We start from the raw sequence: 72089 nt of genomic DNA on the forward strand, positions 1-72089 counted from the left end.
AAGTGATAAGAGTGATGGAGCACCGTGGAAAGAGGTTAATGGTTTATGATCATACCGTTTCTAGCGTGACCATTGGTGGTGTAGAATCCATTTCGCACGGGCAGTCTACCGGTAAGCAGCGCTGCCCTGGCTGTGAAACAGACACATTATACAGACACATTATACAGTAAACAAAGAATGTGTGGAAATATAATATTTGCTATTGACACTCGATTATGACAATCGCAATTATATTGGCCAATATTGAGATCTGGATTATTTAAACACGATCACTCATGAACCTTTAAAACAACATAGAAAATAAAAAACTTAATTTAACTGAAAAATCGATGTAAAGACATAGCACTGCTGAACCACTTATATTACAAGAATCGAGAGGATCCTTGCAAAATGGAATGCGGCACAATAATCTTTACCTCGATTATTTAGTTTTTGAGGCCATAATTGACACACTAAAGAAAATATAAATAAACATCTTATTTGTGTATTAATATCTTCTTTATTCACATCTTTATCTTTTTCTTTTGTGTTCTACAAGGGTAAACACGTGATGAAATAATATTTATTTTTGTAAGGACCATCCTTTTGAGCGAAAGAAACAAGACATTGCACGCAGAGAAAGCTCAACGGTGGATATTATGATCCGGACGTCCTCCTTTATGTGATTAAAATCCTAATTAAGGTTCTGACGCAACGCTCTATACTATAGTGTCTGTACAGAAGCAGGTATGAGGGCAAGAGTTGCTCCGAGCACCTTCATCTCACACATTTGAGATTAACGATTGATTAAACCTTATTTGCTTCAAAATTAATTAGAAATGAAAAGAGGACTAATGATCTGCTCTGCTCTGCATAGCAAGTCCATTCCAACTCCTAAATTATGCATAATTTGCATATTTCAATACTGTTGGTATTATCGACATTAGCATAATATCATGCAGACACACGCTCACATGGAATTATAATGGCCGAAGAACGTGACGAATATTCTCTTTTAACTTTTCTCAGAAGCAAGAAAACATATTTATTAAACTAAAGCTTAAGACTTAGAATGTTTTCAAGACTTTTTTTTATTCAGAGAATAAAAAAGAAACAACAAATGTGCACCTGCATTTTCTTGTATCCAGAAAAGCATTATGATGTATTACTATTCTTACTATTTCTATGTGCACATTACACACATCATACCGCATGGAATACAGCCCGCTATACTTGCCAAAATATGCAGTATGCACAAAAGCACATGTAGCTTGGTATGTTTAGACGGAATTCCCTACATATACAAATGCGTGTAGTTATATGTATAATGTTTGTGCGGAGCTTAAGCGTTGCGTACTATGCTGTTTTGCATAATATTTTGACAAAATAGTAGTCAGAATACAGGTAAGCACAAAAACAGCACATACAGGGGGAACAGAGAGGGTTGGCCGTGTAGAAGTTTGGAAATAGCATCCCTTGAGTGGCCATCAGATCCAAGTTCGGTGTTTCCTTAGAGGGCTCTCCAAACACCCCCAGATCTCCCCAGCCCATCTGCATACAGAAACACAGATGTGCGTTTATCGTCTACTCTAACAAGGACAAATATCTATTCCCATTCTGTTCATAACGTAACCCAGCTTTTCTCTATCTATTTAAATATAGAGGAATATACAATTAAAACATTGGTAACACTTTATATTAAGGTGCCCTTTATAAAGCATTTATAAATGTGTTAGTTAATGATAAATACGTTTCATAAACGAACCTTAAAGTACAGTGTTACCAAATATTTCACACAACGTGGATTTAAACCCAGAACATACACGCTCACTATTTGGCAGGTATGTGTTAGAATCCCCCTTTATATCCGTGGACTTATAACTGCTTTATAATGCATTTGTAAATAACATATTAATCATTAAATAACACATTTATAAAGGCTTCATAAAGGGAACTTTAACGTAGTGTTATCAAATATTTCACACAACGTGGATTTAAACCCAGAACATACACGCTCACTATTTGGCAGGTATGTGTTAGAATCCCCCTTTATATCCGTGGACTTATAACTGCTTTATAATGCATTTGTAAATAACATATTAATCATTAAATAACACATTTATAAAGGCTTCATAAAGGGAACTTTAACGTAGTGTTATCAAATATTTCACACAACGTGGATTTAAACCCAGAACATACACGCTCACTATTTGGCAGGTATGTGTTAGAATCCCCCTTTATATCCGTGGACTTATAACTGCTTTATAATGCATTTGTAAATAACATATTAATCATTAAATAACACATTTATAAAGGCTTTATAAAGGGAACTTTAACGTAGTGTTATCAAATATTTCACACAACGTGGATTTAAACCCAGAACATACACGCTCACTATTTGGCAGGTATGTGTTAGAATCCCCCTTTATATCCGTGGACTTATAACTGCTTTATAATGCATTTGTAAATAACATATTAATCATTAAATAACACATTTATAAAGGCTTCATAAAGAGAACTTTAACGTAGTGTTATCAAATATTTCACACAACGTGGATTTAAACCCAGAACATACACGCTCACTATTTGGCAGGTATGTGTTAGAATCCCCCTTTATATCCGTGGACTTATAACTGCTTTATAATGCATTTGTAAATAACATATTAATCATTAAATAACACATTTATAAAGGCTTCATAAAGAGAACTTTAACGTAGTGTTATCAAATATTTCACACAACGTGGATTTAAAACCCAGAACATACACGCTCACTATTTGGCATGTATTTCGTTAGAATCCCCCTTTATATCCGTGCACTTATAACTGCTTTACAATGCATTTGTAAATAACGTATTAATCATTAATTAACACATTTATAAAGGCTTTATAAAGGGAACTTTAACGTACAGTATTATCAAATATTTCACACAACGTGGATTTAAAACCCAGAACATACACGCTCACTATTTGGCAGGTATGTGTTAGAATCCCCCTTTATATCCGTGGACTTATAACTGCTTTATAATGCATTTGTAAATAACATATTAATCATTAAATAACACATTTATAAAGGCTTTATAAAGGGAACTTTAACGTAGTGTTATCAAATATTTCACACAACGTGGATTTAAACCCAGAACATACACGCTCACTATTTGGCAGGTATGTGTTAGAATCCCCCTTTATATCCGTGGACTTATAACTGCTTTATAATGCATTTGTAAATAACATATTAATCATTAAATAACACATTTATAAAGGCTTTATAAAGGGAACTTTAACGTAGTGTTATCAAATATTTCACACAACGTGGATTTAAACCCAGAACATACACGCTCACTATTTGGCAGGTATGTGTTAGAATCCCCCTTTATATCCGTGGACTTATAACTGCTTTATAATGCATTTGTAAATAACATATTAATCATTAAATAACACATTTATAAAGGCTTCATAAAGAGAACTTTAACGTAGTGTTATCAAATATTTCACACAACGTGGATTTAAACCCAGAACATACACGCTCACTATTTGGCAGGTATGTGTTAGAATCCCCCTTTATATCCGTGGACTTATAACTGCTTTATAATGCATTTGTAAATAACATATTAATCATTAAATAACACATTTATAAAGGCTTCATAAAGAGAACTTTAACGTAGTGTTATCAAATATTTCACACAACGTGGATTTAAAACCCAGAACATACACGCTCACTATTTGGCATGTATTTCGTTAGAATCCCCCTTTATATCCGTGCACTTATAACTGCTTTACAATGCATTTGTAAATAACGTATTAATCATTAATTAACACATTTATAAAGGCTTTATAAAGGGAACTTTAACGTACAGTATTATCAAATATTTCACACAACGTGGATTTAACACCCAGAACATAAAAATATCAGCATCCTTGTACATTTCTGCCCCTGTGATGGTCATTGTGGTGCATTAGGATCCAAACACAGTCGCACAATACATCATGTATTACAGTAAAGACAGTTTTTAGTCATAAAACATGTTTGTACACATTATGCGCTGTACACACACTTAAACACATGCACGTGCGGTACTTATTCAGTGTAGTTAATAAGTAGTCAGGTATTTATGAAGACTTACGTCATCCATTAGCATGATAATGATGTTTGGATGCGTGTTTGCGGCAGCCCCACACACATAAACTACCCAGAATACGTAACTAACAGTCTGACGAGCCATTGTAAACTTCTCTCACATAATGACAGCGACGCTGATGCTAAACCCGCCGCTAAACGGATAAATGTGTTTGAATCACGAGGACTTTTGCAAACAAGGAAACAGCCGTGTTCGACTTCGCCGAAGTGTCGCGAGAGCAACGCAAAAGCAGTGCATTCGACATGCTCTCGCGGTACTTGAAAGAATCAATCTGCGCAGCGCTACTGAAAGTCGACGGCACTGACGGCAGAGGTGATGTAAGTCACATGATCGGGCTGGTGTCACGTGATTGTTGTGTTCTCGTCATCATGGCGGTGTGCATCGCAGTTATTGCGAAGGAGGTGAGCGGTAATATTCAACGTTTTTACGATAAAGCGACACGTGTTTTGTTCGATGGGATGGATGTGTCGTCTTTGTGAAATCTGTGGGAAAGTATTCATATTTACATTTATTTATTACATTCATTTATTTGCGCGATCGGGAACGGTTTGCTATGTTGCGTACAGTATACGTGTATGTTTTACACGTTTAATGTAAATAACGTTACCTGGATGTAATGACAATAAGTTAATTTAATGAATGTAACGTTAACTATGTTTTTATGCAACGATATGTTGTCTTTATCGTATTCCTAAATATCGCGCCGTCTGTTTGTTTACATTGTCCCTTTAATAACAATAGTTTTATTATGATGTTTTTTAATACCCATAAATAATAACCATAGTAAACACAACTCCGTCTACATTAATCAAAGTTTAGCCGTGATATCGATCATGATATTTGTTGCAGAACAATTGCAATATAAATGGTATTAAATCCACCAAACACATGGGTATATTTTAATATAATAAAAAACCTTTGTCTATTTTCTTGAGGGATTCATAGTTTTATTTATGAATAGATAGTAGTTTGTTATTAAATGATGTGGTGCATGCAGTGACGAATGACTATGGCAAATAGACTTGTTTTTCACATTTATTGCATTGAAACGATATGCCAAAATTGTTTGATGTTACGAGTAAAACCTCTAACAGTATCTTGATGTCTGCAGAACTATCCCCTATACATACGCAGTGTGCCCACACAGGGCGAGCTGAAGTTTCACTACACCGTGCACACTTCTCTGGATGTTGTGGAAGAGAAGATCTCAGGTGTGGGGAAAGCTTTGGCTGACCAGAGGGAGCTTTATCTGGGACTCCTTTATCCAACGGAAGACTACAAAGTGTATCCTTTAAAACCATCGATTGATAAATCATTTGTCAAATTAGAAAGTCGGTTGATAGTTCATGCAGTTGTATCAGTTCCAAAACGAACACACAGGCTTTTAGGCGGATCAAATATGCAGTTTTGCAATAAAAATCGTCTTGAGTTTATATGATATAAATCATTTATATTTGATAGGTTTAAGGCTTCAACGTGTGATACGCTTGAATCAAATTGACCTCAACACGAATGACAGATATGGTTATGTGACAAACTCGAAGGTCAAGTTTGTCATTGTGGTGGATTCATCCAACACATCTCTGAGAGACAATGAAATCAGAAGCGTGAGTTGCACAACCTTTTAGAACTTTAAACCAAAAATGGGGTGAAAATAGCACCTAGTCGATTTCTAGTCTTCAATTATTTTTAATCTGGACTTTTCGAGTCCACTGTGTGTCATTGGCACGACTGAGATGTGCGACAGCTCGTGACATTTCTTTCTCTTTCCTCAGATGTTCAGAAAGTTGCACAACTCCTTCACTGACGTAATGTGTAACCCATTCTACAATCCTGGTGATCCAATTCAATCAAAGTGCGTGCGTTTGAGTGAATGTGCACTGAGTGTTTGCTGTGTACCGACTGATCCTCTTAATATTGTTTTATTCTCTCCAGGGCTTTTGACGGCATCGTCTCGGCTATGATGGTCCAAGCCTGCTGAAATCACACAACTGTATATAAATTTAATCTGTATCTATTTAGTGGAGGATTTGCATGTTCATAGTGGGTGTGTGTGTGTGTGTGTGTATCGAACGTTTTCATTTGTTTCATAAAATGACTTGATAATATTGATTTTATTTACATTGTAAGCTGAGAAAGCAGAAATAAAGTACGGAAATTCTCAAGACATCTCACAGCCTCTCACAGGCACAATATTGTAAAGAAATAAATTGTATAAAATAGAATTACTCAATATAGGTCTCGTCTATCAATCCAAGGATGTTTTGCAGTGTCATACTGGACGTGATCAAAATATAAACAAAACAAACAGCACGAAGAAGTGCTGTGAAGATAATGGGAAAAAATGAATTTTTAATATCAAAAAGAATCAATCCAAGGATGGTCTCTTCCATTTTCCCTAAAACAAAAAGAACAGCTATTAAAGATGACATTTCCATGATTGATTTACAAGGATTAGGTTGATAATGATTTTGTCAAACTTGTATGATACCACTTTGATTACTTACACAACTTAAGCTTTTAACAGAACCTGAAAGCAATGTCTCCCCCTTCCAAGATGTGTAGGTATAGTTTAATGCAGTGTTGGGTGAGTTACTCAGTGCATATTCAATACAAACAACTCTTAATTCATTCAAATAAATAATATAAAGCTCTTGTTAACTGACTAAATTAGTTCAAATTTAAGAAAGATACGTCAATGCATACATTTTAAAGTTAGACTTTGAAATTTTAAAGGAGTCATATGGCGCGAATACGTGTATTTCTGTATCTTTGGTGTGTAATAAGTTGCACATGCATGTATTAACACGCAAAATTGCAAAAATTATAGTGACGCAGCAAATGATGCATTCTATCTAAAAGTCAATGATCACCCAGAACTTCCTGAAACACCTCGTGTAGCCACACCCCCACATATCTACATCAGTTTGTGGTATGATTTGACTAAGACCGCCCAAATGTAAACTCAAGTAAGGTGGGAATGCCTGTCAGAACAATTGCTTTGGAACCTAAATATGGTGAGAGGCGTTAGATTTGCGTCACACGGTTGCAGCATTCGCCCAATCACTACGCATTGATTAACTGGCCAATCATAGCACACCTCGTTTTTCAGATCGATGAGCTTTGTAAAAAATCTTTGGGTGTCAGAGGCGGAGCAAAGAGGAGATAATACAGCGTTTTTGAACCTTAAATCGTGTATACACATTGCATTAAATCTAAAACAAACAATAATATTTGTTTTAGCCGTGTCATATGACCCCTTTAATGTCAATTCCACTATTGTAAACATTACATTTAGTTCAATTACATCAGAAGCAACTAATTAAGTTAAAAGAAAAAAGTACTCCCTTACTTTACTTTTTTGAGGGAAAGTAATTAAATTACAGCAAGTAATCATTTGATAACTAGTTACACCCAACACTGGTTTTACGGAAGTAATAATGTACCACATTATGTTTCTCCATTGATTATAAAGAAAAGCTGTATATAAAGAGAAAGGTAAAACAACACTTCTGTTCTCGAATACTCTGAGCTTTAAACTGACCTAATTAAGTTGCAGCTTCTGAGCGGGCTGTACTGTCTCGAGGGCCGAAAACCACGTCCTCTGGTCCAGCCTCCTCGCAAGTACCTGTCCGTAGTTCTGAAACCCGGAACATTCGTTCTTTTTGGCAGCACCTGTATGACGCACAAAAAGCCTGAATGAAAATATGCTTTTCCTTAAATATTTGACTCGCACTTCATAAGCAAACCAACCTCAAAGTCAAAGGATGACATTTCTCACCTTAATAAGGCGTCCTCTGAAAAGCGTTTCATCTAAAGCCATGGCTGTCCGCACAGAGTCCCTGTCTGAGAACTCAATGTAGGCAAAACTATCGGGTACAGAAACTATACTCAGAAAAATACTTATGACCGTGTTTCGAAAGCCCATGTGTACATACCCTTTTGGATGGCCTGTGAATCTATTATACGGGATTGTAACTCGGTTAATGTGGCCACAACCGTTGAAGTACATCTCCAGTTCGTCTGCAGTCGCTCCATAATCCACCTGTTTGTCAAAAAACAGCTTGATGGGCTTCATCATAATGTACCCGGTGTATGTGTAACACATTATGAGTCCCTATATTCATTCATCTTACAATAACGGATGTCTAAAGAAGGTAAGCTTACATTCCCCACATAGATAGATCTTCTGTCAGCGTCTATTCTCTCCTCATGGGTCATGCTGAAGAAAAAGTCTGTATGGATTTGCAAGATTATTCATTATGTTTTGAATAAGAAACTGTGGTGACAACCAGGAGACTGGGGCTAGTTGTCATAAGTGTTTTAACACATAAGATTTGGAATTTAAAAATACAAACGTTTGTGTTCAATAGCAGTGGCCATTTATGTTGGTTTCAATTTTTAAACGTCAGGATATTTTCCATGAATCTCCTGTATAAACATGACTTGAGTCACATTTGATTTACCGCAAACATCAATGTTTGAAAAATGAACAGCATCTTTTCCCCCTACGTAACGATGCTTTCGGGCAAAACGTCAGGGAATGTGTTTACAGAGACATTGACAAAACGAACACTAACACATCTTGAGTATGCATTGAGCGAGACAACTAGCTCAAGTCTCCCCTACATAGTGTACGTAAGTAATTTGAGTAAATGTTATTGCCTTACAGCATGAGACATCACCCTTTTCTACACTTTGCATTAGACAAAGAAAAGTCAGAATTCTGCCAAAAGGACCGTTCTGAAATTTTGTGCGTCTCTGAAACGTTTAACTTCACGGTTGTCACAGAAGGCAGTTCTTGTGCGAGTGGATATATCTTTAAGTAAAGCTCCACCCCGGGCGGCAGGGCAGCCCTTCTGGGACACAGCTCATTGGGCGTTGATGAGACACTGTGGCCCAGCAGATGGGGCTCAGGTGCGGCCCAGCTGTCTGCTCACCTGCCTGAGGGCTGTAGGGGAACTGTCTCTCGAACTCATACTGCACTGCGCCGTCCTCCATTTCCATTGCATCCAGCTCCTGAAAGAACAAGATTTGCATTTGCATTTAGCAGACGCTTTTATCAAAAGCGACTTACATAGCATTGTCCTATACATTTATACATAGGTATCTGCAATCCCCTGGGATCCAACCCACGTCCTTGCGATGTTAAAACAATGCTCTTACCACTGAGCTACAGTAACGCTGTAACATCATCACAAGCCAACTGCTTTTTATGTGGAACAATGCATGTACATGGGTGCATAGCTGCTGTATTTACATTTACACATATGGCAGACACTTTCATCTAAAGCGACTTCAATGTGTTGTTATAATTTTTTATTCAAAATCAAACCATTGGGATTTGCGTTGCCAAATGCTCTACCAATCTAAGTTACAGGAAAACATGTTATACTCAAATATAACACGTATTCATTGTATAATTTGCAGTCAATAACCGTTCAAATAAACATTTTGTCGTCATTTTCAAACAATCGTGCTTTTTTTTCATGGGACACAAGACAAGTTTGTTAAAGGTCCAGTGAGTGAAATCTAGCGGCAAGGGCGAGAATTGCTTCCAACCGCTCACTCTCCAGCCCTCCCCCTCGCGAAACACAACGACGGCTGAGAGAAGATGGCGAATTACATGCAAGCGGACCCGCGGTGTATGTAGATAGAAATAGCTCATTCTAAGGTAATAAAAACACAACGCTTCATAGTGTATACGCTGTTTATACACCCCTGAAGACATATTATATTGCATTTCTATCCATAAATTATCCCAAAAATTACACACTGGACCTTTAAATTGAAAATGTATTTTCCGCAGCCGTTTCATTTTATTTCAATGCTGTTCCAAATACATTTATGTGCATATTTGATCTCACTGCTGCGTATAAATAGGCTACAGCATAAACACAAAACAAGACATATTAAAATGACGCAGCCCATTTAGAATTTACATTTAATTTGCGAGTTCAACGTCGCGATCAGATCTGCGGATTATTGTTTACTATCCGAAATGTTGTTACGGACCAAAGATACTCGATTCGCAAACAATCGCTCGCGAGGGTTCGAGTCGAAGGCCGGAGCTCAATATGCGCACGCGCAGAGCAACTCCCGCGAAGGTGCGTTATGCGATTTATTACCCTTTTAAAACCTGAACGTGAGCCTTATTCATGACTGACAGCTGAATATTGCATTTTTTATAAAGCATATCGCGAAAACACGTTGTCATAAGTGTGGTTCATGGATTAGTTTAAAATATGATGTAGCTATACGTCGTTTATCTTTACGAATTTAATTGAAAATAACGCACTTTGTGTGTTTTTTAGCTTTAAGTCATTTGTTTTTTCTCGTTTAGCCCAAGTTAACGTTGTTTGAAGGCCCTAGTGCATCGATATCTTTAAGTGTCGTGCGCTTCAATCGACTTCAAAATCTCACGAATGTGAATCTATGAATAGCGAAGAACATTAAGCTGTTAATTTTAGTAACAACATTATTCAACCCAAGTGTTTTATACAACGTAAAATTGTACCTGTTTGGTCCACGCTGATTTTCAACATCAGTCCTGAAGTTGTTCGCGGGTCAAACGCTAAACTAGCACACGTGACCCGACTAATCAACAGCAGGTGTGGTCTTACATGGAGAAGATGACATTTCTAGACGATTTCAAAAAAAAATATTTTGGATTCTTATAAATGTAAGATTGTGTAATAATAAAACTCACAAGGCAAAATCTTATTAGCATGTAAATAATTCCTTACGAAATGAAACGTGGATTGGTGTATTTATTAGCGATTGTATGTTTTTTTATTTGTATGTGGTTACAATGAATAAACTTTTATATTTTGTAAGGGTTCATTTCTTTTTGGATTGTTTTAAAATATCTATTTTGTGTTATTGAAATTATGGATTCATACCATGGCCAACATAACACAAATTAAATTAAATGAGAGACACAGAAAATTGGTGAAACGGACTTGAAAGCATGTAAATGTCCACACGTGATATTACATAACCAGCTAACTATGGCTTAATATGAATACAATTAAATATAAACTTAAACATTCTGTTGATGCTTGCACAATTATTAACCTATTTTAGTGGTCATATTACATTTCTAAGTGACAAATGCCTGCTTGGCGGCCCAACAGAAAAAATATTGTCCCTTTGAGAAATTATATCGACCAATGTAATAATTAAAAAATTACAGATATCGTCCGATATGTCGGCCAGGGCAATATATCTGCCCATATCACTAATTGAAATAATCCTATTTCCATATTAGCTTTTGAACATTATTTTACTTTATTTGTTTGCAACTTTGCAGTCTGGTATGTTCAACTTGAGGATATTTGGGTAATATACTGGAGAAAGATCTTAAAGGGGATTTCGTATTGATAGCAATGTTTATAAACTGGTCTCAACATACCTTATTGGAACACAGTCCAAAGTGACATTTGATGGCTGTCCATAGACCTGTATTATTACTTTTAAGAAAAACAATCGTACCGTGTTGTGCAGAAGAGACACAAATGCGCTCGAGATCAGCCGAGTTATATTTCATTGTCTTTTTAATTACACAGATACTTATCTCAACACAGACAATAACCTGATTCAGAATGTTTACAGCGTCACATGACCAACAAATGCGCACAGTAAGAGGGTGAGGGGAATTGCAAAAGAGGTTTAAAGAGCATGCAAGAAATAAATAAAACTCTCCTGGCACAGTACACATCATCTAGAGAATGATAACAGGACTTTTAAAGAGAAAAACGAATCAACATTTTCTTCAGCAAACCAACCTTTCCTGCAGAAACAATGCCTTTGCCTGTAAAGATGTATTGCACAGTACAGTATATAATGTTTGCCTTAATGCATCGAACCAAGTCTTTGTCTTCGAGTGTACAGAAAATGTTTCTCTCCTGGCATTTATTGTGTGTTTGAGCCATTTACAGTCCAACTGGAGGTTTTTACAGCGGTCCCTAAAATGAAATGTCTAACTTTACACTTATGCTACAGCTTTAATATTCATAAACTATAACAAAAACGGCTTAGGTTTGCTGGTCTGAGGTGGTTTAGAATGGTTTGGCTGATCTCCCAGCATAACCAGTTGACAAGTGCACAAAACCACCAAAGTAAACCAACACAACCTTCATCGTGATGTCATGTTACTTTCAGCAAAGCTTTTGAGCAGAACCGATCGTAACTACAACCGAGGCATTTTACCCATGACCCGTCAGTGTGTTTGTGGATGTGAAAGAAGTTTTCTCTCTCTCTCCCACAGTGTCATGTAATGAACGTAGAGCGGCTGTCCAACAGGTGTCCATCGACGTGACCAAATGACCAAATCCAGAGACCCACAGATGTGCTTGGAGAATGATGGCCAAAGAACCTCAGATACAGTACACAGTGACATCCACAAGTTCTCCTATTTGGTTTGATTTTGGTTAGAAACGGAATGGCCAAATATTTAAAGTCTTCACTAGCAGACATGCAAAAGGACTTTCTGTGCCATGACTTTGCCAATGATGTTGTTTTAAAGCTCTTGAGATTCAAGTAAGTTCTCTAGCAAAATCGTGAATAGTAAGTGAATGCATTCAGTCATTCGCACAATGAAATCTTTGAGGCTGGCTTAAATGTTCGAAGCAGTTGTTGTCGTATCTGATGCTTTGGAATTACGTGTTCAAGCCCACTCATGGCTTGGATTAATGGTACATCGCCGTTTCTTATGTGTTTGCTATCATATTGTGCTTTGCACATAGTTATGTTGTATGCTTTGGTTTATGGGCATAGTCGGCCACCGATTTCAGTATGCCACAATCTGTTCAGACAGCTTCTGTGATGGATCTGTGAGTGTGCGGTTCTGCTTTGGTCTGTGCTTTTCGTCATTTTGGATATTTATTATATGAAATATGTTTATGTCTACACTTAAAACAAAACTCACAGGGATAAAAACATGCACTGCGAACGTATGCAAACACGAACGCTTTTGTTACCCAAGCTTTACGTATATACTGTAGCAAGTCTTCTTGTAAAGCAATGACGATCAATTCAATTGAATCTTGCTGCATGTTTACAGCTGCGGCCTTGAATAATAACACATCTGATCTCATAGCACAGACATGTGAAAGAAACTCCATCACCCTTTGTGAGTTCACGCCGAAGAAAGTTAAAGTATGCACAACTGCGCTTTACATAGTATTCACGTTTGTGTGCTTGTTCGTCGAGTATGTTTAAAACCACCTGATCAGTATGAACAATGTGTTTAAATACCCCTATGTAGATGGATGTGTTAAGTTTGGGTCACGTGTCTTTGAATGATCTGCGTGAGTTTGGGATGGTTGGATTTGCATGTCTGCTAGTGATGTCATTCTCCGAGCACGTCAGTCTCTCGTGGACTAGTTCACAGGAGGTAGTTAGTGGGAAAAGAGGATGGGTATATGCAGGATGAGAACGAGACCTACTGCAAGGTCTTGTGTAACGGTTATTTTCACACATTACTTTAGAAATCCAATGTGATAACCCCTCAACGCCCTCAGTTAGCATCAAACACCTTCGAGATACACTGAGCAATTTGTCTTTAAAGTTTGGTCCGTATCAGAGGTACGTCTTGCGTTCAGTGCGCAAAATCTCAGATTCATATTAAAAGTAGCAAGTTGAACCGACCAATAGAAATGCTGTAAATGGCGTGTCGCTCACTTTGAAGCGTCCATGGGGATTTCGTAGGCAGCCACCGCGTGTACACACAGGACATGGCCAAATGAGACGTACGTACCCAAATCAAAGTGTTAGCTTGATTCTGGTGTCAGACTCTTGAAACCGTGAACATTCTACGGTTTGGTTTGTTGTTTGAGTGTGCAAATGATATGTTGGACAACTGCAGTGACGTTTTGGCCCAAAGGATGTCACTGTTTCATACAGATTCGTACAAGTCACTTCTTGAGTCTGGGAACAGGGTAAGTGTCGCGGCAAAACACCCACCGGCAGTAATCCAGATCAGCGGTAATGTGAACGTCTTGTCCGCTAATCTGGATCGTGCCCGCTCGACATGTTTCGTAAAATGCACACTGTAGTTACAACTGCTTCGATTCAGACAGAAAAGGTTAAATGGAGAGAAATTAAATTCTAGACATTATACTTTTAAAGGTTTCTGTTATTTGGCAAACTCATTTTTGGACCTCTTTTTTTTAAATACTATGTACATTCACATTAATTTACTGTGGTAATTTCAGATATATTTATATTATGTATATTTATATTAATATGGTACCCTAAGGGCCGTTTTTGAGGTTCCATTCAGTAGCTGAATTCTCTTTTCATATTGCACCTCCACTCTCTCACTGTCTTACAATGCGAGCGATATAAAATATTCTACATGAGGACTCGCATCGTCGATAGTGATACAACAAATCCAACGTTAGGTACAACACAGCTTCTCTTCCGTTTTTTGTCCGATGCTTAGCGAAAACCTAAAAGAAGACAAGTAAAAGAGTAGCGTTCCTCGACTGGAGTACGCACACACAAGCAGATATCGAAGACAGAGACATCCAGAAACAGAAAGAAATATCTACAAGCGATGTTTGATCCCTTCACGAATATCAGCTCGGAGGAGACAAAAGCGATACACAACATGGGGGGAGGTAGAGAAAGCGACAGAAAAGAGAACCGAGTCTATGGCCGTCTCGCGAGAGTCTCGTCATGCTTTGGAAAAAGAGGGAACGTCGTATGACAAAATGAAACGTCTCAGCAGTCAGAGAGCTTTAGGAAAAGCAAACTTCTTAGTGTACGATCCGTTGAGGTTGCCGGCAGCTTCGTTGGCGTTTTAAGCCTTAACGTGTACTCATCCGTGGCTCTTCTGTTCTCACGCCGCTTTCAACGTTCAGGCTGCGATCCTCCTGCGACAGATCCTCGGTTGAGTTCACTGTTTGAGCGTCCGGTCACCGCGGCCTGCGAAACTGGCTCTACTGCTAAAGAGGTGAAGTCGTTTGCGTTTGGTTACAAGATGAGTGCTTCTTCGTAACTTTGGCAGTGTAATAAAAAGGTTTGGATCACGTGTTTTTTTTTCATTTAAAATTCATTTGGGTTCACGTCAGTTCAGAGAGGTGAGTCTGGTGTAGGTTTTCTTGGCTCGCTAGCAAGGTAGTTAACAGGTTTAATGCTATTCTCATCATTGCGTTTTTAGTTTGGATTTTCTTTCGTTGTATTTAAAGCCAAAAATGCTGCAAATAATGGGAGGAAGTAGCTCTGCGTTGGAAGAGTTTCTGTGGGGCGGCATGCTCTCGTCCCACAGTGATGTCGACAGCTGCCGGTTAGTACGTTCGGAGGAATCCAAACTGCGTGCTTAAGTCCTTTCCAAAAATCCCACGTTGGGAAGTGTTCACAATACAGTGCCGCCCCATGATCGCAGAGCATTCCTCACTTAAAGGGCATGTTATGGAGGCCGTGTCGATAACTTTCAGTGCCTTATGCGCTAATAAAATGTGACTATTGGTGGCATCCGATAAAACCCTTCTTGTGTCGAACTTATCACAAGAGAGCTCATTGTGAGCAACGGTTTGTCAAGTCTCGAGTCTTTTGAGAGATGGAGAAAGCTCAAAGTCGGCAGGTCGATGTGTCAAGAGAAGGGCTAAGTATGATGGACGTTCATCAGCTTGTTTCGGTTGAAGGATGCCATAGCAGCAGTAGACGTGGCTGGGCGGGGTCAGGGTCGGTCAACGGGATGAGGAATCCATCAGGGCGGGCGTGGCCGGCGTGGTCGAGCGGGAGACGTTGCTAGAACTCGCTTCCTTGGGACTGCCGCTGCTGGTTTGTCCAACCAGAGAGAGCGGTCCCGGTGGGGTGCTCTCGGAGTGAGTGGGGGGAGCGCTGGACAAGGGGGTGCACGGTGTCCCGAGCGGGACGCTGCTGTTGCCGGGGAGACCCTGCAGGCCTTGGCCGCATAAGTGATGGTGCTTCTCCCAATCCTTGTGCTGGCAGAAGGAGCCGCAGTAGCGCGCTGTGTTGCACCCGCTGCACGTCTCGCTGGCCTTGCGACCGCAGTTCCAGCAGCTCTGCGTGAGGGAAGGTAAAGACGTTTTGTGTTATGATTGCAAAACCAACGATTTGAAATGTTTATTGTTGTACGTGTGCTGTACTTACTTCACTAGAGTCCTCCTGTTGGTTGATGACTGTCAGCGCGTCCTCCGAAGCCTGTCTCTTGGCTTCGGCCAACGCTCTTTCCATTTTGGATCGCTCTGCGGAGATCATCTCGTGCGCTTTCCTCTCTGCATCCGACACGGCCTTCTGCAGCTCAGACATGGCCTGCCTCTTGACCTCATTCACCGCTTCTTCTGAACATGAAGCAAGAACGTCATGAGAAACAGTAAGACAATTAGCCTCCGCTGCCATTCATCTCAACATCCTTTATTGAGGCACTCAAAGCTTTCAGCATTTTTCATTGCAGCGAACAGATGTACATCATCCAAGATTTAAAACGTTCTGTCGGACAAATAAGCTGTTAATAATTGATACCGACGACTGGGGTTACAATAATTTGCAGTTTCCATGGCGGTAAACGCCTTGAATGTTTGTTCACAAGCACGTAAGCACAAGCATTTGCCTAATAACATCGGCTTTAATATTTCATTTTTTTTCTCGCAAATAAATATGGAGAGACGAGACACATGTTTACAGCTGTCTATGTCAGTTGTTTCTCTAACACATCGTTTCAAGTCCCCGGTACTCTCATGAGCGTCTCCTCTTGAGATTTTCTTTAGAATTGCCAACAAAGACAGAGGTGTAAAAATGAACTTGAGAACCAAAGACAAGAGTGCGAGTAAATGATCAAAGGATTTTCATTTTTGGGTGAACTATCCCTTTAATTCTTCGGTGTCTATTTTTATTTCCCCTAATGTATTTAGAAGCATCTGAAACATAACCGAGAAGTCCATCAAGTCTCATGAGCAATGAAAGAGCCAATTAAATGTTCCTCTGGGAGGATGACTTGTTCTGATAATGTCATTATTTGTGAGTAAATGTTTCATGTGTGTGTGTTTCTTTTGTAGGTCGAGCAGGTGTGAGTGGATATAGCTTTAAATAGAAATCCTGAAACTAATTAGGGCTCTTAAACTGCATCATTTGAACCCAAACATTTATCATATAGTCATCGAATCTAGTGAGCCGTCTGTCTAGACAGCATTTAAAGGCATTCGAAAGGATGAGAAGTTCGTTCGGCCATGTATGCTTCAAAAGTCTGAGACTATTGCTGGAAAGGGGTTTACAGTATATTTTATATGATTCCAGTACAATTATTTAAAGATATATTCACTTTTAGAGATAGTTCACCCAAAAATGAATGTGGTTCAAAAGTATTTTCATTTTGGGGTGAACTGTCGCTTTAAGAAACTGTTGACATCATGATTTTGGAGAAATCGAACGTTTGCCAGTGGGGTTCAGAAAATAATATTGTTTTCCCTTTTATACTACATTACTTTTTATCACACTACTTACAAACAGGTTTTTCTTGTTTTAAAGGAGCAATGTGGGATTTTAGGGAGGATCTATAGACAGAAATGCAACACAAAATACAAAACAAATTCTACAAACGTTACACAATGAACCGTTATGTTTGTATTAAACCTTAGAATGAGCTATTTTTATCTACCTATACCCTTTAACACAAAAGAAGATATTTTGAAGAATGTTGTTAACTGGCCCCCATTCGCTCGCATTGGTTTTGTGTCCATACAATAGGGGTCCAGTGATGTTCGGTTACCAACTTTCTACAAAAGATCTCCTTTTGTGTTCTGCGGAAGAAAGCGAGTCATAAAGGTTTGAAATGACAAGAGGGCGAGTAAATGGGTGAACTATCACTTTAACATGCACTTTTGTTAGCATCCCATCGGACCTTTTTGTAACAGGCGACGTTTACTTGCCACTGAGCTCCAGTACAGTCAAATCAAATTATTGATGTTATAAACTACGAGTCTCTCATCTGTAGACCCGTTTAACCGGTCACTTTAGAGACTGTATTTCAGTAGATGTCACTATGTAGGCAGCAGACAGCGTGGTGTTTTGACAGCTTTTAGAACAGAGCTACTGTGTTATGCGGTGCAAGATTTCACAATCTGTCAGGATGTTATGAGTTCTGTGGATGCATGTCTCTTGCTGCAGGGGGTAGATGCACACACACACGTTCAGACTGCACATTTTTCATATGTCTTGGCTCTACACTCTTTGCCCCATAGTGTGTTTACTCTAGACAGTTGGTTGCGAGCATCCCGGTCATAAATATCTGTCATAACGCACCCTCCATTCAATTCTCCATAGACTTCTGCCTCAGGCTACTGACTGTGTGTGTGTGTTTTCAAATCTACATCACTACTGTCTCAGCTGGAAAGCTAGTTAGTATTCAGTTTGTTCTCTCCGCACCTCCCACACACACACACACACACTTCTCGTTTTTACATCCCGTATCTGCTTCATTCTTCACCGCTTCTCTTTTCTCTTCATCATTTTGGTTCTTGTGTGTTTTTCTCAGTATCTTTGAAAACATTAGACTGCTTCAACGGAGCACGCACCACTAAAATTAGTTTGCAAATTTAATTAATTTTTATCAAGGAGACTCGGGAGCAGATGCTGCAGCTATTGGCACGTAATGGAAAACACGGGGCGGCGATATTAGCGTTTTAATCCCACCGGGATGCTTTAGGATTCAGGATTTGTTGTATCTGTCATTGTTTTTGCATGTTTCTGGCTTTAACACAGTCATTTCTTTATTTAATAATTTATTATCTGTCATCATTTCTTTACTTATCCGGTAACAATTTATTTGTTTATCTTTCTCTTTCATCATTATTTATTTATTGATCCAGTAACAATTTATTTATTTCTCTTCATCTGTCATCATTTATTTATTTATCTGATATCAATGTATTTATTTAGCTTTGTCTGTCCTAAATATTTATTCGCTAACAATACGATTTTTGCGTTATTTTCAAAGATGTTTCTGGCCTCACGACAGCAAGGAGCGACATTAAAATGATATAACGGATCACATTTGGAATCGCTGATGTACATCTCATCCTGATGTTACTCACCCTGCTTGTTTTGTAGTTGCTTTAGTGCAGGCGAGAGCTGGATACTCGTGGCACCTGCATGAAAAACAACGCGGTTAAAAATGCTTTTTGTTCACACTAAAAATGCAGCATTGTGTCATAGACAACTGCAGTTCCCTTCTGCCATCACGAATGATAAACGTTTTTACCAAACAGCAATGTTACTGGTGGTAGTGCCCTTTAACCCTTTGGGCTCGGGATGACCCCATCAGTATTGTGTGTGTGACCTACAAAAGACATCCCGGCTCACGTACACCCCCCTCTTTTGGCATCTCTGTAGTAATAAAACAAACTCGACTTTTAGTTGTCGTTCACACCCGCCTGTCTCTCTCCGGGCAGGGTCGTGTTTATCATCCCTACCTGCGATGTACTGCTGTTGACTGCTGCAGTTACCGCATTCTCACTGCAGCTTTGCCTGCAGTTGTCTTTTATGGCAGATGCGATCGCTAATGACATTCAACGGCGTCTCTCGCTTGCGTAACTATGGCTGCTCGGCCCTGCAGGCCAGTGGACATACAGTCTGTCTGTATGTGTTTGTGTCTGTGTGTGTGGAGGACACCGTCCAGCTTCTGAAAAGCACTTACCCGCCTTCCTCCAGATCTCCTCGGGCAGGTAGCCTGAAGCTGGCCGGTGTAGGAAATCTCTGTGGATGTCTGTGGAAAAAAATACAAAAGAGGAGACTTTGTTATACATGGTGATGTCGCGGTATATAGGTTTGGATATTAATAACCGTGATTATCGATATTTTTTCGATATTACAAATGATATCACTTCAAATTAAAATATTGATAATAATTTACACTTCGACATACTGTAGATGGTGGTTGTACACCCCTGAAATATTTGCCACAATGCAAGAAAAGGGAACACAAACTAATCTAAAATTGAAGATGCATTTGACTGATAGCATTGTGTTATTTACAAAGCAGCAAACATTGTGATGATGCCATCGTAACAACAAACATTGTGATATTTTGGCAGCGCATAAAGGCCATTTTTCCCCCCCAAAAAAGCTCCGCAGCTGCTCTGACTGTGTGTGGCATGCCGCGTTGCGAGCATCCGCGCCGGCGTCTGCAGCAGTGCATGTACCTAGCGGCTGCGTGTCGCTGCTGTTAGGAGTGTTGGAGGAGGAAGAGTTGTGGTGGGGAGGAAGAGGAGGAGGCCGCTGGGCGGAGCTCCCACCTTTTTTCATATCCTCCACGTCGCTATAGCGACGGATCCAGTGGTTCATCTCCTCGCGGTCGGCCTCCTGACAGCGTCGCAGCACGGTGAGGGAACGCCTCGTCTTCTCCACCATGTCCATGATGCAGTTCAACAGCTACGGAAAGAAAAACAACGAGGTTGGAAACTGTTTAAGATGTCATCATCCTAGCTACTTTAAATGTGACCGGGCCAAAACAGGTGCTTAGAGGCGTTAAGACGTGTGTGTGTCGGTGATACTTTGGTTGCTTTATGGATAGAGGTTGACATATTGATGTTGAACGAAAATAATGGTTTATGCAAGACTATGCTTTTGGAGTTGAAAATGTACTTATTGCTCTTTTTAAACAATAGACTGGAAAGTGTAATGATGGAAGTATCGGTGATGGTTTGACTGGTTAAACATCACGGCAGCAATAGCACTGCAACAGCTGTGGTGCCAACGGGCGAAGCCAAAACTATTCATCTCCCCCTCTGTTCCTATAGACTCTCTCTCGCCACTCCCTCCTCCGTAACACTCTCCCTATTCCTGTGATGTCATTCCTCTCTGTGTGAGTATGTTGTTGGCTGTATTTATTTCAGTTTTGGACGGGCTCCAGCAGAAAGCCACAGACTGCAGGGCTCGTCTCAGATGCCGACTGCAGTGGGAACTTCCTCTTCTAGCTTCCTCACTCCAGCTGTGGCTTCTTTATTCAATGTGTGTTTGAGGGTGTGTGTGCGTCTTACTGTAATCCAAAAAGGAAGATAACGGGTTTTACATGGTTTCTTGGCGGTGGCTAACTGGTCTAAGGTGGTCCAGGGGGGATCTGGTTTTGACCCGGTTGACCATCAGCATTTGCTAGGTTTTCAACTCTCTTAGGGACGGTTCACCCAAAAACGGAAATTCTGTCGTGAATTGCTCATTCTCTAGTTGTTTCAAACCTGTATACATTTCTTTGTTCTGTTAAACGCAAAGAAAGATATTTTGAAAAATGTTAGCAGCTGACATTTCTGGGACATCGTTGACTACCATAGTAGGAAAAATGGTCAAAGGTGGTCAAAGATGCCCCAGATCTTTTTGCTCTCTTAAATTTCTTAAAATATCTTCTTTTGTGTTCAACAGAACAAAAACCCCCAATAATTTTCCTTAGAAATTAGAAATGTATAAAGCTGAGTAAATGATAACAGAACTTTAATTGTGGGTTGAACCGTCCCTTTAAATGTATCAAACAAATTTGTTTTCTAGACCAACATACGTTATCGAGATGTTTCCATTCCTCAGCCCACTCGCGGTCCGTAAGCCGATGGTCGATCACTTCCTCTTGACGTGTTCCATGCACCGCTGCAACACAAACACGGTGACATGTTAGCACATGACACGAAAGCCGTTTAACTGTGAAATCTGTTATTGCTTGTGTAGCCGGACACATGACTTAAATCAATTAAATCAAAATAATATTATTATGCTTGTTTTCCAGTAAAACATGCTATGCTTTTTATTTGTAGTTCACCTACAAACGAAAATGTTGTTCCATGTTTTGCAACCCACATAAGAAGATAATCTGATGTTTTATGCTTAAGACATCCTTCAAAAGCCTTATTTATTATAAACGAGGTAATTTAGAGCTTCATTGTACCTGTATGTCTGTGGCGATCCCGAGCGTCCCTGTGCTCGGCGTGTCTGTAAGCGTCTCTGTAGTGGTGCGCCAGGGCCATGTCCTCCAGCCGGTAATGCTGCGGGGCCGGAGGGTTAGGATGCGGCAGACCGTTGGGTGGGTGCGAGGACAGACCGTTGGGCGGGGGGTGAGCCGGCAGGCCGCTGCTAGGGCTGAAGCGTTGACTGGGGCTCACCGTGCACGGCCGTTTGGACAGATGTTCCGCGTGCAGGCCATCTCTGTCACCTGTGCCGTCTTTGGTCCTGGAAGAGAAGCGTAAAGACACTTAAGAAGGCCATTCATGATTTGCATGCTTGCAGTCTAATCCATCCATCCCACCCACTGCTCTCTCTCTCTCTCTGTCTCTGAGCTCATGTGTCCAAATGTTGAGGCCAGCTGTGAGCCATATGTGTACTCTAGCCTTCCTATACCAAGAACTGGAGTTAAACCTCAACCTCTTAATCTTTCCCTCCCTTCTTTTTCTCTCCTCTGAGCTGCTGTACGGCGAGAGCTGCTCCCTTTGGCAGATGTTCAGTGACATTGGCGTTTTGGAGCCATCTGGCCGGCTCGCGTTGCAGTGTTGATAATAATCTATTTAGCCGAGAAATTCAGGTCGAAAGCGTCTTTCTCCCAAAGGCAAGCGTAAAATAAACGTTTGTGGCGGCTTTCTAGCAGTTGAGCATTTGACCGGATGCGTTCCGCTCCCCGTCATGACCACCCCGCTTTCGGCCCATAGTGGCGTCTCTTTGGTCAGATATCCCACAAATCAGAGAAACGGCTGGTTCTCCCGTCGCGATAGGGTAAACCTCAGAGATGGAGGTGTACGGATTATAGTAAGAGATTGACCATTGCTCTACCCTCACCCACTCCTTTCTCTCTTTAGCTATTCGTCTATCCCCCCGCCCCCCCGCCGGATCAGTTCAAGCAGGGGTTCATCAACATCACCGTCTGGACACATCTGTGACATATGGGCAGCTACAGTGCAACTAACATGAAGCAGAGGAAACAAATAAAGAGAAATTGGTATATTTGTGCTTCAAATCCCATCATTATTTTGGATATTACGTTCACACAGCAGTATTAAATACAGTTATGAGTAATTATAGTCAATGGAAAAATACAGAATGTGTATATTTCTAATTCAGCTATTTATTTAAACACATTATGAAGCATACATGGAAACATATAATGGTGACATGGTCTGTTTGGATTTACATTTAGTCATTTAGCAGACGCTTTTATCCAAAGCGACTTACAACTGTGGTAAACAATGGAAGAAATTGGAATAACATGAGTACAAAAAAAGCATAAGTGCAATCCACCTTTTTCGCATTTACCCATTATTCGCTAAGGGCTAATGCTTAAGACTTCGCCGCTTGATCCCATTAGTTACAAAGTTAGCTTCAAAGCTTTTAAACATACTTTATAATACTTTTATGTCATTTAAAACAGCGTAATCTCAAAGAGCAGTGTCTAAATTATTTATGAGTTTTTAACCTAGACGGTAGAAAACTAGTTTGTTTCTCACCCAAAGAAGTTGGACAGTGACATCTACTAGGATGATGACATTTAACTTTAGATATATCGTCTTTTGTATGTAGACGGCCAAGAGCTTTACATTTATAAAAAACACTTTCCGCAGCGTTAACATTGGACGAATGCTTTGGCATATAAAATAGAACTGGTCTCATATTTGTATACCACTGTATAAAAAGCGAAGTTTTTTTTTTTGAGAAGCCGCAATTCGTAAATTTTTCTGGATATAATAAATAAGCTGAGAAAGTACATAAAACATTGATTTTTAACTTGTCATCTACTTATTTACACTCGTAACTTTAACTGTACAATAAAAATTAATAGATTGAGCTGTCGGGCACGATTTTCAAGGTCAGTTTGACATCATTTGAAAACGCACACTGTGTGTAAAGTACTTTACTTTATTATAGAGACGGAAAAAGAGTGGCAAACGTTATGTATTGCAGCATTTAATAATGTTGTGAACATTCTGATAAAACTTTCTTGTGTCTGCAAATGATTTTTCCATTAGTCACTGTCACCACGTTAAAAAGATGAGTTTTTAATGAGATTTTAATTAGTTTTTATACTTGTTTTTTAGTTAAAACGTACCTCTTTGTTCATGATGTTCATTCGAGGAGTAACATCAAATAAAAAACTAGAACTTGTTTTCAGAGATTGTTTTCATGAATGTTGTTTTCAGTGTGGCAGTTAATATTTTTTTAATGTAAAACAAAGAACTGTTGCTAATGGGCGTAAACCTTGTATGTACCAAATCGTTACCTTTTCGACCAAGCAAGTGTCGTAAATATATTTAAAGGAATTGCAACCATTGGCACACTCTACCTCTCCCTTTCAAAAGATGTTGTCGCATTTTCGCTTCTTTACCCAAGAAGATAACGTATTTACAAAATGCAAAGCGCAATTTGTCCCTTTAGGGCTACTGTAGAAACAACATGGTGAATTCCTTGCAAGGGGACCCGCGGTGTATGTAGACAGAAATAGCTCATTCCAACATAAAAACAACTTAACGCTTCATGATTTAAGATCTTTATACACCTGCGAAGACAGAGTTATGTATATTATATTGCATTTCTGTCAATAGATCCTGCAAAAAAAACGCCTATAAATAAAAAAATTCCCGCCGTCAGATACATGACACTAAATATGTCTAAATATATCAGTGTTTCACTATTATTTAAATCAGTAAAGAGGCTTGACTTCAGTTATGAGCTGTTCTAGAATCAGTACAGTCTCTGCTCTGCCATTTCATTTGAGGAGGACAGACGTGTTTGCTTGTTTTTGTGTGACGTTTAGACCATCTCATTCTGTTTTTCCTTCACAGACAGCCGGCACCACCTGGCACACCTCCACCTTCCCCTCCTCACAGTCGCCCTCTGTGTGGTCTAACCCCCCCACTCATTACATGTAAGCGTGTGTGCATTTCAAAGTCAGACAGAAGAAAGTATTGCCCAGGGCAAGGTTGTGTTGACATTTACCGTAGCCGTCTGCATTTTTGCTCTTTGCTTGACTTTGTAGATATTTATGAGCGAATGTGTATATAATAGAAAAACGCGAAAAGTCGTGTACCTGTCCGGCGTGCGTCTCTTGCCGTGCTCGTTGAGTTCCAGCATGATCTCGGAGGAGTCCAGGGGTGAGCTGGCGTTGGCGTCCAGCAGCAGCTGCTCGTGCTGGGCCAGATACTGCGCTGGGGTCTGCTTGGCCATCCGGGCACAGTGAAGAAGCTCTCTCTGCAGGAGGGGCAGGTTAGCCTGAAAGAAAGAGAGAGAGAGACCATTGAGATCTTCAATAACATTGACTTTTGATTGCAGAATCTGAGTTCAGTTTGAGGCATTATTGAGATCTTTTCTGGAACTATAGTGACAGAGACATTTGTGAGATTTCTGAGAAATATCTGAGACTTAAGCAAAAGTTTCCATTTGCTCTCCGTTTTATCTCTTTGGTGTCAAGGAGAAATAACTGAGATATTGAAGGGATACTTCACCCAAAGATGAAAAGTCTGCCATCATTTACTCATCTTCGAGTCTGTATAATTGTCTTTGTTCTGATAAACACGGAGAAAGATATTTGGAAGAATGCTTATAACCAGACAGATCTTGACCCCCTTTGACTCCTATAATCACGTTTTTTGTTTGTTTGTTTGTTCGTTCTGTTGAACACAAATTAACACATTTTGAAGAATGTAGGACAGCAAACAGTTCTGGTGGTATTTTTTCCTACTATGGTAGTCAATGGTGGCCAAGAACTGTTTGGTTACAAACATTCTTCCAAATATCTTCCTCTATGTTCATCAGAACAAAGACATTTATCGAGATTTGGAACAACTCGAAGGAGAGTAAATGATGACAGAATCATCATTTTTGGGTGAACTATCACTTTAAAGAGATCTGTGATTTTTCTTTCTCGCGCATAGTTTGGTGGCATTCGAAGCTGGCTAACCACAAAAGTGACTTGTAACCTTGCTGTATGCTAAAAATATACCAAAAAGAATCCGTCCCTAGCATTTAAAACACAAGATACACTGGCGACAGACTCTTTGTGTTTGCTTTCAGCAGGTTTAAGAGGATGAGATTGAGCAGACACATTCTCTGGCCCACCATGTTCATATGAACCGTCTCTCGATCTCTTTTTCTCTCTGGCTGTCAGTTTAACGCTCCGCAGCTGGCTGGTGATACAGATGTGAAGTATCAACACTCCGCAGGCCTCTGACAGCAGCCCGTGAGCAATGTGCTGGGTGCCGTGTGCCCCGGCGCTCTGCTTTCAATAAAACACTCACACCATGAGATATATGCGGTTATGCGTAGTGTGTATCTCACTAACACACAAAGGCTTTCCATACCAAACATTTGCTTGTCCTGTTCATGAGTTTGCGAATATATTTCTCTCTCTATACCATCCAATGCATATACAGTGTGTTGGCGTTTGATCTGAGTTTTGTTTCAGAACACCCATGTTTCATAAAGCGGCTGCTGGTTTTTGGCTCATCTGCTACTAGAACATTCTTTGAGCATCCTTCGCTGACTAAAAGAGTAAACTTGTACTCTCTTTCATTTACGTTATTGCAGTACTAAAGCACTTTGTGTGAACTGGGTTTTTTTATTGCCAGGATGCAGACTCGCTTTTTTATATACAGTAAGCGTCAGAAATGGGCACTCATTTTCGGTTCAGTCCGGTACCGCAAAGGCCATTACATGTGTTAAATAAAATAGTTATTTTTGGTGATATTTAAAGTCAGATGATTACATTTAAAAGCAGTTATTTAAACATGATCTTCCTAGTTTCTAGTCTTTATGTACATGTGTGGTTATGTTGAGTTGGAATCTTGATCTACATGATTTTTTAGAGACGTATATATATATATATATATTCATTTATAGTTTATTGTTTATTAACTGTATAAAAATACATTAAAACTACTCAACAGATAATGATTCTCTGCGGAGGTCCACAGGAGGTTGTGTTTGGGCCACATAATGTTTGTCTTTGCCACTTTAACCGTCTATAGGTAGTTACAAAACGTCTCTATGCGGGCAAATATTTCACAATAAAATATTCACTAGACCAATTCTTTTCTGCTCCAGGTTTCTCTATTTGGACGTAACGTCGGCATGAACCGATCGATCTATGAACGGAAACAAGTAAACTGATTTCCAAGCATAGTCATGATAATACGGGTTTTAATGTAAGTATGTGTAATGTTTCATCTTGCATTTCATCTACAGAAAATTATGAATAAATAAGTAAAATGAATATTTTTTGTGTCATGGAGAAAGAGGAATAAAGCACAGACAACAGAAGCAGCTTACAGCGCTCACTCCAACATCTGCCAGGAAATCTTCTCTGGCCCACAGCACTCTGGGTAAACACCGGCGTGCCAGTTTTAATGAATCACAAACGATGGCCATATGGAGCACAAGATCATTGCAGAGCCGGTGGGTGGTACTTTATCGACTGGACTTCACACACACATATTATTATTATTACGTGTTAAAAGCGTGTAGATGCGTTTAGGGAAATACAGAGAGTGTGCTGACGCTGGCCAACGTCCAGCTCCGTTCACTGTTTGTCACTTTGCTTGTCTGTCTCAAAGCCCCCCCACCTCTTCCCATATGGTGTGCCATAAGGCAGAGCTCCTCGTACGCTTACTGTGAGACTTTAAGAACTCTAGCGCAGTGCTCTCAGACGGCACGCCCACGAGTCCTTCACATGACATCGAAAGCATACTGCAGACTAAAATGACGAGAGCTTTCTCAAATGCAAACTTCAGCTGGATTAGATGGCTTTATGCAACGTCTGAGAGTCAAGGTGCAGCGTTTTTAAAATCAGTCCGGAGACAAAGTCATGTTTGTGTGTGCTTCAAAGGCAAATGTTAAGAAAGAACAAGCGCTTATTTTAAACGATTTGTAGATGTACAATTTTGGATCTGGCAAACACCTCATCAGTATTTGTGTTTGCTGGGAATCGAACCCAAAACCTTTATGTTGCTAACTCAATCCTCTACCAATTGAACAAAAAACACTGAAGTATACTGTAGTATGTTCTACGCGGTATCATGGTGATTGCTAGGGCTTTGATCTTGAAATACGGATATTGACTATTTAAAGTCAACCTCAAATAAATTAAGACTTCTAATGAAATGCTTACTGCTGAATATGCAAAGTAGATTTGCGTTTCTGCGTTCTGTTTTTCAATAGCAACACTGTAAACCGTATTATGTTATACATTATATTATAATCTAGTATTTATTATAGTAAATTGTAGTAAGCTGTTGTTTTTTATATTAACTTTACTACAGTATTTTAGGAAATCTTATAGTGTAGTTTAAAGTATAGTAAGTATACATTATAGTTTCAAGGAATTTTACTATGGTTTAATGTAGTACATATTTATGCAAGGAAGAACTCTGTCAATTTTTCTTAATTTTATGAAACCCTATCCCTAAATCTTCTATTCGGCAATATTTGTTTGTTTGTTAATAAGAATCCTTGATAAAGCCTAATAAAAACCGAATGCAATATCAATGTAACGCTATCATAATCTCACTTCACGATAATACCTCTGTGTAAAGACAACTGTACGGTATTTATTGTAATATTTAACATGACAGATGATGACTTGGAATCGTGCCATAAGCGTCCTCTTTTCTTTATCCTCCAATCATAACTGTTGCTTAGAGGTATTAGTTATAGTATGAGATGGGTCACATGACCTAAAAAATCATTTTATAAAATAAAATAATTGCACCAGATGGATCTTGCCAAAGGTAACATTGTCTGTGTTAGGCCTGGTGGACCTATCGTTACATACAGTCATGTGACCACGATAATATTGATATACACAATATCGATAATATTGTTACATCCCATAATACAATAAAAAACTGATTCATAAAACATCATTCATACTGTGATTTGTCAGAAAGTTTTCGATGCACTAGCAACCTTATATTCAGAGTTAAACGATGGAGTGGATCTGTATAAATGTGTCTGTGCGTTCTTACCTTTAGGAAAGGTATGACAAAGGGCCGCAGGGGAAAGTTGGTGGCCTCCTGAAGCTTGGAGTGAAACTCTTCGATGGTTAAAGTCGAGTTCTGCAAGGACACAGCGTGTGATTGAACAATCCAAGTAGAGCGATACGGATAAAAGCAAACAGCTAACAAGCACTCACCACCAGCCCCAGCACCAGACTCCGGACGCGCTCCCCGATCTCGGGCGAGATGTCGTTGCCGAACTGCTGCAGCGTTGTGAGAAATCGCTTGAGCTTACAGAGCTGTCGGGCTCCGCACGCGGGGGGCAGCTGCTGGGTGGGCAGGGAGGCGGTGGAGGAGGTGGCCGGCCCGTTGCTGAAGCCGTTGGGCGTGGAGGGAGCTCCGTTGAGCGCCGTCGGAGAGTGACTGCTCCCATTCAACACTGTGGAAAGAGGGCCACTGTTTGCGTTAGCACTGTTTATGTCGCTCCTAACTTTGCTCTTGTTTTTCTCCACGTCGCCCCTGGGAAACATCCTCCAGGAAGCTCCATCGCTGCACGGAGAGGGCACATGCATTCCGAGGACCGCCAGAGAACACACGGATACGACGGAAACACCGGGACCGTAACGCAGAGCGCTGGTCTCCACTCGTCTCATTCTCTTCTGAGCGAACCCACCGTCGGACCATCAGCTACCCCTCTCTCTCACTATCTCTCTCCATGACATACATCATTGCTCGCTCACTCACCAAGATACAACTATAAGAGGAACGTGTTAAAGAGGTCCCAAAAATAGCCCACCGGCCCGGGTTACTTTTATTCCGACAGCAGGTGTGTATCTAAATCGGGCCGCGCACATGTCCGCCAGCTGAAAGTACAATTTTGCAGCTTTCACAGGCCCCATCCACACCGTCCATCCATTCCTTCATCTTTCTCGTAATAGCCGCCCTGCGGTTTACATAACGTGTGCCCAAAAAGCCCTGACTACCACAGATAAACAAACACTAGATCACATGACGGCCCATAATCCTCTGGGGCATCGGGAGGTCAGCTGTGTGTGCGTGTGTATGTGTTTGTGCGAGGCTTCATGTTGCAGAACACAGAGTCTTTCATTTCTTTCTTGTCCCTTTTTATCTTGCCATTCCAGGCACAGGGACACATGTGGGTTTACCATGTGACTGCCGCACTTGTGCTCTGGTTTTAGAGTGGCAAGCGGGCCACGCTGCAACCCGTGCAACAGGTGAAACAACAAGGCCCATCATTGCTATATAGGGTAGTGAGAGCTGCCAAGCCCCGAAGCTGCCCACGAATCCCCCCGCAGGAGGTAAACAAATCTCTCGCTGTGTACCCGGAGCGTTCGCACACTCAGACAATGGCTTGAACCAACAAACACTCTCCAACGCACGTGATCACGTTACAAGGGCATTCTGCGCTATACGAATGCTATAAGTGACAGCGACTGTTGTTGATTTAATAAAGACGCTTGTGTTAATGTGCAGGTCAGAAACATATTCTATGCAACCAGCCATTTGCAAGCAAGTGGTGCACTTGCGCACACAAAACTCAATAATTAAAAAAATGGAAATCCGGTCATCGTTTACTCATTTCATGTCATTCCAAACTCGTACGACTTTCTTGAGAACAGAAATGAAGATATTGTGAAGAATGTTGGTACGTAAACATGTAGTGCTGAACAACGATTATTCGTGATTAATTGAAGTTTGCGTTTACATATTATATGTCTGTGAGCTGTGCATGTTCATTTTGTATTTTGTTATAGTTTTAATTTTAGTTTTATTAATGTTTTAAATGATACTTTATTTATAGCTTTTTTGTTTTATGTTCATTTTGGATTAAGTTTTAACAATATAGAAATATGCTTTTGTCATTTTATAATTTATTTTGTATGTTGCTATATAAGATCAATTAATTTGTATTTTAGTTGTTATTTAGTATTTGTTTATTATTACTTATTTCAGTACATTTTTTTGGCCAAATTATTACATTTTTCATTTAGTGTAAATTTCTCCAAACACTTTTAGGTCAATTCTGTTTTTCATTTGATTTCGATGAACAGAAACGTTTTCAAACACTTGCATGTATATATAAAAATAAATAAATGTTTAAGCTATATATACAGTAATTTAACCCTCGAACATGCACATGGCCGATGGGAAGGGCGCTTTTTAGCATGTCTGCATTTTATATTACCTCTGTTTTAAGATTCAGTCAACTATCGTAAACGACGCATCATTTGAAAGCTAAAACACTTTACAATCATGTTCTGAACTTGTTTTTGCAAACAATACAATTGTCAAAAACGGGACGCCTATATAAGAGGTTAAACTACATATACATATTCATATATACATGGAAATATTTCCTAAATAGTATATTTATGTGTCTTTGAATAAAAAATGTATATGCACAGTGCACAGACACATACTATGTAAACACAAACTTTTATTTTGGAAGCAATTCCTCGCGATTAATCGTTGAACTGCCCTACAAACAAGATTTAACCTCAAACACACTTCAAATGCATGAGACATTTCTCAAAATATCTTCTTTGGTGTTATACACAATAAAGAGTCATATATCTGTACAGGTTTTCAACCACATGAGTGTGAATAAACGGATTGCGAACTAAGTTTTTCGATCCTCTTTCCGCTTTTGCAGAAGTTTAAAGTATGCTAATGTCCACTGTAGATAATGCAGTGTGTGTACTTGTGTCACATTATAAACATTTCGATTCGTAATGACTCAAGCGTGCATAGCTCGAAATATTTGCGATCACGTAACTGCATAGAGTGCGTTTCATGACAGATGCGGTCCGCACATACACAGAGCTGATCGTGTTGTCACATCACAGCTGTATTGTCTCCGGGTGTTATGAATGCTGCAAGTTCACTCTCGTGTGTGTTTTTATCAGGTGAACTTACTTGTTGTGGGTGTGAAGGATGCGGTGCGATTGGCTGCCTGGCTGACAGCAGGGGGTGGAGGTGGCATTGTGGGCGGAGTCGACCTGGGCTGGGTTTTGACATCAGCAGGTGAATCGGGCATCGTTTCAGCCTTCCGTGCAGGACTACCTGGCAACATCAAACCGGACACGTTAAACCCAACCTGTGTTTGATATCTTCATTTGTGTACAATTTTGGAATGATATGAGGGTGTCTAAATGATGAACCGATCAAAGCATTTTCCGTTTAAAGCTGAAATGTTGTGTATTGTGAACCACATGAGCATCTGTGTGAACCGCTACCCAAACACAGTTATATTCTTGATGGCACTCGTATCATGTTCGACTCAAATGTTGTGTCTTGTTCACGGCGCGTGACATTCTTTCCCAGCAGTTCCCCTCAAGCGAAGCGTTCAGACAGACTTATAAAGTTTCATAGCAGTAAATCTACGCAGTCTTCGACGATAGAGATAAAGTGTGGCTTTGGCACACCGAGGTAGAGGGTAAATGTCACTGCTGCTGAAAACATCCAGTCACACCTGTTCTTCCACTCAGCTGCTACTGACGGTACCCCCCCACCCATCAGCGCCCTCGAACCCTCTCCGCCTGCTGTCCGCTCATGTCCACCGGATGGATGGACGTTTGACAGCCAGTGACATGTGCAGCTGGATCTGCTGCTGTCTATCACGGCCCGGACACTTCAACAGGGCAGCGTTAACACGGACACCCTTCGCCTCGCTACGGGACCAAACATGGCAAGCCTGTATTCGCTCTCGTAGGCCTGGACTGCGATAGTCATGCGGTAGCGAGCCTTGTCCAGACAATCTTCAGTGTCAAAGCAAAGCTTTAAAGTGTCATTTGCTCACACAGTGGCACACAGAACTCCCAAACACTACCACCGTCTCCATCTGCGCACATCATGAAAGTCCTGCCCCAAATTCACGCTATTGGTTGAGCCAGAGTTGTATGTTTTTTAATGTTGTCAACAATGCCTTGCTTTTAGTTTATAGTTATAATTTAATATAAAAATTGTATTAGTGTATGTCATTTAAAGTTATGTATGCTATATATGTACAGTATGTGTGTTTCACAGCTTATTAAATGTCAATATCTTGTGTATGTGTTTTGCAGGGGCAGACGGTCCTGAGGTTACAACACAACATCATCGCTGACAGCTCACATTTGCTGAGATCGTCCGGCTCGTGTTTTCAAGAAAAACATTTAAGATGCCACGGAACTTTATGCCAGTGAGTCCTGACAACATAATGAGAGATCGAGTAAATGTGTATAAAATATCTAATGTTATTACTTACATCTTTTTTTGTATTTTGTGCAGTAGTCTCCTAAAATCCTATAATAGAAATGCAAATCTGTTTCTTGCAACTATAATGTTGTAATCATTTGGCAGGTGCTGATGTCCAAATTGATTTACAGAGCCATTTACATGTGTATTGTTTTATAAATACAGTATAGGTGCTTATTGAAGATCGCATGTTTGCAGGATAAAGGTCCCAAAAGCAAAAATCCAATTTTGTTCTCCTGGACATCAATGAGATTCAGTTCAGTTTTTTGAGAAAAAGAGGTCGGAAATCTCACAAATGTCTCCATTGACGTTTCAGAAGAGACGCTAATAATGCGTCAAACTGAGCTCAGATTTGTCAAATCAATATTATTGAAGATCTCAACATTACTCATCAAATTTACCCAAATCCAGATTATTTACATCAACAATCTACATTAATTTTACACCTCCGTACTCTTCATGGATTTCAACAATACAGTACCTCAGAAATTACCTTTTTATGTTGGCTTTAAGTGTCACGCTAGTTCCCTTAACCGAAAATGCATTTTTCCCATAGACTTTTGGAAGTTGGCACAAAATATGATCTGTGACTAACAAATGTTCATGATGTTTGGTCTATCAAGATAATCTTTACAAACTAAAACGATATTTGCTATTTTCTAAGCCTGTATACATACAATCGCAGAAGTAAAAAGCTTACACAATGCTATAAACACACCACACATGGTCGCTCGATATCAACATCACCACCACCATGCCTCCGACAACTTTCTCAAACTTGACTTAAAAACATGTTCCCTGTTAAGTAACTACTCTGTGAATGAATTCCCATAGATGATTCCCATTCGTGAGCTTTACAGTATATGCGCGATATTGCGCCAAAGGAAGTAGCCGCTTTTAGCAACTTGTTAGCAACCGCCGTTTTTGAGCCACAATAACGGTTTAAAAAATCACAAGCGTGTTGTAACTGGTGTGTATTATGTCATAGATTAAAACGTGAAGAATTGTAGAGGTTTTGTTAGCTGCAGACCTTATTTTAAGGCGATTTCCCATAAACCCTTTCAAAAAACGTACAAATAGACTTTGGGGTGATGGAAAAGGAAGTCTTCAAATGTGAACTCGCTTCCGGGATTTGCATAGAAAAAACACGTCATCTCAGAGGTTCTCCATTACAGTCTCATTTGTTTCTGTTTTTATTTATCCTAGGAGAAACATCTGAGACGTAAGTTAATACTTAACTGAAACGTTCCTTCAAATCTCCTGAGCACGGTATCACTATGGCACACATGCATTTGTTCTTAACCTACATGCTTGTCGTGTATGTGTATGTACAGTATGTGTGTGTTCGTACAGAAGCATGTGTTGAGCAGCGGCTCTCTGACAGGCGCCTCTTGTCTCTGCTGTCGCTTTCTGTAGATCAGTTGCCTGCATGTCTCTCCACTGTCACCTTCAGTCAGATAGACCTCCCGAAACACCCGGACCGTGTGCGGGGCCACCAGCCCAGGCCATGTTCGGATAAAGCCCCCGCCCGGCCGAGATGTCATGTGCAAAAATAACTAAACGTACAGGGTCACAGCCAAACTACTAACAGCCAGATAATTGGTTCTCGACCTTAGAGGGGTGACAGCTGCAGAGGGTGACAGGGTACGGGAACGATCGGCGGGTTAGGGGCCGCTTCGGCACGGGGTCCTGAAGAGGGGAAGTTGTTGCATAGCGTCTCCTCAGTAGATGCGAAAGGTATATTATGAAATGAAAGCCGAAATTCTGCCTGAAGCAAGAAAATATGACATCGAGATTTTCGTGTCATGTCGGAATAATTACGTATATTAACATAAAGGTTGACAATGTCACAGTTATTGCTAGCTTTGACTTTTCTTAGCTGTAAAAAAGGCATCTAATGTGCATCTTTTGCTCTTCTTGTTGTTGTTATTTCTCTGATAAAACTTTCGGTTCTCGTTCCACGAGAGATATACCAATGATCAAACTCAAGTTAAGAAAATTTGTTTTGCTCACAAAAGTCAATGCAAATTAAAACGACAGTATCTAACAAGTATTGAATGCTTTGATATGCAAACATTTCAAATGAAATTTTCTAAGTACATCATCTAAAAGACTTTATGAGCATTGTTATAATTTGAGAAGAGAAATTCATTACAGATCAACTGTTTGGTGCCCCTTGAGCAATAAACATAACAAGGTATTAAGACTAATGCCACACAGACTAAAATAGGCCCGGCCTGCTGTGTGGGGTTAACACCGCACCGCTCTGCGCATTGCCGTCTATGTCATTGCCAAATGTAGACAGGTAGAAAGAGATCTCGCTGTCCATCTGTCACTCACTTCAGCAGCTTGTAGGCACACAGGGACCATTAAAAACAGACCAGCTCTCAAACAGACGCACGTCACTTAAAACTACACTTCAACTTTCTGTACACGTTTGTAAAATTTGAGGCGATCTGAATGTGTAGTCCTAAAGGTCGACAAACTTTAGCAGAACTTACTTTTGACCTAAAACGCTTTTTAGAAGTGTAAACAAAGTTCACTTTTACGCAGCGGACAATATATTTACATTTTACATTTAGTCATTTAGCAGACGCTTTTATCCAAAGCGACTTACAGATGAGGAAACATTGGAAGCAATTATATGTTCTTATGACGTTTTGCCAACGTTCACATTAAGTTATAAAACGTTATTTCTGAATATTGTAAACATTCAGTCAACAATGTAGGATTAGCAATGTTAAGCGATGACATACTGTCTCATGTTCATAAAATGCTCTTTTAACGTTTCTGCAAGAACTTTTTTTGATAACTTTGAAAAAACGCTAGCCAACCTTCTAAAAACGTTACCAAGGAGATATAAAAAAAATGAAACATGCTCAAAGGCATTATTTGGCAGTTTCTCAATTCCAAGAACGCAAAGAACGGACTGGTGTTCTCGTGGTATTGCGAGGCTGCCTCGGAAGAACGAACTTGGAACAAACTCGCAGTGACTTCTGGGACTTCAAGCGGGTCCCGTACACGTGCAAGGCTGCATTCGATGCATCCTTGGTATCGAGAACACATCCGGGTACTTTCATGCTCTCTCTGTTCTTGTGTATTGTAATGGACTTTGATGGTAATAGATGACAGAAGACAAGGACGCAAGACCGCTGAAGAACGCATATTGAGAAACGGCCTTTATTTTACAAAACCGTCAGAATGTCACACCCTTTCTGAACTTAAAGGGATAGCTCTCACAAAAATGAAAATTCTGTCATTAATTACTCACTCTCTAGTTGTTCCAAACAGAGAAAGATATTTGAACGAATGCTTGTAACCAAACAGTTCTTGGACCCCATCGACTACCATAGTAGGAAAAACGGCAATTGCGGTCAAAAGGGCCCCAGATTGGTTTCTTTTGTGTTCAAACAGAAAAATTCGAGTCAATGGTGGCCAAGAACTGGTTGATTACAAGCATTCTTTGAAACACAGAAATTCAAACAGATCGAGAACAATTCGAAGGTGAGTAAATTATGACAGACTTTTTATTTTGGGTGAACTGTCCCTTTAATCTTGCACCTTATATCAGCTGATAGCGATGATCCCAAAATAGTTACGCCTGGCTGATAAATCACTATATTACTGCTATTTTTAACAACAAGTTAAATTAGTCCCATATTTTGTTCTGAGGTTTATTCACTTCAGAGAGTTAACTTTGCTTTTTACCAAAGTCATAAATGGAAAGTTGGAAAATCATGAAGTGGTAACAATGTCCCGTCTCTGTGATTAATGTTTTGTAGGCTTTAAAAATGAACTAAAACCCATTCCTCTCCGGACCGCTGACTTTAAATGTCCTGACAGAAAAACAGGCCATAATCAGTACTTTTAATTTGCTCTTTAGGGAACCTCTTTCGTGGGTTCCCGGGGGATCTTGGGAGTTGCCATGACCTGACTGAGCTGGAAAAGAGACGGTATGAGCCGGAGAAAGACAAGTCTGTTTCGCCGCGCCTGTATCCACCAGGAGATTATAGATATCTGATTAATCTGACCGGCTAAAGGACGGACACGCACACACAGCAATGGATTTCACTTTTAATACATTGGAAAGTCCACGTATAAGCCCTACTGTGGCCATCTGTGCTTCCATACGGACAGGAGACTTGAGAGTGAGCGACAAATCTGAGAAAATCATCGCTTACTTCACCTCAGATCATCCATCCCCCTTACAACCCGTGTTAACGGGTAACAAACCGTCTCATTTGAAAACTGATTTGATTTAATGCAAATATTTAAAGTAAAACATTTCATATATAAATTAATTCCATCTATCCGCATTTATAGCTCTGAACTCTTCTTGTATGTCAACAATTGTCTCATTTGTATTTCCCCCAATGACTTATAAGAGAAACATCTCGAACACAACATCTCCATTAAGTCTCCGGAGCTGTGAAAGACGAACCGCTGAGCAATAAATGTTCATTTCTGTGAACGGGTTTTTGATATCATATCTGTATCAGCGAGAGGAGGCGTGCTGAGAGATCAATATAGCAGATAGACGATGAGACCTCCTGCAGATGTTCAATGCTGCGTCTCTGTAATGATGTGAGAGCGTTCTGTCTCGCTTCTTCAGCGCGCACGACGTCTGGAGGAGAACGCACGCTTAAACTAACCTGGCCCATCTGCTGCTGAGTGCTATAATCAGACTGAAAAAATGTGCACCGCAGAAACGCTCCAGTTTGTAATTCCACTGCCTTTTTGGAGGGAGCGCGTGTGGAGATCAGACAGTTGCTTTCAGTAAAAGATTTAAACATATAAGAATACATCATATAATGAAAAGCCCAGAGTCCTGCTCGATGTGATTTCACAGATTGTGTGTCGGTGTGTGTGAGATGTGTGTGTCTCTGTGCATTTGTGAGGTGTGTGTGTGCATTTGTGAGATGTGAGATGTGTCTGTCTGAATGAGATGTGTGTGTGAGATGAAATATGTGTGTGTCTGTGTTTGGAGGTGTGTTTATGAGATGTGTGTGTCTCTGTGCATTTGTGAGGTGTGTGTGTGCATTTGTGAGATGTGTGTGTGTGTGTGTGTGTGTGTGTGTGTGTGTGTGTGTGTGTGTGTGTGTGTGCGTGTGTGTTGTGAGATGTGTCTGTCTGAATGAGATGTGTGTGTGAGATGAAATATGTGTGTCTCTGTGTTTGGAAGTGTGTTTATGAGATGTGTGTGTCTCTGTGCATTTGTGAGGTGTGTGTGTGCATTTGTGAGATGTGTCTGTCTGAATGAGATGTGTGTGTGAGATGAAATATGTGTGTCTCTGTGTTTGGAAGTGTGTTTATGAGATGTGTGTGTCTCTGTGCATTTGTGAGGTGTGTGTGTGCATTTGTGAGATGTGTCTGTCTGAATGAGATGTGTGTGTGAGATGAAATATGTGTGTCTCTGTGTTTGGAAGTGTGTTTATGAGATGTGTGTGTCTCTGTGCATTTGTGAGGTGTGTGTGTGCATTTGTGAGATGTGTCTGTCTGAATGAGATGTGTGTGTGAGATGAAATATGTGTGTGTCTGTGTTTGGAGGTGTGTTTATGAGATGTGTGTGTCTCTGTGCATTTGTGAGGTGTGTGTGTGCATTTGTGAGATGTGAGATGTGTCTGTCTGAATGAGATGTGTGTGTGAGATGAAATATGTGTGTGTCTGTGTTTGGAGGTGTTATCATTTGTGAGATGTGTTTATGTGTGAGATTGTGTTGGAGATTGTGTGTTTCTGTGTTTGTAAGATGTGTGTGTATGTGTCTGTGAGGTGTGTGCATCCAAGTGTGTGCGAAAGAGAGAAAAAGAGAGATGTGCATTTGTGCGATGTGTGTGTGAGTGTCTTTCTGGTGTTTGTGAGATATCTGAGATATCAAAGAGATGTGTGCATTTATGAGATTCGTGTCTGTCTGGGCTTGTAAGGTGTGTGTGTGTGTGTGTAACTCAGCTAGAACCTTCCTTATGAGACATCCTCAATGTAAAATGATTCATAAATGAGTCAACAGTTCTTTGTATTTCTTACACAAGTACTGACATCTAAAGGCATTAAGTCATAATGTTTTTTATAAAAACAAATTCTGGTTATTTCCTACTTTTGTCAGCTAAATAAATGTGTGCGAGGGTTTAGCTGGATAATAATCTGTGCTCAGGTTTCAAAATGATTCATGGTTATTATTCAACATTTCTGATTTACATTCATTTTTACAGGTACAGTACCTTGCTATCTCTCTCTCTCTCTCAAATACACACACACATCACATGGCTTTATTTCACTGTCCCCACATCAGCTCCCCCTCCCGCCCCTGTAATTCCCCCAGTCTCTAGGAATTCTGTTGTTTTTAATTTCTCCCAGCTGCTCTGGCTCTGTGCCCGACCGCCTGCCTCCCCACATCTGCTCCCCATCAGGCCGCTGTGAGTCCACACAAACACAGGCCTCTCATCAAAACAGCAGGATTACAGCCCTCGACCCCCGGACGGCACTTCTGAACCCGTCCCGCCGCTATCCCTTTGCTCATCATCGGCCAGTGACCCACGGCAAAAAATCACCAAGAAGACACGGGCATCCACAGGATGACCTCGGATTTGAGTCGACAACATCGCAAGACGTATGCAAGTCTGTCATCAACGAAGTCTTGTAGCATCCTTGCATGTCAGTATAAGTAATGTATGATTGCACTGATGTATGCTATTAGCTGTTTCAAATCTGAGAACTGCGTAGCAAAACATCCTAGACATGAGCCTGATGTGAAATCATTGCAGCAATCCCAGAATGCATTGCAAGGAGTGAAGTAAAAATGAACTACTTTGTAGTAGAAAGAAAAGTTGTTTTTTATATTTTTAAATAAATAAAGAATTTAATATTAAACAAACAAAAATACCTATTTATTATGATTATATATTTTAGAATATTTATATTTCTTGTATTGTATATATGTCAGATTTCGGTTAAGATGCTTCCTTCGAAGGCTAGTAGACAACAAGTCAGCTAACCAGGGTTTAGAACAGATCTACTAACCTGTCTAGATCTGATTGGCCGGCTCTATCTCACTTTTTTCGAATCATTGATTTACACTACGGCAAAACACACACACATACAAACACTGTGACGCCAAGCATGCGTGTTCAGCTGAGCAAATACGTTTTGAGAAAACAAACATTCGGATAGCAATAAATGCCTATTTAATCACAGGCGGAACGGCCGGACCCTTGAGACCCCATACATGTACCCGCATGTGTGTTTGTGTGGGAAAGCATGCTGGGGTCACAGAAAATATTGCATGTTAAACCGCAGTAAAGTAAGAGAGCGTGTTAAACAGCGTAAAGACTCTTTTCTCGTCACAGCTCCTGAACGTTTCCCTCATCTCCATCTGGTTATGGGAAGCAGACGAAGCAGTTTCATTCTGAGATGCTTATCTGGACACTTGATGATTATAAAATCACAGATCCTTTTATATGTTGTTCCTGGCTCGATGTCCTTGTGTTGGTCTGGTCAACGTTCAAAGAAATTCATCAAATGATAGGTTAAAGTCCCCGTGAAACAGAAGTTGCGATCGTTTTTACTTTCGTATTCTTACACATTTCCGAGTGAATAGAATGTCATAGGATAAAATTAGTGGGCGTGGCTTGCGCTTTTCACTGCGAATTGATTGGATGTGTTAGAACAGCTGTTGCATTGATTTTGAAATGAAACTAGCAGCAGCAAGGGGAGGAGTTAACGGATGCTCCGGCCAAGCCGTCTAATTTACCTCTTTTCAGATGGATAGTCATTTCAGGGCAGAAGTGCAATTTCAGATTTTAAATGAAGATTATGAGGGTACGTGAATTTAAAAAAGAAAATGAACCACATTGATAAGCTAATTGTTATAAATGCTGCAATATTTCATGACAAAATAAGAATGGTAATTTTTAATTTCGCTGGGACTTTAAGAAGAAAGAGTCATTTTTTTGTAGAAATGTGGCCTCAAAACCTGTATTTGACTTTTTTTGTGGAACACAAAAGTAGTTGTCTCAGTGGTTCTGTGTTCATACAAAGGAAGTCAATGGGGTTCAGTATTGTTTTTACGTACCACCATTTTTTTAATTAAAGTATCTTTTGTGTTTTGCAAGGTGACATTTTTGGGTGAACTGTCTCTTTAAAGACCTGTACCAAAACCACACCATCATCCAGAACAAGCTACCAGTTTTTTGTTGTTATTGATATAATTATACTGTAGACCTGATGCCACCTCTACCCCGCAGGGACGACGTCATTTGCGGTCGGAGTTCTGGAAAGCCCGGTGCTTCCCCAAAAGGCAAGCAAGATAAAACTTCCTCTTCATATTTCTCCCGATGGCTGCTAATAAAATCCAGATGTTTCTAAGCCGCTCCATGCACCCTCCCTCCCGTTCTCCCCCCACCGCCCGGCCCGAGTCATTCCTAAATAAAGGAAAGTATTTGTGACATTCAGCCGATCCGGGACGTGCCAAGAACAACTCCCCAGCTCGGCCCATCTGGAGTGTGTTAGGACAGCGCTGGGCACCGGTCGGGCCGCATACGCTCGTCTACCATCATTTCTGTAGGAATATGGAGCGTGTGAGATTCGCAAAACCACGTGCCGTATGTTTAGGTTGGTTTCACAGTTCAAGTCCTCCATCCTACACACAGAGTCTACCCTGCTTGTTTTTTCCTTTTCAAGCAGTAACGGTTGAGTTTGTGGCGGGGGGCGTTTGTGTGTTTACGGTGTGTCCCTGTTCTGAGCTCACACACCTGAACATCAGTAACTGTCATATAGACGCACACACAAAGCCACAGCTTGAACACCTGGGGACCAGGAGCACCGCAGCCATACAGCCGTCAACAACACATCTGTCAGCCCATGTTCAGAGAGAGAGAGAGAGAGAGAGAGAGTTAACAACAGGGGAAAGCTAGGACGCCCAAGAAAAAGACAAGTCTAAAGAAGAGAGAGAAAGGCCATACAGTTTTAAAAAAGACCGTAGTCAAATCGGTTCATGATGTGAAACTCATACGAATGAAACCTTATTTAGTTTTCTCGGCTCAATTTTCGGACTTTGCGTGATCATCACAGAGCGATTACAGTTTTCCCCGCCGGAGCTGATGAATAGTCCTTCTAGCTCATCTTGCGTATTAGTTTAATAGCGGATGAAAAAGAGCCAAACTGATCAATGACAGGAATCTGTTTGCTCTCCACACTTCCACAAACAAGCTCCCAGATCAAAACACCTGCAGCTTCACCCAACACCAATTAGCTCATCAAGCTTTTAATTACTCTGTTAATTGCATACAGGCAGCGCGAGGGGCGGCTGGGGAATTAGACACAGGAGCCCTCCGGAGGACCCGCCTTGACAATCCTAACAAACAAAGAGGACGCGTGCCAAACACAACACACACACAGATACACTGCTCAGGTGACTGGAAGAAAAACAAGAGAGGCTATAACGCAGCGCTCACCATCTGTTACTGAGTTAGCGGTGATGTCACATCCTGTCACATGACTGTTACCTGTTCAGGTGAGTATTTATTGACTTTTTCTAGTTTAGAATACGTTTTTATAGATTGGATTGTATGTTGTGTGTTCATTTATGATTTAAAATAAAAGTCAAATGAAATATGCACACAGTATATTTATATATTCATCATGTGTATATTATAGAGAGACCTAACTGGCCCTATTCTTTACATCCCTGACTATATCCTCTCTGTCTGTCTCTCTCTTTCTCTCGCCTTTATTTCCTCGGAGAAAACAGAAGAAGTGTTTGGCCGAGGAGGCGTATCCAGGAAATAGTGGCAGGGCCTGACTTCCTGTGTGACAGGTGCACGATGCCGGGCCTGACAGCTGCCGCCTTTCTCTCTCTCTTTCTCTCTCTCTCAGGGTATGGCCAGCTGCAGTACTGCTCTTGTTTGCTTTGGCTCTTGTGTCATTACAGCTAGAGCTGATTTATGGGGCACAAAAGACTGAAACCTGCCCACGACACATGAGTAATCCAAAAGCATCCTTCAATATATATATATATATATATACTGTACATGATGTACAGTGATGGTCAGATGATTTATATACCGTAGTAGTATTTAATAATGATCATATTGATTTTCTTTTGGACAGCTTTATGTAAATAGAGTAAATAAAATGTAAAAAGTTATATTATAAGCCGCTAGCCAGACCGATAAACAAACACAGAACAAAAGTTAACTCCGGAGCAGGCGCGGGCGTCCAATGAAACCGTCTTTAAAGTGTCTGTAGGATTTTTTAACAACAACCTTCTTACATAATCCTCCATCCATCTGGAACGTTCTGTCATTAAAAACCGTTTCAACCCATTCCATTCACTTTAAAAGCGTTCTTGATGGAAATGAAACAGCCTCGTGGTTGATACCTGGTTATGGAACAATTGCTTATCTGAGGACAGCCCTCTGTGTTAGATTAAGGTTTCCGCAAGAGACCGAAACTGCGCTCGAACCCAATTCAAGAATGACAGGATAGTCCGGCGCTCCACTTCTGTTTCCACGAGATAACGGCCGCTTTAATTTGTGCAAATACGCCACATGGTACGTCTCCCGGCCGCGATCCAGCCTCGAGCCCCCTCTTGATACTTTAACACCATTGTGAGGAGAATGTGAGGGCTTAATAACTGAACTTCATCCATAGTTAGCAGAACTCCGAACTGTGATAACTAACTGAGAGAGAGAGAGAGAGAGAGAGAGGAACTGGCTTTATCAGAGGAAGAAGTAGCGATATGAACTTGCACACAGTTTGATTAATAAACCCCTTCACCACCGCAGCTGGTCTCCAGTTTCTAAACCACACTTCTGCCGAGGACTTATCTCCCCTTTCTTATCGAGCAAGAGTTTTCATCCAAATGAAACGAACCAATTCACAGCGGGAACCAATTTCTCTATGAGCTTTATAATGTCTCGTATTAGATTAGATCTGATCCTTATTACAGAGAAACGACAGCGGCTTGAGTCGAGGGCACGGTCACGATGCATAATGCACACAAAATACGTTTTCTCAAGATTTCTATTTATTGACTTGCTTTACACAATTTTCTGGAGTCAGATTGCTCAAACTTCTATTGTTCCAGAGTGCCGAAATGCCTCTGAGAAAGAATTCGCAATTTGAGTTGTCTTGAGTTTTTTTAAAGGAAACTTTTATCTCTTTCGTCATTTATTCACCCTCATGTCATTTTTTTGAACCTGTATGAGTTTCTGTCAAAAGAAGATATTTTGAAGAATGCTGCAACCCAACAACATCGACCCTCATTGACTTTTCTTTCTATTGACACAAAACCCCTAAACATTTCTCAAAATATCTTCTGATGTGTTCCGATGAAAAACAGAGTCAAACACAGGTTTTGAATGACATGAGATGAAATAACTGATGACAGAATTTATATTTTTGGGTAAGCTACCTAAAGGGTAAGCTACATTTTGGGTAAGCTAAGGACACATGTGATGAGAATGAGAACATATCAGAAAGGAGAAGAGCGAGTGTTTTTGATTGTAATGTGGCATATTTTCTCAAAGCGAACTCTCAGCTCCTGCAATGTGGTGTAAATGTGTTTTTTGGTTTCCCCAGATGTTTGGGATCTGGCCGGTTTCTCCGCTCTCTGACATTCCCATTCTCTCCCGAGAGACGGCATGTCACAGTAATGTCAAACACATGTGCTCACCGCACCGCTGCGCTCTTTCCCACTGTTTGCAGGGATAAACAGGACCGAAACCATGACGATTGCCCCCTTGCCCGTCCCTGCAGCTTTCACTCGCTGGCACTCCTGCCGGGAGCCCGCGGTAGCCACGGTAGGACGGCCGGAAGGGATGTACAGTGGGATTTCTACAGCCTGAGATATAATGTACGTATTCTATACGTTCACTTAACTGGGCTGTGAGTCAAAGAGAAACATTTTCATTTCTTACACTTTTGCAGCATGGTTCTTGAAAAAACACCTTATTTTCTTTCCTTTAACAGTGAGGGAAATTATCCAAAATCTTTTTCGCAGCCTGAGATTCATTCATGCACACCAGGACTCAAACGACACATAATGATTCCTCTGCCAGCTAATGTACAGATAATCAGTCAGGATCATGTCCTTTGAAGATGCACACGAATAAACAAAAAGGTACAGCACAAACAGATCCGTTCTAAAGCTTGCCCCCGTCCCCACCTGCTCAGGACTTTTGTAATGGCTTATAGCATTAATGCATTAGGAATTACAATCGGTGCATGGCTGGAAAACAAAAAAACAACCATTCCAACCTGAATCCCAATCCCAATGCTCTAAATTTGTAGAATTGCATGAAATCGCTTTGTAGTAGGAACAAATAGTGAGCTCCAAGAAAATGAAAAAGTTTATTTCAGCCAACAATTATTGATGGATTCGTATGTTTTATTTACAGTATTAGGGAGCAGAGAATATATTGAGAATGAGAGTCGACATGACACAGGTCATGCATTACTGTGAGCTCATGCACTACCTTCTTCACCACGGCTTCAACAACAACAAATGCGAGTATACAGATGCACAACCAATTCCACCACTTTGACAACAAAAGACACTCTCATGAGATCGGGGATATAGACAGGACTCGAACTTTCGTCTCTCTGTATACACTGCATGTCAAGTGTCGCAACTAGTTTGGCAGGCAGTGAATGAATTTTCATTTAAAAGAAGCATTTGTGCATGTTTTCTAGTGGCTGGAGTATTGTATCAAATGATGGAGAGAAGCATTATAACCTGGCGTACTTCCAAACGCACCGTCTAGTTAAAGAGGCGAATCAGGGCTCTCAAAGGCTGTTGTGGAGTGATGCTGTGCAGTTTCTGTAAAGTTGCTGCGTCCTCCACGACCTACTACACTTAGAACTGTAAGATGCGAAATGCACTGCGAATTGCAATAACATTTGTTTTGCCGGCTTTACAAGATCTGCACAATTTTTGTAATGACACTAGTGCTAAAATAAAGATGCATGTGCAAATAAACATGGCTGTCGATACTATCTTAGTAAAATTCCCCCGATGTCTTAAAACAATTTCGCACTTATTCTCAATGTACATGGATGCTAAATTTTACAATATATTTTGAAATTACAGTAAAAGACTGCACATTTACAAGAAAAACATGCAATTTTTTGTATGTATTTTACAATATTTTTCAGCTGACAGAAAATGTCCGTTTTTGAACAGGATTTTTTTAACAATGAGTCTGTCGTGGGGATACTGTAAGTCCATTTACACCAAGAACGATAACAATACCATACCTACATTAGCATCCAAAGGAATGATAGCGTTCTGTTTATTCTAAGCTCGCACGCTCACATTTTTAACGTGCAAGCCCTTAAAACTAATTTTGATTATCTCTCTATGTTTTTCCGTTAATTCGAACTGAATGTGATCACAACAATATTGTTCTTATCTTTCGTTATCGTGGTAGTTGTGGACTACGCTATTCTCTTAAATGTACATTTAGTCATTTACAACGTTACAAACGTTATATCCTCATTTTTAGTGTGAATGGACGTCATGGATTTTACCAGATATTTATAAGTGATTCTTTGGCTACGTGGCCGATCAGGTGGCTGTGCTTACTGATGACTACCTGACCCCACCCCCACTTTATTCTTCTTCCCTCACCTAGCCCCCACCAATAAACCCCCCCCGAAGCTCTGGCGGCCGGCTGCTTGCACTCATCTCCCGCCCACCGCCATCTGCTCCTCGCGTTAATTACGAGAAGGCAAACTTCACCTGCAACCGCACTCAAATTACAATAATTACCTCCAGCGCACACCACGTCCCATCTTCCCACTGCAAGACACTGACACGGGGACACCATCTCTTAACCTCAAAGTGGGCGTGCGGTACTAGTATACCAAAGATACGTCACAAACTGGTGTGTGTCCATGTGACAACCTCGACTACATCATAGTGTGAGCAGATTTTTGCAGGTTTCCAAAACTAGTTTCACAAATATTTCATATATCAATCTAAATAAGCTTTCATCACAGTTGTGCATTTGGCCGACGCTTTTATACGCGTTAAATTATGCTTTTTTCAGGTCAGTGTTGCTGTACGTCATTGCAAATGATTGAGCTTCAAGATTCTGGTCATCACAGAAGCTGCAAAAGCCATCCAGCATATTCATATCAACACACTACCCAATGCCAAGCAGCGTCTCCTCACGGCCATCTGTCTTAACCCCATATACTGACAACCTCTGTATAAATCTACTCACAGCGCCATGAAAACAAATTGAATAACCACTCGGAAAGATTAATGATTGGCTTTCTCTTAGCAGAGGTGCTTTAGTGCATGCAGTAGGGACATGTGCCCGTAAAATCTATATAGGGCTATTTGGTGGTAATGTTTGGGGATGGTCTGTGGTCACCGCGCGGTTTCACCTGTGGAGAATTATTGCTGTCTATTCATTCATAATTTAGCCGATCTTTACCAAGGTCAATTAAAAAAGTAAAGTGGTGGTCAGTAACATCACCATATGCTGATGGGGCTTTATTGAAGGACGGTTAAGTGATGGGGCAACAGAACAGTAATTGTGGTTTGATCCGTCAGTGCATTTATAAGTGAGAGGGCACATAATGCTGTATTGAACCATTCATCATCATAAACCAGATTACATTTTAAATGCTATGATCATAGAAGATTTATCATATTTAAATGGACAAGCGCAGAGTGTATAAGATGTTTAAAGCTCTTTTGTTAGAATGAACCCATCAATTTCTATATGTTTATTTCTCACGTATGGTATTGTTAATGTATATATCTTTATTTGGTCTTGTTTTCAAGTAAAACAGATTTGGGGGTTTCCTTTGAAAATATTAAACAATTATTATTAAATAGACCAAAAGTAGGCTACAGTATTGGATTTTGATCATCTCTAAAATGTAAAATCCAAAGGTTTCAGTATACAAGATTTGACAGGAAGATAAGAATTACACATCTCAATATTATTAGTGTAGTAAGTGTCAGAAATAAATACTTAAGTCGTATTAATGTTCGTATGTTAATGGATGCGCGTATGTCATTTCCTAATAAATTGATGCATTTTTATGAAAGTAACTTATCTAAATATTGAAAGTAAACTTGTAAAAGTAAGAAAGTAAAAGCTTGATTTGTTTTTCCTCACAATTGATTAAGAATGATTGTTTTAAAAACATGCTGAATTTATATCATATCATTTAACATTCAATGGAAGCTAATATGGCTTCGTATATTTGCATATCTTTTTTCATCTCTGTTATTGTTGGGCTCCGTAACACCTGTCCTGCGTTAAATGCGTCCAAACGGTCCAGCGTGCCTTTCTTTAGAAAATAAACATTGCTATTTAACGGAAAAACGATGTATTAAAAATTGCCCCGAAACACTTACTTTGTGAAGGTCGAAGTCAAACTGAAGTGTTTGCAGCCAAAAATAATCCACGCGCAAAATAAACACAGAACTCAACGGCGATTCTGATAGTACGCTACGCTACTTCCTTCCAAAATTTCCAAAATGACGTAAAATCATAAATGTGCCTTTCGAAGAGGTTTTATGAGAGAAAACAGTCCTGGACTACTTTGGATCGCAAATGGTTTAACGTGGAAGTAAAAAAACGATGAGGTAATTCAATTTCAGAAAAACAGCTTAAACAGCGGAGCTTTCGTATGAAAGTAGCGAGACTTTGGTATCACGTTCCTTTACAAATTTCTTCATAAAAATGCGCTGAGAGGCGAAAAAGTTTGCGTCGATTTCACCCCCAAAAATCACAAAGTCCTTCCATTCGTCTCGCGCGCTCCTGACGCGTTTCGTATTCCACAGTAGATGTCCAGGATTCCGGATAAAACGGATTTTTTGATTTTGTCGTTTACCGAGCGGACACCGTACTCGTCTGAGGTAAATCCTTCAAAAAGTCCTCTTCTCCCCGCAAACGATCCGCTGACGGAGGGGTCTCGGAGATCTTCGCGTCAATACTCCGGTAACTGTTCACCGCGAACTCCCCTCACATTGAACGCGCAAAACCGCTCCGTTAAAAACATTATTCGTATTTCCGGCTCACTGATGCTGTTTTCCTGTGCATCATCTCGCGTTTTGGTTTATTTTGTTGTTTTGTTGTCAGTGGTTTGGAAGCTGGTGTGCTGTCTAATGACCCTTCTGTCTGCGTTTAAAACACCATCTGGAGAGGAGATGCGTGCTCCTGCGCTCCTAACCCCTCTCTCTCTCTCTCTCTCTCTCTCTCTCTCTCTCTCTCTCTCTCTCTCTCTCTCTCTCTCTCTCTCTCTCGCTCTCTCTCTCTCTCTCTCTCTCTCTCTCTCTCTCTCTCTCTCTCTCTATGTGTGTGTGTGACAGCTTCTCAGACCCACGAGCTGACAGCCTGCCTCCCTTTACGCTCCCTTCCGCTGTAGTCTCTTCAGATATCGACGATTCCTAATATAATTCATAACACACTTATAATAGACCTGCTATTAACATAATTAGGATGTGCTCGCATTTTTTGTGCAATTTTTTGCAATTCTTAAGGGATCATAGATGTGCTTATGGTCCCTGTCTCTGATAAAAATGTCAGATTTGTTCCCAAGAGACCCGTATTGATGGTCCGGCTTTGCCGGGGATGCGGTTCCTTAGAGGGCCCCTAGGGGCCGCTGTTTCCCCGCATCAGCTCCGAAGCGCCAAGTCTCGCATGCATCAGGCAACTGACAGCCGGGCATCTGGTGCCTAAAGGTTTTGAAATCAGAAGGGAGATGTGATGTGTTCGGAACGGAACTACCAAATGAGCATTTTTATTTTACAGAAGCATTTTGTTGCGTCTCATTTCTAAAACGCCAGCTTTTGGGAACGGATTTGTCAAATGAATGTTTTTTCATCGTGTTCTTTCAGAACTCAAAAGAAGATATTTTGAAGAATGTTGATAACCAAACAACTTCGATACCCATTGACTTCAATTGTAGAAACACGATTTTATTGATGATAGTAATAATAATCATTTTTGGGTGGACTGACCCTTTAAGCAAATCCCATAAATAGAGGCCCTAAAATGCATTCATTAATTACATTAAACAACCGAATGTCATAATGATGCGTAGAAATCACGAGCTTTATAGAAACAGATAATGAAAGTATTATTCTTTTTTAATGACTCTTAACCAGCGGGTTGATTTTTGATGGGTTAAAGATGTCCGCTTCACACAGGTGTGTCCCACCAGAGTAAAAAAACAGGTTAAGTTCATCGCATCACATTAACACCCATATTCATCTTCTTTTTGCAAAATGCTTTGAATGATATGTGCATTATATTTGTCTTGTAAATAGAATTTGCAATCTAATGCAGACGTCCAAATGCTTTTTTGAGCCACTGTTTACACAAAAAATGCTTGGTTGTTTCAATCCATATTTAAGTCAAACTGAAAAAAATATATCTAGAGGAGATTAATTAAATGATTCAACTAACTAAAAAATGATATTTGACTCAGCCATTGGTTAAAACAACCCGATTAGGGTTTCTCCATATTTGAGCCAAGTATGGGTTGAAATATGTTAGGATTTTAAAGTGTATATACAGTGCTGGAGACTGCTTATTGGGTGTTGATAAACTATAATCTCTGTATTTTGAGGAGTAGCATCAGTGGCGGTCTTATAACACTTCAGATGAACGGTTACTTGAGTGATTCTTAGTCCATATACACCGGCTATGAATTTGTATTAAAGATGGCATTTCCACACACATTTAAAGCTGTATTTGAATTTTATGACTTTATTGCTCTTGCCGTTTGGGAACAAGTGCAGAATATTTCTTCTGCCTTGGTCTTGGCAAAATGCTCTAAATACAGCTGCTTCTAAGGAAAATAGACAGACCAATTCTCCGACCCCCTCCTTGTGTTTTGTTCGGTTGATACCTCAATTTTTGACTGTTTAACCATCATCGCACCTGCTCAGCCATTCGATGACTGATGAAGTCATTGCAGGTGAGCCTGTGAGAAACTCGCATCTGCACGTCTTACCCGCCACTCGGAGATGTAGGGATGTAAAAGACGTGTAAACAAACGTGGCAAGCGCTGTTCGGACTTTGGAGAACGAATCGGCCGTGTAAAGTACAGATGCATCTGCCATGTATCTATTGTCTCACCACCGTGCTGGACAGAACACAATCTGAACAGCACACGTTTGGGCGTGTACCATTGTGTATGTCTGAATGAATCGATGTCGACTGAATTTACAACTACATCAAAACTCAGCCTTGAGACATCCCCACTCCTTTAGTATGGCAGCTACTTTTTAAATAAATCCTACACGATTTCAGTCCTCTACACCCGTAATTCTTAATCCGTCATAGTGATATGTGGTCAGCTCGGCTGTGGACATGCAATCTACGCCCAGATATTTCAGGATTTTTCTACATTAACGCAAGTGTCAGTCTAAGCTCTTCTGGCAAGGGCAAACGTCTCCAGCTAATCGCGCGAAACGCCAGGATGCTATCGGTCTTGAAGCACGGGACTGTTCTGAAGCACGAGGTCACCGGTTTCAGAGACACAGATAATCAGACCACGGTCTCATTTTAAACCGTGCAGTACGGTACAGCGAGAAGAGACTGAGGTGATGTTATGTGAGGGATGACCCGGATTGGGAAAAGATGCTGAAGGGCTTTTTGGGTTGTTGCTGGTAGTCTCAGAAGAGATTTAACAAGGTATTTGTAAGATATTGAAAAGTCGAATATGCTGAAATATGTTAATTATTTAATATTAAAAGCAAAGATCTTTGAAGAATTTGAACAAAAATGTAATTCACAATTAAAGAAAGTGCTTCAGTTCAAATTAGTTTTTTAACCCATGGTTGTGTAAAACAAGTCAAACCCAACGGTTTAAATTTGCTAAATGCTGGTTTTGTTCATCCATATATTCATTCAGTATTATAAAATCAAATTGACATTCTCTAGGTTTTAAACCAACAGTTGGGCTTGTCCATATTTTACCCAACCATATACATATTCGCTGGATTCAAATAACCTTTTTTTAAAATAGACATAAAAAAGACATTTTTTATTCATTCATATTTCATTGCTGTAATTCAAAAACCTTGGATGTCCATATTGACTGTTTTTTAGGAAATAGGAGAAAACACTGTATTATCTGAATTATTAAAAAATGAAATTAATACAGATTTGGAATAACTTAAGGGTGAGTAGTAATTGATCGAAGGCAGACTTTTCATTTTGGGGTGAACTGTTCCTTTAAAGTTGGGGTTCCACAGTGTTTCATGCATTCTGACTTCTTTACACTGTTAAACGTGCTTGCTTCTCATGCTTGACATGGTAAACTTGGTAAAAAAAGTTGCACGTATGACGTTTTTTCGTACACGAAACTCTGTTTCGTAAACAAGTCTGTTTTCTTAGTATTTATAGGACAATTTTCCCGGAAAAGCACGTCCTACACGTCAACCCACCAGAGCGGGAAGAAAGAGCACGCCAATACGAGTGGGAGAAGGAGCATGTGCACACGTCAACCAGTTGGAGCAAAATAGGGATAGTAATTTGTTCGCGAAATTCAGCGGTGTTTGTTTGTTCACTGCATTTCAGTGAGGAATGTTATATAAACGGTGGATTTGGAGATCGTTTGAAACTGATAGCTTTTATAGATTCAGGACATGAACCGCATGCGGTAAGCAAAACTGAGTCATATGTCTGTGTTTTGTTGGCAATGGGTGCGCACATGCTTTACACGTCCAGTTTTTATTTTTTTTCCGAAATAATCAGCTGTATCTGTGATCAAACTAAAGACTCATCGAAGTTACGAAGTATGCAATACTTCTCTAAGGGTAGTCAAGTTTAATATGAGATTGGCAGAAACTGCGTGTGTTACGCCCGATTTGACATTTTGATTTGGTTATAAATGTTTTGTTGGTTGTATCCTGTTCAAACGTTCATCAAGTTCAACTGGACCAGCGTTGTTCACGTCTTACGAAACGGTCTATACCTGAAATCTTTAGCTCTCAACAGCGTGCTGTTCAACAGAATGAGCTCCCGGCTGTCAGGCAGATAGATGACTGCTTGTCCTGCGTCTTGATGGAGTGTTTATGGCCTTCTTCCCTGCTGGGGAGTTATAGCCCTGTGTGTGAACTTCTCATTGACAATGAATGGATGTGTTGGGTCTGTTAACTGTACTTCATGCTCGTAAATATTTAAAGCTGTGTGTTCGATTTCACATGTGATGTGCCAGAATACGGTTTACAATGTAATGCAGGTCCTGTGTGCATTGCATGTGGTTCCAAACCTCTATAACTTTTTTTTCCTGCAGAACACAAAAGAAGATATTTTGAGGAACGTTGGTAACCAAACAACATTGGATTTCCAATGCATGGACACTAAACCACAGAGACATTTCTCAAAATATCTTCTTTTGAGTTCCTTAGAAGAGAGAGTCATATCGTAGAGTCACCACCTACGAAACCTAATCTCCAAATTTGCGGTTTTCAGGAAAAACACTGTACTTTTTTTTGGGACTTGTAATCTTTAACTTTTAACAACACATCTTCATCACATGACACAAGCAACAAAAAACTCCAATGGCCAGACATTTTTAGCTCTCCCCTTCAGGCCCAACTAACAACAATACAATCAAAAAGGAAAATGCTAAATAAAGCCCAGCCCCACATTTGTTCTCATTTCAGAAGACGTTTCACTCGGATTCACGTCACAATATGGAAATGGAGTACATCACAACTTCCGTTTCATGGGGACTTTAAGTCGTCTATTTGGGTTTGTGTTTCTGTCCATACTGTTGCAGCGAACGGAGCAAGAGGGATTCTTATCGCCACGACAACAGTTTGATTGACAGCACGATGCTCTCAAGAGGGTAAACCTGTCGACAGACTCGACAGATCTTCCGAACTTCATTTAGGTCTTTGTCGATGTGACTACAGCACTGCGGTTCGCTCTCTTCCAAGCGATCGCCTTTCAAACCTCTCTATTATAAACTCCTCTATCTGTACCTACACTACCCCTCATGCATTGACCTTCACCTAGGCGGCATTAAAATGTCCTTGTCTGCCTTTCTCTCTTTCTCCATCTGATGTCGAAGAAGAGGAGAGATGCTCGTGTCTGATTGGGTCTATTGTGTTCGTATGGAATTGACTGTCTGAAATGCAGCTCGAGAGAAAGCCAAGGGAAAAGGTTCGGGCCCGAAGATCTTTTTTTTCGCTGGCACATTATAAATCCTTTCCTGTGGCTGCAGTCGCCATCCAGAGTGCTGGGAAGAGATAAGGCCGGGTGCTAGCGGACAGAAACACAGCTCTTTTGTTCGCTGTCTTTGTCCTCATCCGCTGAAGCTCTGGCATTCAGTGGCCCTGTTGAGTCACCCTTACAGACTGCAGTAAATGAAAGTTATTTCAAGCGCCGCCGCTCGGAGAGGGAGTTTATCTAATGAGAAGGTGGCCACAGGCGGTGGAACAGGCAATGGAGTCGTACGGTTTTACGCGGAGACGGCTTTTCTTCGTTGCTATCGCCGTCCTGAATCGCAGAGATTAAATAAGGTGGAAAATGTGCGCGCATGCAGAGGTTGCCGTTTCTCAACGGGGCGAGAGAACAGAAGTGCACGAGAGGATGTGAGACAGGACGGGAAGTAAGACCGAGTAAGAGAGGGAGATAATGAAGTGCGTTTTGAAATGCAGCATAGCGCAACAATTTATTGCGCCATGCACTTGAGCATGCGTCTAACAATCACATCTCCAGACTCTTTGAAGGAGGCAGGGGTGTGCAGTTTGAGTGGACCAAAAAACCCACGCTATCGGTGTCCGCAAGTCCCACAGTGAAGTCTGGTCTCGGGTGGTGTGATTATACAGTATATGATTGACAGCTGGCTGCACCAGCAACATCTGTCTTTCTGCATGAATGTAACGCGAGTGCAAAATAACATTTTATTTCAGTGGTTTTCTAATGTGCACACTAAATCAAATTGCATTTCATTTCTGTGGCCCTTTTGCACAATGTGCATTTTGCACGAGCAGCTTAACAGATAAATCAATTAATATAATAATGCATAAATATAAGAAAAAAGAATATTTTAAAAAAAATGATAGAAATGATCTACATACCAGTTATATTAGGGATGTAACGATATCATAATATCACGGTACGGTAATACCTCGGTGTAATGCCTGCAATAAAAGTTTTACAGCGATATTTAAAAAGACAAATTTAGTCTTGCAAAAAAGTGTTTAATATACAAAAGGTATGTTACACAATCTCACTGTACGATAATGCCTCATTGTAAAGTCCACTGTACGATATTTATTGCAATATTTAATTGACCGTGACATATGAGTCCTCTTTTCTTTATCCTATTATCATTACTGCTGCTTAGAGGTATGAGTTATAAGATGGGTCACATGACATAAAAATCCCGTTAATAAAACAAAATTACCATGGTAACATATATAATCTTTTCTGGCATTCTATGTTAGGCCCGGAAGATAATATTGAGAAAATGTTGCTATTGCGATAGCACATATATATGTGTGTGTGTGTATATGTATGTATATATATATATAATATTTAGTAGTCTATATTATTATAATTTTATTAAGTTGAAGATAATAAGAAACATTTGCCAAGTGTTTCCAAACTTTTTGACCAGTACTGTATACTATGTTGACATACAGTAGAATATAATACTTTAAATAAAAGTGGATGGAATAGTTTAGATAACTTGATGTTGAGCAGACCTTTTGCAAATCTGAGCACAGGTCTTCTGAAACTGCAGGAGACACATTTGTGATTGTTGAGTAACAAAATGAAGAGAGGCAGTAGACTCACAGTAAGCCAAATTTTCCATTCTCTCTCCGTTCAGTGCCACTGCTGTCTAAGAGGAACGACTGAAATATTAAAGCGACTGCATTTGTGAAGTTTCTTTCCTACGTGTGACCTCTTCACACTTGCGATGTTGTGAAATCTAGAAATGGTTGCGTTTTCATTTGCACATCTGTGCGTGAATGTGCCCTCGCAGGTGTGCGTGTTGATAGTTAAACCCTGACATTGGGTTTGTGTGTGTGTTCAGGCAGTTGGCAGGCTGGGACTGAAGATAGCAGGCAGAGGGGGTTGATGTGCAGTATCAAGTTGTGAACATCTGTTCTTCATAGAGACCACAAAGCTGGTGTAGAGGAAATAGGGAGGATAACTGTTCTCTCTCTCTCTCTGTCTCTCTCTCTCTCTCTTGTTTTGTCTCCATTTCTCTTCATCTTCTCCTGTCCAATAAATGCTGTGGAGCGTGCTTGCTTATGTAGAAACATCTATATAGTATATTCTTTGCAGTAAGTGCAATGTTAAACTTTGCTGTAGTTTTGCAGCAGGTTTGCCACTAACTTACTGTACATTTAATTACTTTGCTATTAGTGCTGTTTTCAATTTGAGTTCAACTTTACTTTAACCACTAAAACACTTTGACTTTTGAGATTCAATATGAGCAAGAAGAGACCGGTCTCATTACTTGTAAAACTACAAGTAAGGAATGTAAAACTACTCTGTGTAGACAGTTCCCCAAAAAGAACGCTCTCTTTAGCTGTGTTTTACGTCGCTTAAACAGGCATTATATAATTTATTAGTTGATTTTACGTACTTTTTAAAATACGTTTTGGTATTTTAAATGTTTCCTGAAACCGTAGTAGCGGTTGGTCAGAGATCCATTGTTGGAACCAAGTTGGTTCAGCAATCTAATTGATGACGCCACACAGGTGGTGGAGTAATGACATCTAAGAATAAATACGTTCAGATTGAAATAATGTCAGATTCTTGCATGCAACTTTGCGATGCTGCTTGCTATTGATCGTTGGAACGATGGTTTGGGGAAACACTCAAATCTTTGAACTGTGCTTGAATGACAGAACTTGCGACCATATTTGGATAACGATGCTTTTGGGAAACGCACCCCGATTGATTTGTTAAATGATATGTTTTTGTTTAAATACAAAAAAAGTGCATAGAAAAAAAAGGTCAATAAAGAAATAAATAAAGTAAACATTTTTATCAGTTATTAATATTCCGTGGGTCCTCTTCTGTCAACAAGCTTTGCTCATGTGTCGTGTGTCATTTTTTGCTGAGAGGCCCAACATTTTTCTCAAAGCTGAGATTCAGTTTAAACTCCTAGTACAACTACGCAACATGAATACAATGATTTATAGGTTTAATGTGACATTTTTAGAGTATCTATTGACAGAAATCCAATATAATATACATACGTATGTCTTCAGAGATCTTACATAATGAAGCGTTATCTACACACACTGCGGGTCCCATTACATGTTGTTTCTACAGTACACTACAGAACGCGTTTTGCAAATACGTTATCTCTTTCGGCAAAGACACGAAAACGTCACATCATTTTAGTCCTGTGTCAGCCACCGTAGTCCTTCGAAGGGAAGGGTGGAGTGAGCCGTTGGTTGCAATTCACAACCTCACCGCTAGATGCTGCTTAATTTCATACACTGGACTTTCAATACTTTCAACTTTGAATAAAAAGTAATTTTATGAAGTTTGACATCGCTTTTGGCCATGACTGCAGTTTTTATGAAATCTCACAAAGCCATTTGGACCGTGTGCTGTTGTCAATAATGTTTTGGTGTGTATATCTGTTTAATTCGTACATTAATTCCTGATTTGCATGAGTAGTATTTTATGTTATATTACCAGGAAGATGAAACCGATATTTTGGTCTCAAGTCTTCTTCAGGGCGTTAAGGAAGAAGTGCACCGAAAGGCTTTGAGTCGAAACGTGTGTGTTTTGTAACCGTGGTGAAAGATGTCAAATAAAACACTAAAAGAACTCTTCATTTAGTTAATTTTGTGAACCATGCTTTTATGTATGTGTATAATCATGTCTCGAAACCGATCTTTTCTGTCTCTCTCTGGCGTCTATCGATGTTAATGTTTTGCAGCATCATTAACACCCAATGAAACATTTCTACGAGTGTCCGTACGGCACCACATTTCAGGATATCAGAGTTATTATCACTGGAGGACGTATTGATTTAGTCTTTGTTATGGCTGGTAAAGACCTCAGGACAGATGACTTCTCCTGTCCTCATTTTCACCTCATACACGAACACACATTCAGCACCGAGACTCCAAAGTATCATCCAAACTACATATTGAAATAACTTTGGATTAGTGTAGCTCTCTGCTGGCCGGACTCAAAGAAACAGCACTATGTTCTGACAATTTTCTCTCTTTTTATTCTTTCAGGAATCCCATCTTGTTGCATATGTGGTTGGCTGTTTCTTACTTCAGTCTGGTGTGTATGCCGCGTGTGATAAGATGTAGAGAGAGGATCCAGCGTTCTGACACAAGCGGTTATCGTACGCAGCAGTAGTGCCCGAGTCGAGCTCCATCCGTGAGCACATTCGCTTCTATATCGCCCAACATGAAAGGCCTCTTCATAACCCAACCCTTCACTACATCTCCCATCAGCCCCTTCTTCTTCTGTACACAAACACACACCTGGACAGGTAGCATGAAACAAAGCAGTGCTGTTTGCAAGCTGACGGTATTTGAGCCTTTGAGACGTTAAATGGCCATTTTATCACCGAGTTACAGAAATGTTTATGGCTAAGCCTAATGATGCTTACTTATCAGAGAAACACGCACGCGGCTCCTTAATGTTGAGAGCGGCCGCCGGTAATGTCCGATGTTGTATACTATATTTACTGTTGGACACGAGCTAAACTCAAGGCTACAAAGTGTAGCTTAAAAGTGCCACTTTAGCATTGAATCTTCAGCTCGTCCTGGGTGATATTACCGTTTTGCCAGTTTTATGATTTGCATGTCATTTTATACACTCTTTTATGCAATAAAGGTGCTTAAAAAGATCTTCACAGCCATAGAATAAAAGAACCATTGAGTCAAAGGTTTTGGTTCTTTAAAGAACAATGTCTTTCCTAGCTTTTATATTCTGAAGAACCTTTTTTAGCAACAAATAACATTTTGTTTGTTCTTCGGATGTTAAAGGTTCTTTATGGAACCATTTAGACAAAGAAAACGGTTCTTTCACGGCACAATTATTTGAGCGGAGTGTGGTTTGCAACATGATCAGCTGTTATCCAAAAGAAACACGCATGATGAATGAAAACCAGACTAAAAAAACAAAACCAGATGCTGCAACGTGGACACTTATCCATACTTAAGCGCGTGTGGATGAATAAAATACCAAAGCAGGTGGCATATATTTCAAAGAAAGGTTCCAAAGCTTTCAATGACAAAATAATTGATACACTTCAAAATTAACCATGGTTTTGCCACCATTAAAACATGGTAACCAGAAATTAACCATGGTTTTACCATGGTATTCATAGTGAAACCGTGGTTATACAAATGGTCAACAGTATTACATTCATACGCACTTTTACTAGAGGAAACCATGGCTCATTTAATAAACTACACCTGATGCTGTTCTGCTAGGACACCTGTGTGAACTTGTTATCATTCGTCACCTTTATCACTTTGACGTCAGTCTTAAAGTAATTGCAAATGACAGTTTTGCTTTACATTTTGTCATATGGGAAGTTGACAAATAAATGTGTAAACGTGTCTTTTGGTGTGACAGCAAAAGATTTTGATCAATTCTAGAATAAGAGAGATTTACTTCATTGTTAAAATATGAAAATATAGACAAAATAATACTAACGATTATTAACACTTTGTTTTCAAGATTTTTGCTATGTCACACTATGGGACACATGTATGGTTGTCAACTAGCCATGTATCTAACACAATGACATGTTTAATAAAAGTGTCCAAATCCTACTGTTTATACTGTAGGTGTGCTCACCTGGGGTTTTTCTCTTAGCGGGCTGGGCTGATGGATGAAACGGTAGTTTTTCTGTGATCATCCTCCGGCTGGTCAGCGTGACGGTTGGTACTCTGGTTGCGGTGGGGCAGAATGAGGTGGTCGAGGTGGATCTCCTCACACCTGACCTGTTGGGTCTCTTCACATGGACCTCGCCAGACATCTCATCCCGGTGCATCTGCTAACAGAGTTCTACAATACACACCTTAATATTCCCAAAGGCCTGAGAGATCGTCACTCGCTTGTAGGGATGTAGGTTAGATCCCTATTTTGGGTAACCCACACACAACCCGCTGAGAAGCAAAGATCTGACCGAATGATCTGCTGGAACAGTCACGAAAGTCGAAACAAAACGTCTCCCTTTTTTAGAACGCCTGCGATAAATCGTTTCCCTTTCCTTTAGTTTAGGGCGTCTTTAAAATGCTGCTGTTCGTCTTCAAAATTGATTGGCTTCTGGTTGAACAGTGACATTTCTGTGACGGCTGACATCATGTAGTGAGCGCTTGATCCTCTCTCTCTCTCGCTCTCTCTCTCTCTCGGTCATATCTCTCAAGGAAAGGGTGGTGGGGTGGCAGTGAGGTTTGCCTGCATACGGACTGATACTGTACTCAAGTGTTGCATGTGTACGCATTGGTTTACATAATTGTACGTTGAGGACACCGTTATCTTTACAAGTTTGCAAAATCTGACAAAAACTCCCATGGGGGTTAGCTGTTCTACATTACTATTCTGAAGAATTATTTTGGAGGGTAATGTAATCGAATACTTGTGATGAAATTGAATTACTCAATGCCAATGCCACTGTACTGTAGAAGCATGATTCAAGTACGCTTTATCTACATTCACATTTATTCAGAGAGCATGCAACACAATCACCTGGAGTGACAAAAATATACCGTAAAAGGTTTTTTCATAGGATACATAGGATATATGACATATTTTTGTCCTGGTTTTTTTATGTAATTGTTTATTTTTGAAATACGGTCAAAAACGGTACAGTGAAATTTTCAGATCTGGGGCACCAGAGATAAACTGTAAAATAACGGTTTTCCCTGAAATATTACGTTTTAAAAATGTTCTTGTAAATTTGAGGTATTTAACCGTATTTCAAAAATACATAAAAATCTTGAAATAATCAGTAAATTTCAGTTTTACGTGGAAAATCGTAAAAAATAAGTTTTTACAGTGTAGGTAAATGCGTGCATGTGTATCCTGCCCCCATGTGAGCGGTTGGTTCCCCAGAGGAAACAGTGCTGAGGTGCCGTGTCCAGGCTTCCTCCGGCCGGATCCAGCTGTGTCTGTGGGCAGATCTCTCTTCCTCTTCCTACTGGACAGTAGAGGCCCCTCCTGGCATTCAGGCTTCCTCTCTGACACCTCCAGGGCTGAACATACTCTCGGTCAGGTTCAGCGCCTCCACTCTCAGTATTGCTTGTTTCTTGAGTTTGAAGGCATATTGCAACATAGACAGGCTTTGTTTCTTATTGCATCATGGTGCTATTAATATTCAGAAATGCTCTGCTGAATAACTCTGCCGACCCATATGCTTCACATTTGTTATGCAGTTGGCGTTAGAGCAGATTTACATCATGTGATGGCTGGTTGTTGTGGGCTGTTTCCAGAACGTTGTTATTTGGTTGCCAAAGTGTCCTGATTAGTTTTAGGAAGGTTTTTGCTTGGTTGAATTGCTGCTTGTGTATTACTTGGATTGTGCTTCCCAGAGGAAAACTGTATTGTTCAGATGTTGTTCTATTTGAGGAGATTTGATGGAGTTCTCAGTTGTGTATCAACGTAGTATCAGACGTTGCTCCTTAAATTGCTTAGTAGAAATAAAAACTGAACAAAAAGAACAATGAGGTGCATGAAGGTGTCTAATAAATGGTAAATTGTAAGGGTATAACAATCTGGATGTTTGTGAGAAATGTTCAAATTCATATAGGCAATATTCAATTCGATGTTATTTATATAGCCCGTTTCACAATGTGCAATGTTCCAAAGCAGCTTTACAGAATATTGACTTATGATTGCGAATTTGACAAATCTGAGCTCAGTTTGAGACACCGTTCACGTCTCTTCTGAAACTCTAGCGACGGAGACATTCGTGAGACTCTTTTTATTTATTGTCCCGTAAATGTGGTCTCCCTTTTATTTTAAGTGTACAGGATTTCTACATCAGGTGAAAAACATGAAAGCCGACTCACTTTTAACTCAAGAAGCTGACTCTCATAATCTGAGAATCATATCCGTAGCATTAATGCTCAAACTCTCAGGGTTAAAAGTTGAAAGTCTTATCCCCGGACCTAGATATACTAGAAATATTGAATGCCTTTTTAACACCTTACTTAAATGATAATAATCAATAAAAGAGAGTTTAAAATGAACTTATGTTTTTCTAAAGGCTGGGTTGTTTCAGTCCTCCGGCCAATCGCTAAGTTTCTGCTACTGAGAAATGATATTGTGTACAGCTGTGACCCACTGGCCCACACACACCGAGCGCAGAAGTGAAAGGGGATGTGCACACAGATGTACCGGCTGTCACTGCCAAACTTGCACAGATGGTGGCCAGCAGAGTGGATATGAGAGTAGTGTGTGTGTGTGTGTGTGTGTATGTCTGTGTGGGAGTTTGGCCATGTGTTACAGGTGGAACCTGTGTAACAGAGGTCTGAATGTAGCGTCTTTTTTTATCCCCATTACCAGAAAAGATTTGCGGGACTTTCCTTGGTTTATATGCAAAGGACAGTATAACCGCTCAGAAGATGCTCTTTCATAACTCGGTTTGCCTCTTTCTTTCGGAAAAGTTCAAAAGAGCGTGGCATGCAGAACAAAGTTTTTAAAGAAAATGCGTAGACGAGAAATAACTATTTTGTGTTTGACAACTGTGTACGATGTTGTCTATTGATAATCGTGCATTACCGTTTGGTTTCTTTATAAAATATTTTAAAGATATAACAATCCAAATCGTAGATATTGGCATGTTATACATCCAACTTTTATTGTCAGATGTGAACGATAACATCTAGAAAGCCATACACTAATACGACAAACTGTGATTGTTTTTCACTTCATTTTAAATGAAATAAAAAGATGAAGACAGAAATGATTACATTAGTATCCACTGAAAAGTTAGTTTTTACATTTTGGCCCAGTTATTGGTTCATGTCAGTCATCTTTAAGTCCGCCTGATAGATGTGTGTGTGCTTGCAGTATGTAAAGTGTATGTATATGCGTATCCCTCAGTTGTTTGTCATCTATTCTATTAAATGCGTTTTTTGTGGCAAAAGTGAGATAATGATTTCTCTATAATCTCTGCGGTCCGGTCGTCTCCTGGACAGGTGCGATGGTGGCGGTTTGTGACCCAGACCTGCTTTGCTCCCGACGATAAGGTCGGGATGGAGGGGAGCGTTGTGCAAGCAGCCGGCGTGTCTTATCTCCTCCAGCCCACGGCAGAACCGGACCGGAGCAGGCGCTTCAGAGAGATCCGCATATCAGCGGCGTACAGGCTCTCCTCAGAAAACGGATAGAGCGCCAGCGCAGGGGAGAGCTTAATTAGGATTTTAACCAGGCAGCTGAGCTCAATGACAAAATAACACCGCTTTCCATTTGCACACACGTTGAGCTCACGTGAAGTAAGATGAAGGTTTCGAGTGTGGCCTGCTGTAAAATCCAGGTAAATCCAGCTTTAGATGGTTTGGGTTGCTGTTCCAAGCTCCAACATTTTTGGATACAGTGACGGTTTAATATGTTTTTCAAACGATGTGTGCTTTCGTCTTATCGCCTTATACCTTATTGTTTATTATCCTCAGGTTAGGTAAAGTAAGTTGCATTGAGCATTGCGTTAACAATGCAAGGTCTGTCAAATGCCTAAATGTAAATGTAAATGTAAGTCAAGTCCGGCCTAAATTATAAGTATTTTAAATACTCACAATTCGGAAGACTCCTTTGTGGGATGTTCGTGCTCAAAGGGGGTCGGAAACAACACAAGGGTGAGTCATAAAACTCACTTATGGGTGAACTGTTTCTTTAAAGCCTCCCTTTCCGACTCGGGAAAAAAAGCTTTTATGAATGACTCCTCAACATCCCCCGGCTGAACTTTGTCTTTCGCTCCGGTATTTCTCCGCACACCTGCTTGGCACAGACCGGCCCAGAGAGGCTCAAGATCTTTACCGAATTCTGGAAGTTAAAGCCTTTCCATATGTCACCTCACACAGATGCACGGCCTCTATCTCCCTGTCGGTTTTTTCACCGCCGGCTTGGCGCAGATTCAAGTCTGTCGATTCACATCTGCCAAATTGAGTGCGGAATCTATCACGCACACTCACGTGACACACACACTTTGACTCGGTGTTGATGGTGCTCTTGGATGGTGTCCATGCTTGGTTTTGTCAGCGTGTGTAGCAACACGTCCTTCGTCGCATCTGTCGATAGTCAGCAGATGTCGAGAAGTGCACATTCCCTCACAAAGTGCGCTGGATACCACCAGACAAAATGCTGTTAACAAGTGTCATGTTTTCACACGGTGCTGGGAGAATTTCTCTGCTCGTAAGAGCTTTTCCATTTAAACCAGGTGCAGGTGGGTAAAATTCCTTTAGCGGCACAAAATGACCATGACAAATGGATGGAGTTGGAAAATCTGGAACAGGTGCACGGGATAGTTTCTCTATGTTCTTCCATACACACTGAGCCTTTTTCTCGGGGCATGCGGTGCTCTCGATAGACGCCACCCTGGGTTGCAGACAGATGGAAGCGATGTTTCCCCGCTGAGAGGCTCCTCGCAGCTGTGTGCCATCCATGGTGCCAGGGAAGGATGACGGCCCACCGTGTGAGAGAGACGGGCTCTGTGGGTACAATTGTTACAAAGAGATTAACCCTTTTAATGACGTAATGACTCAATGGTTCTCATGACCTTTATCTTGTTTAAACGCTAACATTTTATTTAATGTTATATTGCGCTTACCACCTAATGCATCTGCATTTTATTTGTTCATGATATTGTTTTGATAGTGTTTTATTTCTTTAATGAAAAATTGTCACAATTAAGTAAGTGTCTCCAAAAACACTGAAACAAACGTAATCAAACTTTAAAGCCCCGAAATACATTGTTGAACAAGTCTATGTCACTCCAGTGGTTCAGCTTTAATTATATAAAGCAACAAAGATACGTTTCATGCGCAAACAAACAATAATACCAATTTTAGTCAACAATTTCTTGACCTCTGTGTACGTTTCCAATCTTAATTTGCGTCCTAGGTCCTAGGCTTGATGAATGTCTTTAGGGTGAGTAATTTATGACAGAATTGTAATTTTTTGGTGGATGATCCATTTAACGACAATAAGAGATGTTCTGATATATCGGTCAATTAAAGAATTTTTCTTACATTATCGGCAGATAGTTTATAAACAGACGATGATCGAGGCCGATATATCCTGTCAATCAAAAGAGGACAGAAAATGCAATGAATTTGTGCTCTGTGTAAAAATCTTTTTTAAGGAACACGTGTTCGATATTTAATATTAATACTCGTTGAATGATTTAATAACATTCAGAAACTTACGAAACTTCCACGAGAATTTAACGATGTGGCTAATTTGTATAAATTCGTCTGATTCTATTCATTTAAGTACGATCTCCTTTACGATTTTTCTGCTGATCTTATGTTTATATGACTCGCACTGTACAAATTGATATGAACGAGCCCCCTAGTTCCAGAAAGATCGGGCTGGGTTTAGTTACATTTTAAGTCATCACAGTTTTACTCCGATTGGCTCATAGTTGAATTGTTTTTGAACGGTATTAATTTTGAACTGATTGAAATATTAAAATGATAACATTTAAATAAAATATAGTGTAAATGATAAAACATAAGTATACTACGTAAATGTTCTCATGTGAATTAACGTTACCGATCTTTTATGCACATGATTAATGAATAGTCAATTGTATGACATGCTGTAAAAGTGGGTGCATCTATTTTCTGTTTCGTTCCCTCATTAAAAGATTTTCAGTTCATGGAACCTGTCTTGATTCGATCTAGTTTGCCTAAACTGGTTCCTTCCAGCCCACGGGTGAAATAAAATCAATTATATTTTCTTTAATTAGCTCGACTTTGTGTCGGGTCTCATAACTCCAATCGATAGCGGGACGGAAAATGAAGCCCGAAGTCATTCGATGTAATTGATTCGCAAGTGGGATCTCAATATCGCATTGCGGATGTTTGCAAAACGTGTCTCCCTGTGCAGCTGATATTGTATTGACACGTTCAACGCGGACCGTTCATCTGGCAATGACGTCACGTTCATGCATACAGTGGAAAAAGAGCCTCAGCAGATTTTATGAAAATAATAAATTATACAAATAATACTAGAATTATGTTAGGTTTTTTTGGCTGTTAAGATTGAATTATTTAGTTTGAGTCATTTAAATTGAACAAATTATTTTAAATGGGTAAATTAAGTTTACTCATTTATTTTGTGTTGAGACTACATAAATATTTTTGGTTGATATAACTACTTTGGCAGTTGGTCTGTATTTCCCAGCATGCTTTGCATCTGACTGCATAAGGACATTTTCCAGATTAACTGTCTTTTTAAGTGTTGTTTTATCTTTGTGATTTTGTAGAGTTTTGGTGTTATTTTTAAGTTTGTGTTTTATTAAGTGGTTACCGTTGTTTGTTCCTACGCTGAGGGAGGCACATTATGAGTCATGATGTGTTGAGCAGTAACTGTGCTAATGTCTGTACAGAGACCTCAAGTGTCTTCTCATTTAACCATCTATTTTGTAAAAAAGTGAACTGTGAAGTTTGATTTGGACCCATGTTTTTGTTCAACGTAATCTGTGTTGTTTACTTTAAGTAATATTTACTTCATATTTTAACCAATACTAAATGTAGAGTTTACTTTAATCTGTTTAGTAAAGTGTACTTGACTTATAGCAGCACACTTAAAAAATGTTCGTGCAAATCGTTCCGAAGATGTATTAATTTTATTTGAAGTTATTTTGTTCAGTGTAGGTGATCTAATGATGTAGAAAGCCTTCATCTGAGCAAAAACGAACCTCTTTGTTCTTACAGTTTTTCATTTATAACCAAATTGATGCCAGTCTTCACAGTGTGCATGTTAATTCTCTCATATGGAGAGCAACACTTTTGCAAGCGCTCGGAGAGCATGTGTCTGAAAGTCGCAGAACTCTTAAATCCTCATGTGTCAGTCTCCCTGCGGCCCCGTCTGTCCGCCGGACAGCGTGAGCAGCGTCCGGCCTGAGGGGTCGATGGCTGCCCTTCTTCAGCCTGTTTGGTTATCAGACCCCTTCTCCTCATAGGCTCCAAATCCACACTCAGCAAAACCAATAACCCCACTCTCACCATCGACGGCACCATTGTCTTCCCATCTCCACAGGCCCGCAACCTTGGCGTGATTTTTGACTCCACCCTCTCCCTTCAGCCTCACATCCGTCCAAGTCGTTAAAACCTCCTTCTTTCACCTCCGCAACATCGCCAAAATCAGACCCTCTCTCACACTCCCAGCTGTCGAAAGACTCATTCATGCCTTTATCTGCTCCCGACTGGACTACTGCAACTCACTTCTCCTCGGCATCAGCTCCACCCACATCAACCGACTCCAACTGGTCCAGAATTCAGCCGCCCGACTCATCACCCGCTCCAAATCTTGGCATCACATCACTCCAGTCCTTAAACAACTGCACTGGCTTCCCATCTCCCACCGGATCACCTACAAAATCCTGGTCCTCACCTACAAAGCCCTTTACCATCTGGCCCCCACATATCTCACTGACCTCCTCTCCTTGTACCAACCCTCACGGTCCCTCAGATCAACCTCAGCTGGTCTCCTCTCCATTCAAAAGTCCAAACCAGTTTTGGGGACAGAGCATTCTCTAGGGCAGCTCCCAGGCTCTGGAACTCCCTCCCCCCTGACATATGCACTTCTGAGACACTTGCCATTTTCCAGTCCCGCCTCAAGACCCATCTCTTTACCTCTGCCTACCCATAGCCCCATGTCCCTTTTTTCTTATTTTTTCTTTATTTTTCTTTATTTATTTTTTGTAAAGCGACTTTGAGTTCTTGAAAGGCGCTATGTAAATTCAATTTATTATTATTATTATTATTCCAGCCACATGACCCGGTGTTGTCGTGTTTGTTTGGCTTTTCCATGGGCCGCGTGCCCCGAGACAAGCCTGGTGTGAAGAACCCCGATTAAACAAATGCTGGCGAAACTGCAGCCAACCAGGCCGGCTGCCAGAGAAATCTAAATACCCTTCACACCAGCGGATAGGTCACACAAACACTGTAGAAATGCCATCACGGTGCATACACGAATGCCACAACACTTACTTTTTTTGCTCTTATACTGAAACATTTCAAGCCAGATTTCTGTATTGATTTTTATCAGTTAAACTCATTGCTATTCAAGTCCTCTCTCTCTCTCTCTCTCTGTCAGACTGCTGTGATCCGCTTCTACAGAGAGACTGTACAAGCGTGGTTTGTGTTCCTAGTCCTGAGGCGGTATATGTCCTATTAACTCTCAGGAGAGCACACACATGAAGAGCAAACCCTCCCCAGACAACCAGAGCTACTGATCCACCCAAAAACACACATCCCTGCTCCACTCGCATACTGTACAGAAAACTGATGGAAATGAAGGTAACACAAAAAAATAATGCTCATGCTTTTTTGTGAATTTCACATATATAAAAATGTCATATTCTTTGTACAGATGCAGCATGTTTTAATACACTACACAGTTTTGAAAAACGCCTATATTGAATTTCCTCGTCATAAGTTTAGCATTCTGTATGTTAGATTGTAATATTGTAAAATGATGTTTGTCATGGTTGGACATTTATATACTTATATTTATATACTATGAACCAATATTACAATTGGAAGTATATACACGTCCACATGTGTTTGAGTGTGTATATACACTCACCTAAGGGATTATTAGGAACACCTGTTCAATTTCTCATTAATGCAATTATCTAATCAACCAATCACATGGCAGTTGCTTCAATGCATTTAGGGGTGTGGCCCTGGTCAAGACAATCTCCTGAACTCCAAACTGAATGTCAGAATGGGAAAGAAAGGTGATTTAAGCAATTTCGAGCGTGGCATTGTTGTTGCTGCCAGACGGGCCGGTCTGAGTATTTCACAATCTGCTCAGTTACTGGGATTTTCACGCACAACCATTTCTAGGGTTTACAAAGAATGGTGTGAAAAGGGAAAAACATCCAGTATGCGGCAGTCCTGTGGGAGAAAATGCCTTGTTGATGCTAGAGGTCAGAGGAGAATGAGCCGACTGATTCAAGCTGATAGAAGAGCAACTTTAACTGAAATATCCGCTCGTTACAACCGAGGTATGCAGCAAAGCATTTGTGAAGCCACAACACGTACAACCTTGAGGCGGATGGGCTACAACAGCAGAAGACCCCACCGGGTACCACTCATCTCCACTACAAATAGGATACAGAGGCTACAATTTGCACGAGCAAACCAAAATTGCACAGTTGAAGACTGGAAAAATGTTGCCTGGTCTGATGAGTCTCGATTTCTGTTGAGACATTCAGAGTCAAAATTTGGTGTAAACTGAATGAGAACATGGATCCATGATGTCTTGTTACCACTGTGCAGGCTGGTGGTGGTGTAATGGTTTGGGGGATGTTTTCTTGGCACACTTTAGGCCCCTTAGTGCCAATTGGGCATCGTTTAAATGCCACGGCCTACCTGTGCATTGTTTCTGACCATGTCCATCCCTTTATGACCACCATATACCCATCCTCTGATGGCTACTTCCAGCAGGATAATGCACCATGTCACAAAGCTCCAATCATTTCAAATTGGTTTCTTGAACATGACAATGAGTTCACTGTACTAAAATGGCCCCCACAGTCACCAGATCTCAACCCAATAGAGCATCTTTGGGATGTGGTGGAACGGGAGCTTGGTGCCCTGGATGTGCATCCCACAAATCTCCATCAACTGCAAGATGTTATCCTATCAATATGGGCCAACATTTCTGAAGAATGCTTTCAGCACCTTGTTGAATCAATGCCACGTAGAATTAAGGCAGTTCTGAAGGTGAAAGGGGTCAAACACAGCATTAGTATGGTGTTCCTAATAATCCTTTAGGTAAGTGATATAAAACATTATACAGTGAAATATAGTTTTTAGAAACTGTAATGTTTTATATATATATTAGATTAGACAGTTACACTGTGACGCATTTGTGGCAGAGGTGTGTACTTTCTTTTTTTAAAACAGAATTTAAAGGCGTGGTTCACCCAAAATTTTAAATTCAGTCTTCATTTCATGTTATATGTTTGAGTTTTTCCAAATCTGTATACATTTCTTTGTTCTGAATGCTTTGTAACCAGACATTGCTTGCCATCCATTGACTACGTAGTAGGAAGAATTGCTTTATAATATAATTCTTCAAGATATTTTGAGGAATGTAGGATAGCAAACGGATGAGTAACTTTTAACTACCATTGTCATTTATCCTACTATGGTGGCCAAGAACTGTTTGGTTAAAAGCATTCGTTTAAATATCTTTCTCTGTGTTTATCAAAACAAAGACATTAATACAGATTTGCAATCGAGGGTGAGTAAATGAAGACAGAATTTGTACTTTTTAGCATTCCCAATTCTCATTACCGTAATGCCAAAATATATTTATGTATCCAGAGATTTCCTTAACATGACAGCTAGACGAGGAACATTGCTGTGCTGCTGAACACACACAAGACGATCTACAGTACATGCAATTTTATGACTTTTGAACTTGAGTCTTGAGTATAAAGTGAGGAATGTCATGCATTCCTGTATTCAGCAATCAAAGAGAGAGACAGACAGACAAAGACAGACAGACAGACAGACAGACAGACAGACAGGAATATGAAAGGCTGAATTCAGGTTCCATCACAGAGACCAAACCAGCCACCCAGCGGTGTTTTGGGAGGTCGAAGCGGGCGGAACATGAAGAACTGAAGGAGAAAGAAAGAAAGTCAGAGATGCAAGGAGAAAGAGAAATGAGCGACTGCACACAGCATAAAAGGAGCGAGTAAATAGGAGCAGGACTCTAATAGGAATATCAAGGCACTGAAAGGTAAACAGGCTTCTCTAGGCCGACACAAAGGGAATGCGGCGGTTTGGAGAGCGCTGGAGAGAGGTGGCACTCCTGCGGAGGGCCGATAACGCAGCTGCGTCTGCCTGCAGCGCCGAGATAAGGCTGAGCACTGGCATGTGTCGCCCCTGATCCCAATTTCACACTCAATATTCATCCAGCCTGACAAACAAGCACCATTTAAGATAAAAGAATAAATATAGTCTCCCTCTGCCATTACCTTCTGTTTATATTAATCTGCCTGCTCTCGCCGCTGCTTTTAAAGAGCCGTCAACACACACGCACACACGCAAATGTGCCCGTATAAACATCGCATCACATCTGCATGCAAGGGCAGATGCACACACAAAACACAGATAAGGATGCCAAAGACAGTGTGTGTGTGTGTTTGCGGATTACGCAGCACCTCAGGCAGGTCGCAGCTGGCATCCTGAAGTTTCCTTTCCGTGCGCACACTCCAAATGCTTTATGTGTATGACCCTGCGAAGAATATATGGCACAGTCTGCTGGGAAAGGACTATTGTGGGATTTGTAAACTTGTGGATGCAACAATATCGCACATGTTTTGTAATGGTTATGTTCTAATAGGAAGGTATAAAGTCTTAAAAGTCTGTAGGCTGTTTTATGTCTTGCCCGTTGATGCGGCACATCTTTCTTGAGAGCCGGTGAACTTAAAGGCACAGTTCACCCAAAAGAGTCATGTATTCCTCCTCACGTGAGACCAAACCTGTATGAGTCGCTCTCACCTGCAATACACAAAAGAAGATATTTTGACGAACGTTGGTAACCCAACAACATTGACCCCCATCGATTTCCACTGTATGGACACAAAACCAGTGAGACATTTCTCAAAATATCTTCTA

At 40.3% G+C, this 72089-nt stretch overlaps 4 protein-coding genes across 12 annotated transcripts in view; 1 reads left to right on the forward strand and 3 right to left on the reverse strand.

Annotated features, from left to right (window-relative positions):
- galns (galactosamine (N-acetyl)-6-sulfatase) overlaps positions 1 to 4326 on the reverse strand; it is a 23767-nt gene extending 19441 nt beyond the window's left edge. The window contains exons 1-3 of one of the 2 annotated variants that reach the window (XR_013787032.1): positions 4101 to 4323; positions 1407 to 1530; positions 56 to 130 (exon numbers count right to left, since the gene is read on the reverse strand). Coding sequence is in view for 1 of the 2 variants with exons in the window: in XM_079462647.1 (XP_079318773.1) it covers positions 56 to 130; positions 1407 to 1530; positions 4101 to 4199 (298 nt within the window). In the remaining variant the exon portion in view is untranslated. Of the gene's footprint in view, positions 1 to 55; positions 131 to 1406; positions 1531 to 4100 lie in introns of both variants that reach the window. The other variant, XM_079462647.1, reaches the window with a different exon arrangement.
- A 138-nt stretch (positions 4327 to 4464) lies between these two features.
- On the forward strand, positions 4465 to 6361 carry trappc2l (trafficking protein particle complex subunit 2L). Its single transcript, XM_079466959.1, has 5 exons — positions 4465 to 4516; positions 5227 to 5399; positions 5635 to 5722; positions 5891 to 5970; positions 6051 to 6361. The coding sequence occupies exons 1-5, from the start codon at positions 4484 to 4486 to the stop codon at positions 6094 to 6096; spliced, it is 420 nt and encodes a 139-aa protein (XP_079323085.1). The 5' UTR covers positions 4465 to 4483; the 3' UTR covers positions 6097 to 6361.
- Positions 6066 to 10765, reverse strand: pabpn1l (PABPN1 like, cytoplasmic). Of its 2 annotated transcripts, none has more exons than XM_079466941.1 (7): positions 10633 to 10765; positions 9056 to 9134; positions 8283 to 8350; positions 8054 to 8160; positions 7897 to 7984; positions 7660 to 7790; positions 6066 to 6513 (listed from the first exon to the last, which is right to left on the reverse strand). In XM_079466941.1, exons 2-7 carry the CDS (start codon positions 9120 to 9122, stop codon positions 6474 to 6476), a joined length of 501 nt encoding a protein of 166 aa, XP_079323067.1. In that variant the 5' UTR covers positions 9123 to 9134; positions 10633 to 10765; the 3' UTR covers positions 6066 to 6473. The 2 variants fall into 2 exon arrangements, with proteins under 2 accessions (XP_079323067.1, XP_079323068.1); XM_079466942.1 differs by having other exon boundaries at positions 6212 to 6513; positions 7660 to 7810; positions 10633 to 10730.
- Positions 10766 to 15170: 4405 nt separating this feature from the next.
- On the reverse strand, positions 15171 to 60593 carry cbfa2t3 (CBFA2/RUNX1 partner transcriptional co-repressor 3). 7 transcript variants are annotated; one of them, XM_079486139.1, is made up of 12 exons: positions 60079 to 60593; positions 31973 to 32119; positions 29233 to 29474; positions 29066 to 29155; positions 25135 to 25316; positions 22012 to 22292; positions 21631 to 21716; positions 20378 to 20513; positions 19780 to 19848; positions 19178 to 19231; positions 16239 to 16429; positions 15171 to 16150 (listed from the first exon to the last, which is right to left on the reverse strand). In XM_079486139.1, the coding sequence occupies exons 1-12, from the start codon at positions 60272 to 60274 to the stop codon at positions 15812 to 15814; spliced, it is 2013 nt and encodes a 670-aa protein (XP_079342265.1). In that variant the 5' UTR covers positions 60275 to 60593; the 3' UTR covers positions 15171 to 15811. The 7 variants fall into 7 exon arrangements, with proteins under 7 accessions (XP_079342265.1, XP_079342264.1, XP_079342262.1 ...); XM_079486138.1 differs by having other exon boundaries at positions 16239 to 16426; positions 20285 to 20513; XM_079486136.1 differs by having other exon boundaries at positions 20285 to 20513.
- Positions 60594 to 72089: the final 11496 nt, after the last annotated feature.

This window comes from Barbatula barbatula, assembly GCF_947034865.1.
Source record: "Barbatula barbatula genome assembly, chromosome: 1".
Classification (NCBI taxonomy): domain Eukaryota; kingdom Metazoa; phylum Chordata; class Actinopteri; order Cypriniformes; family Nemacheilidae; genus Barbatula; species Barbatula barbatula.

Excerpts from the sequence above, each read along its gene's own strand:
- cbfa2t3 (XM_079486136.1), bottom strand. The coding sequence starts at position 60,274 with ATGCACCGGGATGAGATGTCTGGCGAGGTCCATGTGAAGAGACCCAAC. Across the intron at positions 29,475-31,972 it reads ATCCTTCACACCCACAACAA|TGTTGAATGGGAGCAGTCAC; the intron begins GTAAGTTCACCT and ends CTCTTTCCACAG. Across the intron at positions 20,514-21,630 it reads AATGGAAACATCTCGATAAC|CTGTTGAACTGCATCATGGA; the intron begins GTATGTTGGTCT and ends TTCTTTCCGTAG.
- pabpn1l (XM_079466941.1), bottom strand. The coding sequence starts at position 9,122 with ATGGAAATGGAGGACGGCGCAGTGCAGTATGAGTTCGAGAGACAGTTC. Across the intron at positions 7,985-8,053 it reads TTCACAGGCCATCCAAAAGG|TTTTGCCTACATTGAGTTCT; the intron begins GTATGTACACAT and ends TGTACCCGATAG. Across the intron at positions 6,514-7,659 it reads AGAAGCTGCAACTTAATTAG|GGAAAATGGAAGAGACCATC; the intron begins GTCAGTTTAAAG and ends TTTTTGTTTTAG.
- trappc2l (XM_079466959.1), top strand. The coding sequence starts at position 4,484 with ATGGCGGTGTGCATCGCAGTTATTGCGAAGGAG. Across the intron at positions 4,517-5,226 it reads TCGCAGTTATTGCGAAGGAG|AACTATCCCCTATACATACG; the intron begins GTGAGCGGTAAT and ends TGATGTCTGCAG. Across the intron at positions 5,971-6,050 it reads GGTGATCCAATTCAATCAAA|GGCTTTTGACGGCATCGTCT; the intron begins GTGCGTGCGTTT and ends TATTCTCTCCAG.